The 72,089-nt window shown below is 32.2% G+C and overlaps 4 protein-coding genes across 6 annotated transcripts; 1 reads left to right on the plus strand and 3 right to left on the minus strand.

Annotated features, from left to right (window-relative positions):
• Positions 1-14,642: 14,642 nt before the first annotated feature.
• On the minus strand, positions 14,643-15,514 carry LOC21394123 (zinc finger protein ZAT8). Its single transcript, XM_010114607.2, has one exon. It carries the CDS (start codon positions 15,424-15,426, stop codon positions 14,827-14,829), a length of 600 nt encoding a protein of 199 aa, XP_010112909.1. The 5' UTR covers positions 15,427-15,514; the 3' UTR covers positions 14,643-14,826.
• Positions 15,515-24,489: 8,975 nt separating this feature from the next.
• Positions 24,490-31,721, plus strand: LOC21394125 (methyl-CpG-binding domain-containing protein 7). 2 transcript variants are annotated; one of them, XM_024176405.1, is made up of 10 exons: positions 24,490-24,910; positions 26,214-26,339; positions 27,151-27,264; positions 27,732-27,857; positions 28,691-28,804; positions 29,294-29,434; positions 30,209-30,313; positions 30,667-30,795; positions 30,881-31,018; positions 31,102-31,721. In XM_024176405.1, the coding sequence occupies exons 1-10, from the start codon at positions 24,719-24,721 to the stop codon at positions 31,315-31,317; spliced, it is 1,401 nt and encodes a 466-aa protein (XP_024032173.1). In that variant the 5' UTR covers positions 24,490-24,718; the 3' UTR covers positions 31,318-31,721. The 2 variants fall into 2 exon arrangements, with proteins under 2 accessions (XP_024032173.1, XP_024032174.1); XM_024176406.1 differs by lacking the exon at positions 31,102-31,721 and having other exon boundaries at positions 30,667-30,799; positions 30,881-30,976.
• Positions 31,722-33,492: 1,771 nt separating this feature from the next.
• On the minus strand, positions 33,493-37,910 carry LOC112094732 (protein ALP1-like). Its single transcript, XM_024176409.1, has 2 exons — positions 37,765-37,910; positions 33,493-34,677 (listed from the first exon to the last, which is right to left on the minus strand). The coding sequence occupies exons 1-2, from the start codon at positions 37,895-37,897 to the stop codon at positions 33,632-33,634; spliced, it is 1,179 nt and encodes a 392-aa protein (XP_024032177.1). The 5' UTR covers positions 37,898-37,910; the 3' UTR covers positions 33,493-33,631.
• A 9,187-nt stretch (positions 37,911-47,097) lies between these two features.
• LOC21394126 (protein UPSTREAM OF FLC) lies at positions 47,098-51,455 on the minus strand. Of its 2 annotated transcripts, XM_024176397.1 has the most exons (5): positions 51,301-51,455; positions 50,902-51,136; positions 50,721-50,790; positions 49,769-50,638; positions 47,098-48,064 (listed from the first exon to the last, which is right to left on the minus strand). In XM_024176397.1, the coding sequence occupies exons 2-5, from the start codon at positions 51,125-51,127 to the stop codon at positions 47,899-47,901; spliced, it is 1,332 nt and encodes a 443-aa protein (XP_024032165.1). In that variant the 5' UTR covers positions 51,128-51,136; positions 51,301-51,455; the 3' UTR covers positions 47,098-47,898. The 2 variants fall into 2 exon arrangements, with proteins under 2 accessions (XP_024032165.1, XP_010112912.1); XM_010114610.2 differs by having other exon boundaries at positions 50,902-51,455.
• Positions 51,456-72,089: the final 20,634 nt, after the last annotated feature.

Raw genomic sequence — 72,089 nt, forward strand, 5'->3', positions numbered from 1 at the left:
GTTCCATCGATGAATTTTTCCATTCCAAATTTTCAACTTCTACTTTAAACTCACGTATCGTAATTCCCCTTAATTTGAATTATATATTAAACCACAGTCGACCAACATACAATCACATGAAACTCAAGAAAATATAAGATTAGTTTTCAATGTTTAATGCTTTACAAACACCGGTTTGTTATCTTTATGAGGAGATCTTTTAAATTTCCAGTAACAAATTATTTTTAAGGATATAATATCATATATATTTATAGGGTATGTCTTCCGTCCGTCCATCCTCACTTTTTTGCCGAACTGAAACGTCTAAGCTTGCTCAGTCGTCGAATCACATCCAACGGTTCTCATTAAGGTATGGGCATAAGAGAAATTTCAAATCAGTGTCAGACTTTTATTCATTTACAAATTTTCATTTTATTTTGATTTAAAACTCCTGACAATATTCCTTCTTGTGGTCAGAATTTTTTTTTTTAAAAAGTCATAATTTTATTGTTAGATCTCAGATTGAGGTGATTTTTCTTTCCACGTGTTCATGCAATGAACTAAACAAAATAAGATCTATATTGACCATGTTATTTTTCACTCGGCATTGTCATAATCGGTAGGTATATAATATTGTCTGTATGACATGATGTATAATGATTTTTAAGTTTTTTTTTTAAAAAAAGTCAGATTGAGACGATTTTTCTTTCTACGTGTTCGTAGCTACGAATCGAACAAAACAAGATCCATATTGACTATGCTATTTTCACTGAGCATTGTCATATTCAGTAGGTATAGTATTGTTTGTATAACGTGATGTAGAACGATTTTTAGTTTTTTTTTTTTAAAGAAAGTCATAACCCTACCGTTAGATCTCGGACTGAGACGATTTTTCTTTCTACGTGTTCGTAACAATGAACTAAACAAAACAAGATCCATATTGACTATGTTGTTTTCACTGAACATTGTCATATTTGGAAGGTATAGTATTGTTTGTATAACGTGATGTGAAACGATTTTTAAGTTTTTTTTTTTTTGAAAGTCATAACTTTATCAATAGATCTCAAATTGACACGATTTTTCTTTCTATGTATTCGTAGCGACGAACAGAATAAAATAATATCCATATTCACTATATTATTTTTCAAATGATTGTTTTTAACACCCTATTCAAACACATATTTATATTTTATTCTGACAATCTCTACAGTAAAACCACTTAAAAAAAACCCCAAGAGTGAAGCACTGTCTTTTACCGTTGGATTAATTTTTCAACGATTAGATTTGCAGCAGAAGTAATTCTGTGCAGCGCGCCGTAAATTTTTTATATGGACCTGCACAGATCTGACCATTAAAAAATTGATCCAATAGTTAAAAATGGGTCTCACCGCTGGGATTTTTTTATGGGTCTCATGGTAAAGAATGCCCTTTATTCTTCATTTAAATGATTAGTATCCAAATTACGTTTGGGTTGCAGTAGGCATGTAAGTCGACCAGGGTGGGTCAGTTTTGAAAAAAATTTGGGCCGGCCTGCAGGTCTCGGGTTGGGAACGATTTGGGCCGCAAAAACTTATAGAATTAGGATACCTGTATACCATTCGGGTACCTCGAGTAATCTCGGGTCGGCCGGGTAACCTCGGGTCGGCCGGGTTACCTAGGGTAAACTATGAGTTTTTTTGTAAAAAAAAAAAACCATTTTTTAACTTATTTTTGTTACTTACCTCATCTAAGACTCAATTTTTACATTCATCCTGAACAAGAATTAAGAATAAACAAGAATTATCTAAAGACACAACTCTTTATGTTTTGTTTGAAAGATTTTTAAACTTATTATCATTAGGGTTGGGCATTGTTTTACCTACTTTTTGAATATGTTCGGCTAGGTATGGGTACCTCGGGTTCATGGAACCCTACCTCGCGCCCCTACCCACACAGTGCGGGTTGGGCATAATTAAAACTGAAAATTAAATAACAAATTAGAAACCTGTGATTTTTGAGTAGGGTCGGCTCGGCTCGGCCGGGTTCGTCGGGTTCGGGGTGATTTCTTACAGCCCTAGGTTGCAGTTTAAATCATCTTAGTTTAAAATTTTTTGTTCAAAGTAAGATCCTACATGGTTTAAGGGGAATTGTGTAATTTGGCAAATTTTCTTATGCATTAGGATGAAAGAGAGGATCAGAAGGGTAATCTGGAACTCTGGTAAATTATAAAGAGGAATCAGGTAAATTATGACAAGAGGTCGGTGACTGAAGTCGGAGCCAAAAATAACTTGTCATTTTTCTTTGTGAAAAATAGAAAATAATATGCAGATTATGGCTAGCGATAAGGGACTAAATGATGGAGCCGGAGACAACCTATAATTTTTCGGCGAAAATAGAAAATAATTTGGTCAGTTACGAAACATTCCGTGGACCAAACTACTTCAAACCATGCAGAGTACATGCACGATATTTGGTACTTCAAAGGAATTTACATATTTAATGGCGTCTCATTATGACAAATAAACAAAAAAATTATCTACAATAAAACAACAAGGTTGAGATTGAAAAAACGGATACACATGAATGTATAATACGACAAAAAAATATAAAATTGTTAGACACCAGGACGAGAAAAGAAAACATAGAAGAAAAGTGTGGGGAGTTTAGAAAACTATAAAAACAAAGGAAAACAACGCGATATTGTGCTAAACTGCCACGGGAAACCTATCTTGCATTAGTATTTAGGTATACGATACACATTTAAAACAAAGATAATATTTATTTTTACCCCCTAACTTTAGTTTCTCTATAACTTTGCCCGCTATTTTTTAAAATAAGTCCACTCACCCACATCAGTAATATTGTTATTTTATTATGTTTTCTATGGATTAGAGACATTTTGATGTATTTTAATAAATCATGGACATTTTAATTTATGATACATACTTTAAAAGACATTTATGTAAATATTTCATTAAAATATCCTTTGAAAATTAGTTTGCTCACCCTCAAAGTTCAGAGGGTGCACAAAATAATTTTTAAAGTTTAAAAAGTAAATTGACAAAGAGACTAAAGTTCGGGGGATTAAAATACATTTTATCCTTTGGAACAATTGTTTGGGATCAAGCCATATAATCAATACAATTGTTGTGGCTGGTTTGTAAATTTTCTATACTTTAACGCGTAAAAAAAATGTGGGCCCCGTTCGGTTTGTTAATTCGAGTTTTTAATTCGAGTTGAGATGTGATGTTGTGTGCGAGCTTTTTACTGTAGTAAAAAAGTTAGATGTGACTGTTTCTAAGAGCTTTTTACTGTAACAAAACTCAAATTCTAAACTCGAATTAGCGAAAAGAACGGGGCCTAATTACTTCATTCAACACATCTTTGTACAACGTCAAACATCATAACTATAGTGACATTCAACCCATTGTTGCAAGGCGTAATTATTAATGAAACCACTTAAAAGAAACATTTCTAGTGGTAACTATACACTAAACAATATTTGTTTCATTTTTTAGGGCATGTTCACTTCGCTGATTCGAGTTTGTAATTTGAGTTGAGATATGATTTTATGTGAGGACTTTTTACTGTAGTAAAAAGTTAGATGTGACTATTTTTGAGAACTTTTTACTGTAACAAAACTCAAATTTTAAACTCAAATTAGTGAAGTGAACGAGACTTAATTTTTTTAAATAGTATATGCATGCATCGCGTCCCGTTGCTCATCGCTCATATGAGCAGAAGCTTAACACACGACTGTCACTCACGTGAATATTTTTTTTTTTGGTTGAGTGAACGGTGTTTTTTTTTTTTTTTTTTTGGTTTTTAAAAAAGAGAATTCTTCCTCAATCATTTTGAAAAAGAAAAAGAGAGTATAACACCACCGACTTTCAGAAGACAAAATTCCAAAACACAAAACATTTCCTTTCTTACAATACAGTTTTGAAACACACCTTTCCAAAACCAATACCAAACATACCAAATGCGACAGTGTTCAGAGAATAATCACACTTCAATAAAAATTTTTAGTTCGGTTAGTCACTACGAACACATAGAACGGAAAATCGCATCAATTGAATATCCAACGTACAAATTTTAACTTTTTCAAAACATATAAACCTTGTTTTACATCACGTTACATGTGCAATTTTATATCTACTGAATATGACAGTGCTCTGTGAAAATTAATATGGTGATCAATACAGATATTGTATTATTCGGCTCATCGATACGAACACATAGAAAAAAAATTTCGATTCAATTAGAGTTATTGCGGTAAAGTTATGAAGGGCTTGTGTTCATTTACATTTTTTGAGTTAGGGTGACTTGAGTTAAGATGTTGATTTGAGTTAAGGTGTATTTGAGTATTGTTTGAGATGAGACTCTAATTTGAGTTTGTATTTGGATGTGTACATTTGAGTTATGGTTTATTGAGAATCTATTTGAGTTTGTGTTTGGGTGAGTCAAAACTTGAATTTGTATTTGGATAGCATTTTAATAAAAACTCAACAGTGATGGAAAATTTTAATAGGGTATATGAGTGAGGTTTTATTCGTCTCTTCCTTGTGAACGCATAGAAAAAAATCATCTCAATCGGAATTAAAACGAAAAAGTTATGGCATTTTAAAGAATAGAAAAAATAATGTTCATTAACTTGAGTTTGAGTTGAGGAACTTGACTTGAATAGAGAATTTGAATTTAGATTTTAGCCCTAAACTTAAGTTAAAAGTCAGTTCAAACTCAAATTTTAGCCATAAACTTAAGTTAAAGCTCAAGTTCAAACTCAAATTTTACAAAAAAAACATGTATAACTTGAATAAAATGTAACTTGAGTTCAAACTTTTTTTGAGTTTGGGTGCAAATGAATAAGCCTGAAATTTTAAAAATATATGGTCATCGTTCTACAATATATTATACAAACAGTAGAATATCTACCGAATTTGATAATGCTCTGTCAAAAATAATATAGTCAATATGTATCTTGTTTTGTTCGGTTCTGTCGCTACGAGCACATAGAAAGAAAAATCGCATCAATCGGAGACCTAACAGTAAAGTTATGAAGGCTTCGTTCATTTTATTGATTTAAGTTTTTAATTTTAGATTTTTACAGTTAAAAATTTTTAAAAAATGTCACATCTAATTTTTTTTTATTATAGTTAAAAGTTTTTAAAAATATCACATCTTAACTTAAATTAAAAATTTAAATTTACAAAGCGAACGGAGTCAAATTCTTTTCTTACTTGCTAGTTTCTGGCACGTTTCCCCATAACAAATTGATTCTGAAACAAAAAATTGTTACCGAAAAATTTTTAGTTCGGTTAGTCACTACGAACACATAGAACGGAAAATCGCATCAATTGAATATCCAACGTACAAATTTTAACTTTTTCAAAACATATAAACCTTGTTTTACATCACGTTACATGTGCAATTTTATATCTACTGAATATGACAGTGCTCTGTGAAAATTAATATGGTGATCAATACAGATATTGTATTATTCGGCTCATCGATACGAACACATAGAAAAAAAATTTCGATTCAATTAGAGTTATTGCGGTAAAGTTATGAAGGGCTTGTGTTCATTTACATTTTTTGAGTTAGGGTGACTTGAGTTAAGATGTTGATTTGAGTTAAGGTGTATTTGAGTATTGTTTGAGATGAGACTCTAATTTGAGTTTGTATTTGGATGTGTACATTTGAGTTATGGTTTATTGAGAATCTATTTGAGTTTGTGTTTGGGTGAGTCAAAACTTGAATTTGTATTTGGATAGCATTTTAATAAAAACTCAACAGTGATGGAAAATTTTAATAGGGTATATGAGTGAGGTTTTATTCGTCTCTTCCTTGTGAACGCATAGAAAAAAATCATCTCAATCGGAATTAAAACGAAAAAGTTATGGCATTTTAAAGAATAGAAAAAATAATGTTCATTAACTTGAGTTTGAGTTGAGGAACTTGACTTGAATAGAGAATTTGAATTTAGATTTTAGCCCTAAACTTAAGTTAAAAGTCAGTTCAAACTCAAATTTTAGCCATAAACTTAAGTTAAAGCTCAAGTTCAAACTCAAATTTTACAAAAAAAACATGTATAACTTGAATAAAATGTAACTTGAGTTCAAACTTTTTTTGAGTTTGGGTGCAAATGAATAAGCCTGAAATTTTAAAAATATATGGTCATCGTTCTACAATATATTATACAAACAGTAGAATATCTACCGAATTTGATAATGCTCTGTCAAAAATAATATAGTCAATATGTATCTTGTTTTGTTCGGTTCTGTCGCTACGAGCACATAGAAAGAAAAATCGCATCAATCGGAGACCTAACAGTAAAGTTATGAAGGCTTCGTTCATTTTATTGATTTAAGTTTTTAGTTTTAGATTTTTACAGTTAAAAATTTTTAAAAAATGTCACATCTAATTTTTTTTTATTATAGTTAAAAGTTTTTAAAAATATCACATCTTAACTTAAATTAAAAATTTAAATTTACAAAGCGAACGGAGTCAAATTCTTTTCTTACTTGCTAGTTTCTGGCACGTTTCCCCATAACAAATTGATTCTGAAACAAAAAATTGTTACCGAGCTCCCTTCGTCCTAATCGCCGCGCAACCATTGTTACTGCGTCATTGACACGTCATCAGATACATACATTAATAACATTATATCATTAAACAAGGTTGAATTGACAATAATGCATTTGAAAGAGATTTTATTTACAGAAATACCAAGTGAACAGTACAATATTCAGTATTCACCACTAATAACCGGTGCAACCTTCTCGCTCGCCCAGTTAGACCTCTGCACAATCTTACGTCATCAAATGCGTTTCTGTTGTTGGAATTTGTCGCCAATCACAACCAGACGAGTGGCTGACATTCTGAAACGATCCACACACGTTAGCGTGTCCCTGTATTTATATTAAATTTAATTTTAATAGTTACTCTAATGTGTACCTAAAGTTTTAGCCATCAGTGTTATATATTTTTGAAAGTTAATATAACATATTTTTTTTTATTGTTTTATGTATTTTTGAAAGTTTTACCCATCAGTGTTATTGTTTTATATATTGTTCAAAGTTTTAGAATTCGTTTGATACGAGAATTTAAATTAAGGTGATTTTAATTATAATTTTAAAACTATAACTATAATTTATGAGTTTAGATTCAAATCATGATTTTGAAATCATGGTTCAGAATCAGAGGTTTAAATCACCTTAAATCAAGAATGAGGTGGTTTTAGAATCATTATTTAAACTAATTTAAAACATCACATCAGATTCAGAATCATCTAAACCAAATATTAATTCAAAATCACTGTAAACAAACACTAATTCTGAATTATAATTTAGAATCATAGTTCTGATTTCATCTACCAAACACACCCTTAGTTTGAATATTTATATTTCTTTACGAAGATTTTTAATTTGTTGATTATACGTGTTATGGTTATGGATATTGTAAAGAGGTCCGCGATGATTATAAAGAATGTGATATTGCAATGAAAGTACTCCCAATATGTTAAATGTCAATATTATAACACAGGAAGGAGCTAGAAATGAGGACAAGGACGACTGCAAAGAAAAAGATCATGCTGAGATGAGATGACGAAGAATATTATCATGAAGATTTTCAATTTGTTGATTACATATGCGTTTTGATAATCTGGTATGATGCCCCTTTTATTTCTCCTTTTAGCTATTTTTTCTTTCAGAGCTCTCTTAAACCACTCTGACCAGGTATTAATTGTTATATAATTATTCTCCAGGACTTGTCTGTAACCCTAAAAAAATTCGTTGCATATTTGGCGATCTATAGCAGACTTCAGAACAAAGTTCTATTTGTTTGTTGTTTTCCTTTTCTAATAAATATGTTATATTATTACCTTTTGTTCTATTAGAAGAAAATCGTGCGTTGTTGCGGTATATAATGTTGTATAATAAATATATACACATGCAGTATTAGAATCCAAAATATATTTATATATATTTAAAACAACTAGGAAACACATATAAATACTACAAATATAGTACTTATGTGAAAGAAGGATACTGAACAGAACAGATGTAATAGAAGACCAAATATGGCACATGAAAGAGAGGCAGACAAAACAACTCGACGTTAAAAACTCAACAAGGGAAAGGTATTAACAGAATATCCAAGACGCAGTAGAAATAGTAAGAAAAGTCTAATACCATTAATATTTTGAAACTGTAAGAAAATAAATAAGGATAAGAAGGATATAATGTAATATATGAAGAACGATTATAAGATAAAGACCAATATATATACATAAAGTGACTAAAATTTTAATGGAAGACCGACAGAAAATCATCCAAATAAATATCAATTAAGGTGATGATTATATTATGGCATGTGTCATGAAGTATGGATTGCACCACATAATATAACCAATAAAGAACGAACAATAAGAAATCAGATTTCGATTAAACATAACTAAAGATAATGACATATACGTGTCAAAACATAATATTAACAAATTTTGCTCAATCTCCGATTCAAACTGCTGCAAAATAAAATCAGTTAGAATAATGAATATATTATGACAGGTATCATAAGGCATGACTTTCACCGCAAAACAAAACCAATAAACTACCGACAGTAAGATAATAGATATCTGTTATACAAAACGGGAGGAAATGATATATACCTGTAAATTTATAAGAATAATACATATACTATAAATCAGCCTTATTAATACATAAGAAAACTCAAGATAAAATATTCAACAAAAAAAATAAGAAATCATAAATAAATAATGAGGGAAAAAATTTTACAGAAAGTAAAAAAAAAAAAATTAGGGACGAAAATTCTTAAAAAAGTTTAAATGAAAACCCCAAAGAAAAGAAGCCCTCTTAAAACAAAATATTCCAGAAAAAGAAAACCAAAAAATTTAGGAACGAAAATTCTTAAAAAAAGATTAAAGGAAAACCCTAAGAAAACAAACCCTCTTAAAATAAAATATTCCAGAAAAAGAACCTAAATCATGGAAAGAAATTTTAAGAAATGCAAAACTAAATGTATACAAATAAGAAAAAAAAATTAACTCAAAATTGAACACATATTATTTTTTAAAAAATAAAGTCAAAGAAGAAAAAAACTAAACTATTCGGAGAAATATCTAAGAAAGAAACAATATCATTATAGAAGAAAATAGAAACTAAATCAGTAAATGATGAAAGAGGGAACACAAAAGTAAGAGCTTTCAAAAGAAAGATGATAAAATTTTAGGCGATGGATCTAACCTCATCTGTAAAGGGAAATTTTTTTGTTAAAATAAAAATTTTCCGCAACAAATAGACGTAAATACCAGCGAAGAACATGTATGGTAAACAAACATGGAAAGAGAAAAGAACAAACCAGCAACACCAAAAAAAATGTAAAAGAAAAAAATGGAAACAAATAGAAGACTCAGTGAAAAAACAAATAGAATTGAAAAAAAAAAACGTTCGCTTAAGAGCAAAAAAAAGAAGAAAATTTCTTTAAAAAAAAGGCAAAGAAATCCATATATGTGCGAAGAAAATAGAGCAGAAATATAAGAAAATAATGGAAAAGGGAACAGAGAGAGCAAGAGATTTCAAAGGCAAGAAGAGAAAACTCGGCGGTGGAAAAGAATAAGAAAAGCAACATGATTAACCCTATTTGTAAAGGAGAAAAGAAATATGAAGAAAAATATCAATATTCAAAACCGATAGAAGAAAAAGAAATTTGAAGAACAAAAAAAATCTGAAAAACCGAGAGAAGGAAAAAAAAAATACCAACATCTAGAACAACCAAATTCAGACAGTGAAGGAAGAAGAGGAAAAACCATTTTTCTAGCAAAACGGAAAAATACACGATGAACAAATCACTCTATCTCTCTCTCAGCAGAAATAAACCAACTTCCTACACGTCCATCTCTCTCTCGCCAGAAAAACAACTGAAAAAGCTATCCCACATTAATTATTTCTTTTATTTCCTTTTTCTTTTTTTTAAGTTCCATTTTTGAGTAAGTGGACGTTTGGTTTATGGATTCAGAACTATTTTCGTTTTACGTGTGTTTTTTTGTGAGAGAAAAATACTGTAGAGAACTATGAATCATGATTCAGAATCAGAGATGAATACATGAAACAAACATCCCTTAAGGCTTTTAATCAATAAAAGGATAAAAATGCCCCAAGCAACAACAAATTAAGAAAAGGGCATAAACATAAAAACACATAAATTATTCAATGTAAAAGGATACACATGGGAATATCTCAAATGAGGAGGAAAAAAATGGGGAGAACACTGTACAGTAGTGTAAAAGGATACACACGGGAATATCTCAAATAATGAGGAAAAAATAGGGAAAATACTGTTCATAACACTGTACAGTAAACATTAACAAATCTGACTCTCTTTTAGAATATGTATAATGTATTGTTGGTAGAGCACAAAAAAATACATGTGTCATAGGGCTTGTTTGATCTGAAAGAAAAGTTGAAGGATTTTTAGATCTATGGTTTTTCAGTTAAGAGAATTGAGGGAAAAAAAAGTGCAGCTAGAAAGATTTTAAATCCTTCAAATCGGTTAAATGATTTTAAATCTTTCAAATAACCCCATTTGTAATCTCTAATACTCAATTAAAGAATTAGAGAGAAAATTCTTACTAAATACATTAAGTGAAAGATCGTCGCTTTTTCTTTCTATTTTTTCCATCTAAGTTATATAGTAGGGTGTTTGTGAACCGAATTACACGTGCAAATTAGGAGTCAATCCGTAATTTAATCTATTACTGCGAATTGAGAAAATCTTAACTCTCGTTATCAATCCTCAATCCAATCCGAAAACAACAGATTCCACAGATCGACTTACATTTTGTACCTTGACTCTTATAGCCCCTTTATGTTCAATATTTTCAAAAAAAAAAAAAAATCAATAACAAAATTAAATGCAAACATAACATAATCTAAAATGAAAATGGCTCTACAAAATCTGCTCATTACAACACAAAATCTAACATGAAATTTAAGTATTTGACACAAGATGTAACATAAAATTCAAGTTCTTGAAAAATCCATTATGCATGCTATCAATAATTGACAAAAATCCATTATGCGCTATTTAAAAATATAGAGAATAAAAAATATATATATATATATATATTTTAGATTGGTGGATTATGAGAAATGCTCAATCACATCTAATCTGTAATTTTAAATTGGAAAGATCTTAATCCGTTATTAATACAAAATTCTTTCAATCCAATTCGGTCCGTCGGATTAAATTGAATTATACAGATAGGACGAATTGACGGATTCGATGAACACCTCTAGATTTATATATGTTTATTTTCTTTCCTTAGCATAACAAGCTGCTCTTATGTATTCCAAAAAGAATTTTGTTAACGGCGCTTCATGTAATTATCATAATATCTTAAAGGTAGGTAGGATATATAGACGAACATTATATGCTTAGTTGCTATGTATAATTAATTAATTAGGGGGTATATTTGTATGCTGACGTTCGATATGTATATGATATCAATTGATTTGTCAAGAACTTTGTAATTCTATTATGCCCACGAGGGCCATGGGTATTTATAATATTGGCTAGTAGCTTTAGGAATTCCAAGCACCCTCCCATATTTCGCAAGTAATTGATATAAGATTGCAATATAAATATCGAATTTGATATCATGCACCTCGGTAACACGTAGTATTGCAACACAGAATTATTAGACGTAGTCATTTAGAGAGAGAGAGAGAGAGAGAGAGAGGACTTTTTTTTGCTGAATTGAGAGAGAGAGAGAGGACTTATTAGATGTCATAGAATCCACCATATTCAAGATCTTAAATAAACAGCTGCTTTTTTCCGGTACGTTTGCGCGTTTGCGCAACAAAGAATTAAGGGCTTGCGCGTTAGTACTGGTCGTAATATTCATGCAAACAAAGTATTCATCTAAAAGGGGAGAGAAAAATCATGCATAAGTCTCTTCTCTTGAAGTGAAAAAAAAAAAAAGTCTCTTTTCTCTCTCTGTTTAAGTCTGTCTTTTATGAGAAATTGTATATAGGATTAAGTACTTCTCTTATGAGTACTCAAATAATCGATGGCTCAGTTTATTTAACTGATTCGAGTTTAAAATTTGAGTTTTGTTATAGTAAAAAGTTTTTAAAAATAATCACATCTCACTTTTTTACTGCAGTAAAAAACTCTCAGAAACAGTCATATCTCAACTCGAATTAGCGAAGTAAACGGGCCTGATATCTATATATGATATGTTTATTTTTTTGGATTTATTTAATATTTTGTATTATATATTGATAAAGATGTACACTCTTACTGAACCTAGTACTAAATTTTTTTTAAGTGCTCAAAGAATTCGCTGTACAAAAAATCCATAGAAATGGAATTTTCCCATCAGTTTTTATATTTAATTTTAGGCTTTTTAAAGAAAAAGTATTATATATAAAGTTGTATTAGAAGTCCGTAACTAATGGCGTATCTTTACATTTTAATTTTGATAGACATAGAATAAGCGCATATGCATTAATCAAGAGAAAAAAAAATAAAAAATAAAAAAATAAAGGAAAAAAAGAAAAAGATAAAAAAAAACCCTAATCAGAGTTAGTCATATACTAGGAATCCTAATTCTTATCGAAATCAAAGTTAGTAAAATTGTCAAGTTAAAAGGCCTATAAAAAAATTTGATTTAGATAAGAAGTTTCATTTGGTAGATTTCTTTTTGTTCAAAGTACTACACATGGAAAACATAAGAATTTAGCGTGTACGTTAGTGGACGACCCAGGAAATGGAAGAGATTACGTAGAAGATCAGTTATTGACTCTTCTTTAAGAAATAGAGCAAGTTATAGAGTGGTACTGGAACTTACTGCACGAAATACAACATGAAGAAGGAGAATAATCAATGTCATCGATTCAAGACCGCCCTATAGAAGTAGAACCACCAGCGATAGAGATTATTGATTATATATCCCAAACTTACTTCCTTCTTAGATTATGACAATTTTTTTTTTTTTTGTTTTCTCTCCATGGAACTTCAACCCTTATTTTGATTAACCCTTATTTTGATTATGCCGAGAGGGAAATAGAGAAAGTCGAAATAAGTCGGCAACAAAAATGCATTAAGATGACGGGATGGCGCAAAGCAAAAATTTCATAATCATATCTCGGCTGGTCTTTCTAGGTTCATCTTCATCATCACCATGACTGAACCCAGTATTTATAGAATTCGTTGTATAAGAAAATAAATAAATAAAGAAACGTAATTTTTTATTGTCTTTTATATTTTATTTTAGGCCTTTAAAAGAAAAGGTATAATACATATGCTATAATTGATGTGCCAATTGCAATTTTAGCATTTGAATGCAAAAAATACTCTCCAATGCAATGTTATTTATTGTGCCAAATTTTTCATGTGCTATGTTTTGTGGCAAATTTCTCACTGAGTATAACATATGAGAAATTTAGCATTTAATTGCTATTAGTTGAAATGTTTACTTTTTCATGTAATCATGGTAACTTTTACATTTTTTAATTATTTTAAACATAAAAGTTTATTTTTACAACTTTCAAAGCTTAATAATTATAAAAAAAAAAAAAATTTAACATTTCAAATAACATTATGCATTGGAGTAAAAATGAAAATAACTACTATATCACACTTTTTGATGATAAATATACAATTGGCATTATTATTTGCATTAAAGATTGTCTAATTGACATGAGTTAACATATGTTACATTAATTTGTCTCCTTAATTGTCCCTCCAAATAGCTATTTGTCAATAGACGTTGCCTAAGTTCTCTTGGAGGGTAATAATTTTAGGCACTATTAATCAAGAAACATGGGAAGTAAAAGCTAATTTCGTATTTAGAAAAAGGAAAAAAAAAAAAAAAGGAAAAAGAAAAAGAGCTAGTATTGAATCCATCCATGAATTTTTCCGTTTCAAATTTTTAACTTCTACTTTAAACTCACGTATCGTAATTCATCTTAAATTGAATTATATATCAAACCACAGTCGACCTACATACAATCACATAAAACACAATAAAATATAAGATTAATTTTCATTGTTTTAATGCTAATTTACACACACCGTTTTGTTATCTTTATACGTCAATTTTTTAATTTCCAGTAACATATAATATTATAATATATATAAATTTATTTATTTATAAAATAAAACACTTTAAACTTACACTTATAAATGATAAGAATTAAGAGTGAAGCAGAATCAACTTTCAATTAATATATTAATCTTGATTTTCTTGCCGAGAAATTAATGCGTACGCACAATAATTCAATTTGAGATTTATATATGAGTTTACTAATGAGGTACAGTACATATGTACGTATATGATCTATATCTGTATTTTCGCTAAAACGCGTAGAATCCCTGTTTTTCCGTAACCATTATTGCTAATTATTATGCATAAGATTTTCACGTAAGGTAATTTATTATATGCTCCTTTTTCCTTTTCCTTTCTGTTTCCCTCTCTCTTTCAGTGGAGCCTTCTCTCACTTTCTGGTATGAAGGTGGGACAAGAGCAATTCAATAGGATATCCATATTGTTTTAACAAAAACACGATATATTATTTCTAGAATTAATCTAAAACAAAAACATAAAACTAAACCGACAAGAGATTATAGGAATCAATCAAAATTAAAACCGGCTCGCAAAGAAGAAAAGGAATCCCCAATTCTCTATATCCCAATATAAACATGATCAATACAAAAGATATATATCAAAATATTATAAAAGAATCCGGAAGTACTACTAGACCCAACAAAAAAGGGGGAAAAAAAAAAAAACCTACTGATGATATATGAACATGTATGTAATCTGAATGAATAACTAAAGAATTAACAGCCGGCCAAAGTGGGACCCATCAACCGCAACTTCAAGTCGTTATAGTGACTCCCAGGAGGCCCCAAACGCAAATCCAAATCCAAATCCAAGCAAATCCTCTTGCTGCTGCTCGACTTCTTCAGCACCGGCACCAGCTGTGCCGCCGCCTTATAATCATCATCATCATGATCATGGGATAATTGTCTGTCACGTGCAACTGCAGGCTGATCATGGTGATCTGCCACTTGCTGTCTGTGCCTCCTCATGTGTCCGCCGAGGGCCTGCCCGATGGCGAACTCGAGGCCGCAGATGGAGCACTCGTGCGTCTTCGGCTTCGGCGGCGAGGCCGCCGGCGACAGCGCTTCGTCGGCCGAGAACAGCTTCGGCAGCTTCTTGTGGCTGGCCCTGTGCCCTCCCAGCGCCTGGAACGACGGGAACTCCCGGTTGCATGTCTTGCACGTAAAAACTCGACCCGGCGATATTGTTTCGTTCTTGATCACCACGAAGTGATTATCATCGACCTTATCATTAACGTTGGCTTTTGTGTCGCCGACTTTCGACAGTAACATTAAGCAGTTGGCCGTGTCCAAATCCAAATCTCTTCCTCTCTTCATGGCTGAACTCGTAAATCAAACAAGTTGTTGAAATGTTAGTTAGACGCAAATTTTGATGCCGTTAAAAGGGAATGAGTGTTGGGGGTATTTATAGAGGGAAGGACGGGATGCTTTGATTGAGTTAGATAAGTTTTGACTTTCTGCTGACGTGGGGATTTTGAAATGACGGATAAGCCCTTCGGGGTTTCTTGGGGAATGAGGAAGCGGATGGCGTGGTCCAAGTGGGGGGGTATTGACTATTTGAGTGTGTTGCCGCCTTCGTAAAAGCGTGCGTCACCGCGTTTGATCACCGCGTTGGAGCAGCAAAACTTGGTGAACAAGTCTTTTGCGGTGAGCGAATATGTTAAGTTGCGAGTTACGCTTTTTGACAATTCCAGAAACTTTCTATTATTCGCCATGCCAAGTCAGTCGCGCCATTCGAGTAAGGACACGCGCTTCCTTTTACTTTCCTTTTTAAAAAACAAAAATTGTTTTTGGGCTTGTTTCCTTTTCTCACATTTCCTTCTTTGTTCTTCCACACTTATTATTTTCAGCCTCGTTTCTTATTCTTACATTATATTCCTCTTTTTTTTTCTAAAAAAAATAAATGATTAGCAAAGGAATACTTCATTAATTAAACATTTTAAAGAATTATTTGGCTTTTTTTTTTCTCTAGTGAATTTCTTTTCCTTTCTAGTAGTTTTCGTTTGAAAATTACGAGAACGCTCTAAAAAAAATTTGTCCATATTATTTTCTTTTTTGAAAAACACAATATTTAAAAATAGAAGATAATAACAGTAATTTACATGTATATCTCAATCAAAGAAAAAAAAAAAGAGAAAGAAAAGTGATCATTCATAATTGATATGGACATTTAACAAATAATAATGGGAGCTTGCGCGCCACGCTCTACGAACTCGCGTGAGATCATGAGCATAAAAAGCTAGTGGTTTGAGTATGAAAGGTTTTACAAAGCTAGTGGGGATTAAGGAAGCGAGTCAGCAGAAGTGAAACACACTGTAAAAGCGTAGAACGTAGGAAATATGCTTCGTAAGCACCAACGTACGTAGTGCGTTTTACTGGATATATTACGATTTTCCACGAAACGGCACTACAACCTTCCAAGTACCTACCATTCCTTACTTCTCGAAGTAACGGAGTCCTTTTCAACCCTTTCAGATTTCTTTCCGTTTATTCATAATAATAATAATAGTAGTTAGCTTGTGTTGACCGTCTTTTAAAAAAAAAAAGGAATACTTTTTAAATTGTTCGTGTGGAACAAGATATATGCTTAACGCACCAACAACAACGCTAAGTTTCTATAGTACTCCATACTTCTTTTTTATGATTGAATATCGCTCTTATCTATAATTCTAGTGCTTGTAGTCAAAAACAACTTATAGTTTGCTCGTGAAGTTTCGGGACAATTACTGCATGTTTCATGGTTTGGATTTTCTAATCCATTTTTTTTTCCTCACCCATTCCTTTAATTACGTTACAGACTTCTTATTAAGCTTTGATCAACAAATTAAATTGAAAAAGAAAAGTATATATGACTGTAGGGCATTAGAGACATTATTCTTGAATGTTTCTTGTGTTTCCATTTGGGGTTCATGGCATTATTGTCATGTGGAAAAATAGGTTTTGGATAAAATCTATGAAATAAGGTTCACATCACGTGTGGCACACACCGTCTTATCTATATTCCAGTAAACCCGAGTTTTCATAGGCAAGTGCTTATGGCCCCTCTTAAAAGGAAGAAAAAAAAAAAAAAAAAAAAAAAAGTGCTTGTGGCCGCTCATTTCTTACCCAAAAACAGAAAAAGAAAGAAAAGAAAAAGAGAGATACCTATCGCAATTACTCATTTGCCCAGTAAATATATATAGATATTTTGTTTGGAAAAGAAATAATCTTATTTTTTTTTTTTCCCCAGGCTATATTCCACTTATGCAGTTCACAAAATAAGAATAAAGAGGACGCCGCAACAATTTCTCTGTCTTTATTTTTTTTTCCCGTCCTGCTACACAGGTAACACAGCCACCGCGCAATCCTTTCGTCACATGCAGAATATCGTGTAAATATTTTTATGGACGATGTTTTATGTGTTACGGCGGAAGCAAACCGCGTACTTTTCTTTAAAAAGTGCACTGGGTTTTTTCAGACTCAGCAGTTCTGTTATTAGGACAGATATACCCTCAAGATCATTGGCTTTATTAATTTGAGTGTTTTAGGCTCCATTTATTTCACTAATTTAAGTTTAAAATTTAAATTTTATTATAATAAAAAAATTTTATAAATAATTACATTTAATTTTTTTACTACAATAAAAAACTCTTACATAAAATCACATCTTAACTTAAATTAAAAACTCAAATCAGCGAATTAAATAAGCCCTTAAAAAGTCTGGTTTATAAATTCAGAATCACGATTTATTATTTTAATTTTTTAAATTTAAATTTTTTAAGAGAAAAAAAATATTTTAAAGAACTAAGAATTATAATACAGAACTAAGAACGAACTCTTAAAACAAACATCTCATAAAGTTGATCTTTCAGAATCCAACCCACTTGATTTTTTCTCTTTTTCCCTTACTTTTTTTTTTCTAGAGTATTTTTCCAATTTGTAGTTGCAGCAGTTTTACCTTTCTAACTGAAATTTCTCATTGCAAACCGCAGATATTTGTATTTCTCGTCAAATCTTCTCTCTGTGTATACTTTTTCTAGTTTTTAGTTCCCATTACGGGCAGACAAAGAGGGCTTATAAGCAAAAGGAAGAAAAAAAAAGGTACATTGCGTGTATATTGTGAGTCTGCGTCGTTGTATTGTGCAACACATTTTCCATTCAATTCTATAACAAATAAAAAAAAAATTTCCACTCATTATACAAAAAAAAAAAAAAAAAAGGTTCAAACAAATAGTCAAAATTCTAATTACAGCTACTGGCCTTTTTTTTTTTTTTTTTTTTCCTTCCAAACAAAAATAATATAACACCAACTAACTTTTTTTTAGGATAGGTAGAAAGTATTCTAAATACAAAGACGATCCGTGATAGACAAAGATCTAACTATTAATGTAAACCAAACCATTCCCGAATAAAAAAAAGAGTAAAATCATATAACCAAATTGTCCGGAACAAGAAAAGACATAAGATAGCAGCAACAATGGAAAAGAATTACGCACCAGCAAATACTTAGGGATCACCAATAGCATAATTAGTATAGAAAATAAAATATATAGTAAATAATAATACAATAAAAAAGAAAAAATATAACGAGACTTATCTTAAAAGAAGGATAGCAATCAACATGGTTGAAAAGATCCTGCAAAGTGGTGAATTTCAACTAAGAAAAAGTGAACAACATATACGAGGAAGGAAGAGAAAAAATCCTTCCATTCGTTTTATATTCTGTATTCAGAGTATGTTGCCGAGATGATGAAAATAAAAGAGAATAAATAACAGAAGATATAGTTTACTAAGAACCACATGTATGCACAATAATAATAAAATTCATCTTTACTTGTGAAACTCTCATAAAAAGAGACATAATAATAGATAGGAGTAGTAATTCGTGCCACATGTACTCGTATTCGTGTCATGTTTTGATTATTTTTTTCTAAATTTACAGTTAATCCAAACATAACACGACTCAAAAATGACTCATGAACCCGAAATTGACACAAATATTACATACATTTATTGAGTTTTTTACACATTAGAAATAACTTAAAATTCATACCACTTTAAAATACGATAACATCCATCAAAATTGAGCAAGTTATAGTATAAGATTTTAAGAATAACTATCATGATATCACATATTCATAATAAAATCTAAAATATGTAACAAAAAATATATTTTTTAATTTTTTTTTATGAATTTCGTTCCGTGTTTGGGTTAGATAGGTTTAACCCAAAATTGACCCGTATTTTTCGTGTCAATTTTGTGTCGACCCAAATATGACATGGGTCTCTTTTTATTTATTTATTTAACCTACAAAATTTATGCTGTTTTCAATTCGTGTTATCGTATCATGACCTATATTATCGACCCTAATATATAATAGATTACTTTTAAACTACCGAGAGCCAAAAACTTAATAAAATAACTTTTGAAACTCTTATACAGATAAATTACTTATAATTTTCATAAAAGAGACTTTTGATAACTTATTTAGAAAAATTCATAATATAAATACCAATAATTGAAACCTTTTTTTTGAATTGGCGTATGAAAAAAAAAAAAAACTGACACTACTTTATAACTCTCAAAAGGAAAGAATAGTTCCATAATATAGTATGAGCAATTAATACCATAAATTATGTATATATAGCTATAAGAATCGTTTTTTAATAAAAAGAAGAAAAACAGTATTTATAAAAGGAAAGAATAGTTCTATATTATGTATGAGCAATTAATACCATAAATTATATATAGCTATAAGAATCGTTTTTTAATAAAAAGAAGAAAAACAGTATAAAAAATAATTATATTTTAACACAAGACTTGCATTTAATAAAAGTATAATTATAAATAAAAATATAAAAAATATATTGTATACTAAAATAAGAACATCGCATCTTATAAAGTATTCTTTTTTACTTGAGTATATATATCACACCAATCAACATGTGTCCTTGGTATTGGACCATTTCAGTATTAATATCTTTACACCTTCTCTTATATTTTTATATTTTATAGGTCCGAAATAATATCTTCAATAATCTTATGATCTTAGAATTTTTATGTCTTTTTTAATTTTTTTTCAAGGCAGTTAAATAAATCTCGTGTTGTTTTTCTTACATCACATGATTTATACTTGGTTGGATTTCTTTCTACCATGAATAAAAGAAAACATTGTATCTTTTGATACATTCTCACTACTCCAAAAAGAGAGAGAGAGAGAGAGAGACCCGCTTGCTCTGCTAAGTTTGAGGTGTCCCTCTCTCTCTTTTCGTGTTGATTTTTAGATTCTTTTAAGCGCCTTCCTTTCTTCTTTTTAGAGATACTAATCTAAACACGGGATATTGCATGGTTCTGAGACTTTTCCATTTTTCTTTCCTCTTTTTTTTTTTTTCAGAAAGAAGGCTCTTGTATTATTTCTGCCTTACATGCATGGTATTTATTACAAATACGTGGCTGATATATAATGACAAGTTCATTTACCTATTTTTTAAATCCGTACCCCTTTGGATAATCCAACCAAAATTTTAGTTCAAGTTATGCACCTATTTGATGATTTTGGTCATTTCCTATCACGAGGACATTTGATTTATGGATTCAGAATCATTCTCAATTTACGTGTATTTTTTATGAGAGAAAACACTGTAGCGAGTCACGAGTCATGATCCGAATCATGACATAGATCCTCACTCCAAACGCATTAGTAAGGCTCCGTTTATTTTACAGATTTGAGTTTAGAATTTGAGTTTTATTACAGTAAAAAACTCTCAGAAACAGTCACATTTAATTTTTTTATTACAGTAAAAAATTCTCACATAAAGTCACATCTCAATTTGAATTAAAAACTCAAATCAGTAAATTAAATGGGTCTTAAATACCTTTAGGTTCATAGTACACTATACTCTTGCTTATTTTCTATATATTCGGATTCCATAATATTACTATTTCATTGGTACTTTGTAGAAAATCTAAATCAGAAATCTTTGTAGTATGGCCAACAGGCAAGTTCGTGGAAATTCTTCAACGAAAGTCTTTGTTTGACGGCCAAATTAACTTGAGCCAATCAGCACTCGAGCGCATCTTTTTTAATCCAACTTTATCAAGAGTCATGTGCTTTTTTTGTTGTTGTTCTTTTTCCCTTTTTTTAAATATTATTGGTGGCGCTAGGAATTTGAATCTGATATTTAGACGTTTAGTTTATAAATTTAGAAGTATGATTTAGAATTATTTTTAATTTATGTGTATTTTTTATATAAAAAAATTGTAAACTTGCTGAGGCTTTTTTCACAATTAAATCTCAAAAGAGAATTATGTGGTTTCGTTGATTCGAGTTTAGAATTCAAATTTTGCTACAGTAAAAAGTTCTCACAAACAGTCACATCTAACTTTTTTGTTACAGTAAAAAGTTCTCACATAAAATTACATCTCAATTCAAATTTTAAACTCGAATCAACAAAACGAAAGAGACATTACTTTTGAATGTTAACGAGCCTTCTCATCAATGCAAATTCGACAATAAGTTGTACTTTTGATGCTTTTGTGTAAAGTACGTGTATAAACGAATGAATTAGGACAAATGAAGCTATTTAAAAAAAAAATGTTTTGTTTGTGTGAGGTTACTACTGTACTAGTGCCCACACGAGAAGAAATTTGGAAATACAAACAAATTTCCTCCTTTGCACTCGATTGAATGATTTTTTTATATTAAATAAATTGTTACTGTACTAGCTACTTTTTTATTTTTATTTTTTCTTTAGCTAATCAGACTACTAGCTAGTTATCCTAACTTAATAATCAATATATTTGGTTGGAGGAAATTTCTTAATTAACAACTTTTTTTTTACTCAATCATTCATTCAATCCATAATAGGGGACGTTTACGAAATCATCTTCAATATAAATGTCATTAACATTTATATATTTGAGAAAAGTATAGGGTAAAAATGACGTCTTATTTAATTTTGTGGTTCAGTGCATAATAGTTCAAATGTTAACTACTTTTTATTCATAACTATTAAGCTTTAAACTTAAAAAACAAACTTTTAATTTTTAAACAACTTTAAAAAAGAGATTGATAAATCATTAGTAAATTAATGATTAACTTGGGCACATCAGTTATTGACTATTGTAAAACCCAAAACGAAAAAATGGACATTTAACTAAAAAAGTGCGGCAATTAATGAAAAAAGTGATCAAAATCAGTCATCCACCTAATTTTAATAAAGATGTAAATCCTTAATATTAAAAAAAACTTAACATATGAACGAATAGTCCAAAAAATAACATTATATTGATACCAAAATTTAGCATTGACACTGCATGAAACATGCTCTAATACTCATTGGCATAGGGTCACATTGACATTGCATTAAAAAATGATACTCGTTGGTTATGAAATAGGGCCCCATTGACACTGCATTAAACATGTTGTATTTCTCACCGATTATGACATAGGGTCTATGCAATATTGCTAGTTAAATTCAACATGTTTAATTTAAATCAGTAGTTACCAACACAATCGATAATACCCAAAAAAAAAAAAAAAAAAAAAAAAAAAAAAAAAAAAATACAAAAAAAAAAAAAAAAAAAAAAAGAAGAAAGAGAAATTAGAATAAATAGGCCGACATTTAAAACCATTAGTAGTAAATAGGTCAACATTGAAAATTAATAGGCCTTAACTATTTTGTTTTCCCATTTTATCCTTCATTGTAAGATTTTTATTTTTCCTGTTTATCTTATTTTTTCAAATCCAGCGGCCCAATTGCCATTGTCGGAGCTTCTAGCTACCGCCGTCGCCGTCAATGGTCATCACTCGAGCTCCATCTGATCGACAGTCGGCTTCCTCCATTGCGAATCTAGTTAAGCTCCGTCGTCTCTCACTCTCTCTGACAGAGAACGTTGTTGCTCACGAATTCGTCACCGTCACCGGGCCGATGAAAAACCATCGTCGGAGCTGTGAGATGTTGCTTCTATAGGCTGTTGCCGGAGCTGCGAAGGAAGACGACGGCAGCGTCTCCGATCATCGACAAATGACGAGAAATTCATCGCGACGGAAAGCTCCTCCCAAAGCTGATGGTTGTAGATCTTCGTGAAACCAATGTTCAAATGTTCATGGTGGCAAGCTTGCAAAGGAGATCCGTGGAGCGGATCCACGAGAGAGAGTGTGTGTGTGTGTGAGAGAGAGAGAAAGAGATTGAGGAGAGAGAGTCTGAGAGTAAGAAAGAGAGCGCGCGATAGAAGAGAGGAATTAATGGGGTTCTTTTGCAATTTTTTGTACAGGGATTATTTTGTAATTTTAATTGAGTGTAAATATGTATTTACTCTTTAACTGACCTATTTATAATCATGGCGTATTAATTTTTATTGCTATCTTAACTTGTCTATTACCCTCATTCTCAACAAAAAAAAAAAAAAAAAAAAAAAAAAAAAAAAAAGAACGATGTAATGTAAAATGGCTAGATAGACACTACTTGCGTACAGTTACCCACTTCCTGTATCTTTTTGTTCTTAACTTTTGTAATACACTAATTACAGTGTACTGTTAATGTATTTCATATACAATTTCTCTTAGTTTTGTAAGAGTAAAATTACCACTGTATATTTAATTACCCTTCAAAAATTGAGTTTTATTATACTAATAATTGACTACTCAAAACAATGAACCTTTTTACTGGCTAAAAAAAAAACAAAGAACTTTTTTTTTTTTGGCCAGCAAAAAAGTTCATTGTTTTGAGCAGTCACACACTGATAAATTAATGATTATAGAGTCCTAAGGGTAGTCTCAAAGATAAGGGATGTTTAATTGTAGGATTCAAATAATGATTTAAATCATGATTCATAATTTATTATAGTATTTTCTCTCATAAAAAATATACGTAAATAAAAAATAATTCTAATTACATAATTTTAATTTATGAACCAAACATCTCCGGATTCAAGCCGTATTCATTTTGATTAGCTGTCTCAGGACAATGAGTAAGTATTGAATGTTGGCATGTCTGAGGTAAGATCGGTTGAGGGGTAAAGATAGTTGCCTAGCTTACTTGGTAACTCTCGTTCTTTGGATCAACCTATGACCAAACAAAAATGGGTTCGTCACTCTTTTTTACATACACCGGGAGAAAAGGTTACGATAGCAAACTCCTCCCAGGCCAAAGAGCCTCCAGGAACAAGGGGGCGGCGGTCAACCATCCACTCTCGATATTCATATTGATTGGTTTTACTTTTACACACATTTCTAGACTCTATAGATCGAATTCATATAATGGGCCAGGCTTATGTCCTGCATAAAACATGGGCCTCAAAAAATTTCAACGGGGCTTTGGAAGTAGTAAGGAACCCAATAATAGTCCCTTTTTACTGTTGCGTTGTCTGTTGCAATTTGGGTGGAAGTGACGTGATATGTGGCGCGCTATAGCTCTGCTCTGCGTAATCTCCGGTGCTGAAGATTAGAATGAGAAATTTAACATTCCTCAATTCACAGAAACCTTTCCGAATTGAATCAGACCTGAAGAATTCTCGAACAATGCGAATAATTTAAACGAAAATCGAAGCGAATAATTATAAAGATACATTGGTTATATGGTGTGGTAGACTGGTAGGAGAGTGACGGTGAGGCCAAATCCGAGGACAATGAAGGGCAAATCACCACCGTTGAAGGCGGTTCCGCTGCAAATGGTAACGCCACGCAAAGACGACGAATCGTCGGATCATCACAAGGTGGGCTCCACCTCCACGCCAGCAGGTTTCAAAGTGCCTGATGATTGGTTAGTTGAGGAAATACCTCGCGCATGTTGCCCTTCCAACCCACGCAGAGTCGACAGGGTACTCTCTGTCTCTCTCTAGAAAAAAAAAAACAAATCTTTTAAAGTTTTTTTTTTTTTTTTTTTTTTTTTTTTTTTTTTTTTTTTTATCAGTGGTATTGGTTAGTTTGTTTCTTGATTAGCATGCATGGGTTGATGTATTAGGATTAAATTAAAAAAAATTGCATGATTGCATTTGTGTTCGTTTCTGTGTACTCAGGCAGGGTATCAGTGGTATTGGTTAGTTTGTTTCTTGATTAGCATGCATGGGTTGATGTATTAGGATTAAATTAAAAAAAATTGCATGATTGCATTTGTGTTCGTTTCTGTGTACTCAGGCAGGGTTAAGCATCATAGTTTAATTAATGGCGTGCTTTATTAGGTTGACATTTCTTTTTTTAGTTTAAAACTTCCTCAGATTTCTGCATAGAGTCATTTTTTGTTCATCGGAGGGAAAAACTTTGAATTGGTGACTGTGGATTGATGATTTATTTTAGTATTATCTTTTTAGAGAAAAGATGAGGACAAAGAAAAACCCGGAGTTTTGAGCTATTATTTGGAGCTAATTCAACTAATTTGGGCCATGATTGTTTTTTTTTTTAAAATGGAGAATTTATATAGGTCTGGAGTTTTACCCTTTACTCTTAATAAATATCCTTGTAATTATTTGACTAAAAAAATTATTAATTAAGAGTAAATGATAAAAATCTTGACTCATGCACTTTCAAAGAGTATTTATCAAGATTACCCTTTTTTCTGAACAATTTGGGCCTTGATTTATTCCAGAAATCATAGCATGAAAAGAAACTATTTATAGCTTACTTTTTTTTTATTTTTTTATTCTGCTTCATTGGTTTGGTTGAATGCGGAGTAAGATACTTTGCTCGTAGATGATAGAAATAGAAGATGATCATAAGGGCTACCATTGAAAGTTTAACAACTTGCTTATACCTTGAAGTGATTTTATGTATAGTACGAACCAATGGGTTGTTAGCATCTTGCATAGCTTCCGACCAATTATGCATTTTCGAAGACAATGATCTATCCCCATCTTGTCGGGAAATGCTTGAGCGATGATGGTGGTTTCAGTCTTGGAAAATCATCATGAAACTAAATGGCTACGAAATGTTCTATATGATGCAATGATATAATATATGCAGTCATTTTCATGTTTTAAAATAAAAGGCAGCTCTTGTCTTACTACGCGTTTAATATTTTATTCGAACATCAGTCATTGTGGTGCTTGTGTGATTGTTATAGTGTTGTGAGTTCTTTTATCGTATCTTACAGAGTTATATGATATGTTGTACTAACATATGTTGCAGTATTACATTGAACCCAAGACAGGGAAGAAATTTCGTTCGGTGCCAGAAGTTAAGAGGTACCTAATGGATGGAAATACAGATGCGTTCACGTCTGAGGTATCAAATGAAGCAGGGAACAAATCTGATGTAAGCATGGAACTGGAAGTACATTGTTCTATATTTAAATTATTAAATAGGAATGCAGTCACTGAAAGGAGTGATTCGATTTGGTTTATCTGTTACAGGTAGATCACATTGGCTTTGTCTATACCATGGTCTAATCCGGTTGTCTTATGAATTCTAATTTCAGTGAAATAAAAGAGATTGTTAAAAAGGAGGCATGTGCCTTCTTATCTTTGTGTCTCTTAAAAATTCTCTTGCACAAATTAGTCTATAAAATGCAATCTGTATGGATCTGCTGTTGCTTTTTTGTTTTTGTTTTTTAAAGCTTGTTTCATTAAAACACTTCTTATTATATTTGGAGTATTTTGCATTAACATCTGGTCTGCATGTAACCATAGGCCTAAGGGATATTTGTGGTGGAAAAGAAAAGAAGCTGCAAAACTTGTTCATACATCCCATTAATTTTGGACCCTTTTAGTGTCCTTCAATAAGCGCCAAATTTCCCATAATTCTTTCACCTGATGGTGCATACTAGGTGCTTGTGAGGGTAGGAAAGACTGGGGGATTACACGTTTCATCTCAATTGCTAAAATTAAAATGCGCGGCTTGATGGGTCCTAACCTAGATTGTTGAAAATTTGCATATATTATTATAGGCCTTTCTGTTTGTATAAGCCCCCATGATAGGATAACAGGGGGAAAGAGTTTAGAATGGACTCAAAAAGTTCTGAGATCAATGCATTGGTAATTTAGTTTGCAGAAGAAAAGGTTTTCAATGTTATAAGGATTAGGTATAATGAGAAGGATCCCCATTGACAATTGCAATACTACTGCAGATGCAAATTACTCCCCTTATCACCTGGAGCACCTCAGACTTTGTACTACCTGATGGTTGGAGGATCGAGGAAAAGCCACGAAGCAGTGGGATGTATCGTGGTATGGTTGACAAGGTATTTTTCTGTTTTCAAAATTTTAGCTCTGCTATCTTGTTCTTTGATACACAGTTGATCATGTTTTGTACTTGCCAATGGCATTGCATTTCTCGAGCGAGGTGATATTTACGCCTCTCTCATATTTTTCTTGGTGTACTACTGGTATGCTCTTTGCACATTCTGTGATAGACGGATGCATGCATTTATAGAGATCATACCATTGGTGAAAGCTGACAATTCAGTTCTTTGTGATGCAATCATGTGATCTATGCAGCATTTGTCACTTTTTAAAATAGATGGTGCAGTTTAGAACTTTAGATGTGCTACTTCCTGAAAATAATTAGCAACTCGTCTTGCTATAATTTTAATCTTGATTTGATCAGTAGTCGTTGTGGGACTTGTGTTATGGTTACATTGTTGGAAGTTCTTGCATGGTATCTTATATTGCTTTTTAAGCACCTTTATCATAGTAAAGTATCTTGCAGTATTATATTGAATCCAAGACCGGGAAGAAATTCCGTTCGATGGCAGCTGTTAAGAGATACCTAACAGACGGAGAAACAAATATGTCCGTACCCGAGGTATCAAAAGAAGCAAGCGACAAATCTGATGTAAGTCTGGAACTGGAAGTACATTGCTCTACTTTTAAATTATATAATAGGAATGCAGTCGCTAAAGGATTTAATTGGATATGGTTTATCTTTACTTCGAGGAAGATCACCATGGGTTTCATTTATCCTATGGTCTAATCTGGTTTTCTTTGACTTCTAATGTCAATTAAAAAAAAAGGTAATTGTTAAAATGGATTTTGTGCCTTCTTATCTTTGTGCCTCTGAAAAGTTCCCCCATACAAATTAGTCTATAAAATGCAATATGCATGGATCTGCTCTGCTACTGAGCTACTGAGGAACAACAGGAGGTTAGATCTCATCAACAGAAGGTTGATGTGGAGTTTTTGCATTAAAATCTGGACAGGATTGCATAACACCAAAGGCCTAAAAGATTGTCATGATGGAAAAGAAATTATTGAGAGAAGAAAAGAAGCTGCAAATCTTTCTCATATGCCCTATCAATTCTGCACCCTTTAGTATCCTTCAATAAGTGCCTAATTGCCTATAATGCATTCACTTGATGGTACATACTAGGTGCTTGTGAGAGAGGAAGGACTGGATGGTTATGCATTTGATCCTCACTGTTGAAGTCAATTGTTGAAATTGACACACACGCTCTTGATTGTTTAAAATTAGCATATTCTTGATTTTTTAAGCCTCTCTGGATGTATAAGCACTTATGATAGGATAACGGGGGGAAGGTTATTATGGACGTAAGAAGTTTTTGAGATTAATGCATTGGCAATCCAATACACATCAGAAAGAGATTTTCAAGTTATAATGATTAGGTATAGAGAGAAAGATCCTCATTGACAATTCCAATACTACTGCAGATGCAAATTATTCCCTTTACCACCGGGTGCACCTCAGACTTTGTACTACCTAATGGTTGGAGGATTGAGCAAAAGCGACGAGATGGAGGAAGTAATCCTGGTAAGATTGACAAGGTATTTTTCTATTCTCAATTTTTTTGCTCTGCTACTCTTGTTCTATGTTGCACAAGGTTTGTCAAGTTCTGTACTTGCCGATGTGGCAAGTGCATTTTTTTGAGTGTGATAGAGTTTTATGTTTCTCACATATTTATCTGGTGTATGTACTGGTATGCTCTTCCCACAGTCATAAGTAAACGGATGCATGTACATATGAAGAGATAATATTGTTCATCGACATTTCAATGCTTCCTTAGGTTCTTCCATTAATAAGCATATTGCTTCATGAGAAACTAAATTTTATCTGTTCACTTGTATTTATTGGTCTAAAGATACTTAAAGGAAAAGGAGAAAAAAAAAGGAACTCTAGTCTTCCTATACAATTAATCATTGATATGAACAGTAGTCATTGTGGAACATATAATATGGGCATAAGGTTGTTATTTTGTTCGATTTGGTCTTATAGAGTTAATGGATCAGTTATGTTCTTATTGAAATATGTTGCAGTATTACATTGAACCTGGGACGGGAAAGAAATTTTGTTCGGTGATGGCTGTTAAGAGACACCTAACCAATGGAAGCACAAATACATCCACGCCCACATCATTAAAACAAGGAAGAGACAAACGTGCTGCAAGTGTGGAACAGGTTTTATCTTATTCTACGATTAAATGATAAAAAATGAATGCAACCGCTAAAAGGCCTTAAATTCAATTTGGTTTGTGTTTTTCTGAGGCGAAGGCCTTAGAGATTGTCTTGATGAAAAAGAAAATCTTCAAAATAAAAAGGAAAAAGGCTTCAGAACCTGCTCATCCCATCAACATCAAGTTTGCATCCTCTAGTAGCCTCCAAAATTTCCCACAGATGCATTCCATGATTGTGCAATTGTAAGGTTGGGAAGGACTGGAGGATTTTACAATGAACCTGAACAGCATAACTCGAGACCCAAAAAAAAGACTCATCTAGTGTATAACCAAGTGCATCAAATTGCAATCGGTTAAATGATGATCTAGTGTATAACAAAGTGCATCAAATTGCAATCGGTTAAATGATGATAGATACACCAAGCAAAAAGTTGCATGAGTATTTCTTCTTACGCGGTACCCATGGTTTGAAAGATAACTCACTGCATACAGGTGCTACTCTGTGTATCATTCATTAACGCGTTTATGCATTTAATTTTAAGCTGTTGAAGTCAATTGATGGGATTAACATGTATGGGTTGAAGGGTTCTAATTTTGATGGTTTAAAATTTAGTATCTTCATCTGGTAAGCTATAGGATCTTGTGGGAAAGAATCTTTTAATGAATTTTATTGAGTTTCAGATCATTGGAAATTCAAATTGCAGAAGAATGTTTCCGAGTCATTATGATAATAGTTATAGGGGGGAAATTCTCATTGACAGTGCCAATACTACTGCAGATGCAAATTACTCCTTGTACCCCTGGCACGACATCAAACTTTATACTACCTGATGGTTGGATCATTGAGAGAAGGAAACGTCGCCGTGATTTTGCGGTTGACAAGGTATGTTTCTATGCAAGATTTTAGATGCTACTCTTGTTCCTTGTCGCTCACTACTCTGGCTTTATCATGTTCTGTACTTGCTGAAGGTTCAGCAATTGCCCTTTTTTTATTTGTTGGAGCTAGGTAAAATTTTGCACCTGTAACGAATTTTCTTAGTGCGTGTACTGGTATGCTCTTTGCACGTAAATAGATAGATGGATGCATACATGCGTTATGCGTATAGAGAAACTATACCTATTGTTGAATGCGAAGACATGAGAATTCTGTTTTTCCTTTTGATTTTTTTATTAATAAATAAAGATATTACTCCATCTAGGAACTGGAGAATTTTACGGTTTCACTTTTATTTGCAGTACTATGTTGAGCAAGAGACTGGACAGCAATTCCGCTCCTTGATAGCTGTTGAGAGATACCTAAGAGAAAAAGAAGAAAAGGAGTGCACAATGCCACTCAAGGCATTCAAACATCCCAATAGGCATCACGTAGGTTCGATTTTAGAAACAAATAAACAATACTCGTTTGATTCCCTTTCGATCCCTGACCGATACAGTTGTGTTTCAATTTCAGCGTTCGCGCGGATCTGGTTCTAAGAGTAAAAATGTCTATGGAAAGAATCATTCCCCAAAAGTTGCCACTGGAGGCCCAAAAGAATCTGAAGAAAATGCAACTCCGCCAAAGGAAGTCACACCAGGCAGTGATCCTACAGTAAGCTCATTAAGTTCTGCAGTTCATTATGTTGACATTTGTTCTGTCCTTTTTTACAATATTCATTCTCGCGTCTTTTCCAGTCCTCGGAGCATTCTGATACTCCGCAGAAAAGCAATTCTGGGGAGAAAGCTGAAGCCGCAATGGATGATTCTGCCTTCCCGCCATCAACTATGAATTGGGTTCTTGCTGGTCCTGGGGGAGATATGTGGACTCCCTTCATCGGCGAATCTATGGTCCTGGAATCTGTAAAGCAAAAGTGGTCTGAAACCTTTATATCATCCCTCAATGATAATTAGCTCTTATAAACCAGGTCTTTGAGGTATGACTGTTTTGTCAAATTTTTCCGTGGCTTTTATTGTTTCAGCCCCTAGCCAACTTACAGCTTTAGCAGATTCTAGAATATTGCGGTGCAAGTAGTTTTCATGGGTACATGTAAATATGATAGAAGTTAAACGCATTTGCACCGGGGAATATATCTAGAAGAGTTGGTACTTTTGCATATATGCATATTTGAAATCAGTCCAATCTCAGCACGCAGAAAAGTTGACCAGTATTTCATTATGATCCTTCTGAGGAGAGGGTAATTCATCTCATGTACAGATTTATTATTGGATCTTTCTACACGTTCGTTCTTTTTTCTATTATTTTTTATTATTATTATTGTAGCATCATTTTGTCAACTCCATTACTGAGGACTGAATGCGCACACACGCAAAAAAAAAAAAAAAAAAAAAAAAAAAAAAAAAAAAAAAAAGAAGAAGAAGGAACAGTTCGTTGCATAATATTGGTATGGGAAGATTGATCCTCTTATGGAAAGGTTTCTACTTGTCAATAGCTTCGTACAAAATAGTTACATTGCTATATCATATCATGACGTCTAATGTGTAATGACTTGAAATTACCCGTAATGCTCAATCTGTCGACAGTTTTTTTTTTTTTTTTTTTTCCTCGTGTTTAGAAGGCATAAAAATTTACCATCACTTGGGACTAGTACCTTAGATCCGTAAATTCTACACATGCACCCAAAAAAAAAAAAAAAAAAAAAAAAAACAGAGAAAAAAGAGTAACTTTTGAAAGGCTATTTACAGTAATATCTAAATATAGTTTTTGTTTCTAAATATGTCTATAATTTTTTTTATTTAGAATAATATCTAAAGTAGACCATATTTTTATCCTTACATAATCAAAACTATATTTTTTATTATCATTATTGATGAAAATTGATATATATAATAATCTACGAGTGGGAGTATAAATATTGCAACTTTATAATAATAAAATAAAATGATAAATATTATTGTAATAATGATTTGAAACTTTATGATCATGATCATTATGCTTTGATAAAAAAAAATAAAAATAATAACAAACACTGTATAGTAATCTACGGATAGGAGCATAATTTTACAGGATTGAGCCCTGGGCTGGCCCATCATGCCATTCGTTTACCCAACAGTCGCAGATTATCAGCCCATTGCCAGCATGGTCCATCATAGTCCATCTCATGATGCAGTAAGCAACATTAAAAATGAAAAAATAAAAAATAAAATAAAAGGCTGCACCGTAGATGTAATAGGGAAACTTTTGAGTAGAATATTTATCTTAGCATGCATTTTAAGTATTAGATCACAGCAGAATAATCTAATAGGAGATAAATTCAAAGTTAATGTGATTTTTACCACACAAAAAAACTATAATAAAAATCAACGTTAATCTATGACAGCAGTAAATGCGCGCTACCTGAGGCATTCTTTTTAAGCCAATGAAAGAATTCTAAATACTCACATTTACAAACTTCGGATTCCTTGCTTCTGTCGAGGGCTAAATGAGTAATATTATGAACATCAACTCAAATTTAAATTTTAAAATTTTAGTGTATTAATTGATGTGACATATGAATTACTATTTTTTATTATTAGATATAATCTCTTATTATTAATTGACGTAATAATGTTTTAAACACCTATTAATATAAAGATGTGATTCGCGCAAGAATTGAAATTTGAATAGTGTGGTGTAATTCAATGTATAAATTTAAGATTTTTTTCTGGTAGAGCCTCTCTATCAGCAGGGTTTATTTCTGACCATTAGGTCTGGTCAAAATCACATTAGATTAAAAAAGTATACAGAAAAGACAGTTTTTAATTCAGATCTAACGACAAAAACATAAAATTACCGGTAATTTTTTTTTCTTGATCCACCAGAGAAGCTCACAAATAAAATTTGTAAAGTTGCGTGCTTTTCACGTGGGCTTGAAAATTTGGACACTGGGACATCAACAAATAAGAGTAGAGGCACTGCCGATGAAGTTTAGCAAAAGTATCAAGAATTCTATGCTATTACTTTACTAGTAGAATGCATTTTAATCGTATTAGATTAAGATAAACATGATAATTTAACAGATGAAGATCGAAAAATAGCAATGATTTCTACTAAAACAAATACATGGAATAACTAATATGAGGTCCTGATCAAACTTTTGTCTAAAACAAAAGATCCTGTAATATAACTTTCATTTCAAGGGAGTCTGTCTCGGGGAAAATTAATTATGTAGATTAAAAGACAAACAATCTTTAAACAACTATTTGAACAATTAGAAATGGAACGCAGTTAAGGTGGCATCCTTCCAGACAAGTAAAGAGAGAGCTTTTCTCTCAAGTTCGTACCTTCGTTGTCTGTGGTTCCGCAGACTTCTTGGTGATAATTCGAGTCATGGTTGTGAGACAATGGCATCTCATCCTGCGCCTCATCTTCCATATCTATGATAATGTTGTGAAGCAAGCAGCATACAAGAATGATTCTTGGTAATCTGTGTTTGTCAGGTCTCCACATTACTCCTTGAATGATCCTCCACATGTCCTTCAGCCTAGCTAATGCGCGTTGAGCGACCATCCTCGTTGCAGAATGACGCTTATTGAAGTCGGCCTTTGATTCCAAAAGTTCTTTTCCTTCATAGGGGATCACAAGATAGGGAAGTAAAGGATAGGCAGAATCACCAACTATGTACTCCCTTATTTCTGATCCTTTGGAAATCTCTACCTTCTTTCCATTCAACCTCTCTCCTTTGTCACAAAGTTTGTAGAGATTTGAGCTCTCAAAAACCAACCAATCCTTCATTTTTCCTGGCCATCCAGTGACTATGTCCCGGAACCTCATGTCGGCATCCACGACAGCTTGCAAGACCATGCTGTGATTCTTCTCATGATCAAGCCACACATCGCCTGTGGGGTCTGAAGCAGGCAAGCACATCACAATGTGGGTGGTATCAATGACCCCACAACAATTAGGGAAGCCCCGGATTTTCTCAAATTTGGACTTGATTTCTGTCATTTCCGCTTCTGTGGAAGGCCAATGTAAGTGGTGAAGCCCCCTTTCTTCCATGGATTCCACAAATCGCCACGTCACTTGGGAGACGGTTGAGTGGTTCAGCCCAAACAAATCGCCAATTGTGACAAGTGAATCACCGGAGCTCAGCCTTCTTAATGCAACAGCAACTTGATCGCATAAAGACATAGGCTTGCCATTCGCAAACACAAAATGAGCTGACTTCACCATCATGTCTTCCTTTACAAGTGAACATATGTAGTCAAAGGTTTTCCGGGACATCTTAAAAACAGATTCAAACTTGTCTAAACGTTTTGATGGAGACTGAAGACCTGCCATGAAGGCAGAAGGAAAACAATATTTACAACTCCAAACTAGAGTTCTTTTATTTGACTTCAATGCTTCTTTGTCGGATGTTGCAACAAATAATAGAATCAACACTTTTCATGTCAATTAAATAGGTATATGTACTAATTTGCTAAAACCATCAGTTTTTGTCAATTAACATCAGAGATATACGAAGCATATGGAAAGCTGATGTAAAAACAGGACACAATAAGGCAACCATAATCATATTATACATTAATCTATGTGCACCAAGTGTTGCAGATAAATCCAAGTGACGGAAAATATTGTGAAACAGAACTTACTGCGTATGATTGTCTAACTACATAAGAACATAAACCCTTGACGCCAAATCCATACACATATGCAGTTAGAAGATTACAGGACTGGTGGCTAGTGCTTGCTCAGTGAGCAAGAGACAACCCACTTAAATGCTGAATAACATAGGAAAAGAAGAGTCTTTCCCTAAGATGATCTTCTCTTATTTCATTTTAGGTATCAGAAATAATCTAAATACTAAAAGATCCTAAATGTGCTCTCTTTTGCACAAGTTGATCCACACAGAGTTGCATTACTTTTACATATACCAGAAATGCACATTATGATTGGAATCAACTTTACTCAAGACACCTATTTTGGGCCAATGAACCAATGATAAGAGACTTCGGACTCTTTTGTTTTGCTTTGTCTCGCACCTTCTACCATTCTTGTTAAGAATATTTATTTAAAACTAATCGGTTAATGTAAGTTCTTATCAACAAGTCCATCAGATACAAGAAATATAAAGTACTTAACAGTTGTAAAATGAGGATCAAACCAAAATGGGCCTTCAATTTTTCTGGTCGTGTAACAAGGACTCCAATAATCTATGATTGCATCACTCTTACTACATTCAAGTTGGTTTCCATCAAACAGAGAACAGAAGCACCCTCTCACTATGCAGACACCAAAGTATTATCTCATTTTGGTCTTTTTAATTTTTTTATTTACTTGATCTGAAATAAACCACTTGCAAATAACTATAAATATTTTCTCGTTTCCACACATTTAATTTGTAATATATCAAAGCACTGGTGAAACAAACTAATAACATCGTTTCTGTTACCTAACTTTTCAGTATGTCCTAGATAAAACCTTGTCTAGTCCAACCTACCATAGTCTGTAAAACATTTCAAAGTTTATAAACATGAGATTTAACCAAGCTTTCATCAATACTTCTGTAGGTATCCATGTCCCTTTTCTTTAATCTATGCACTTGAAAACATGCAGGGAAACGGAAAATAGAAGAGACTGGACTTTAACCCCCTAAAAATGAACAAGAAGCCAAAAGAAAAGGGTTATGAGACATCATCCTTGTTGTAGAGTTAAGAGCACCAGTTAATCACAGTAAAAGTTAATGATCCATTTCTAAGTCTCTTTCAACAAATCCCAAGGGTGGCAAATTATAAAAAGGTTCTTGGTCACACGAAATCAATTATTTCAAACATTCATCCTAGACGCATGTTTGGTTGAAGTTTAACTTATACTTCAAAGCTAAGATCAACTTGACATACCTTTTTTGATAAACTATAGTACAAAGATGTTTGTATACTAATACACATTTCTCTCACAGAAACATCCTCACGCTCAAAGCCTCAAGTCAAAACTATTAGCTCCACCCATGTCATTTTTCATCCGAAAAAGTCGACTGTCATCATAGGCAGGCTACTGAAAACCAGGCCAATAAAGAAGTACCAGAATTGTTTTGGGAGGGAAAAGGCCTATGAATCCAACAAAAGCTTTCTAACACTACACAAACTAATCAATTTCCTGAGTTTGAACGTCCAAACTGCAGTCACTATAACTAAATCTCTTTCAGATGAGTTTCACATTTCAGTGGCAGAGGAGTTGTAATTTTCACTTATGGTAATGCTCAAAACCTAGAGTCAACTATGAGATCCGAGCACTAAAAGGCCGAATCATCAAGATCTTGTATTCCACAGAAGGAGCTTAATTGGAAGATATCAAGCATATAAGCATCCATATGATTCGTTTTATCCATGTTAAGATTTCAGAATTTCTTAAAACACCCAACAAAATCCCACATTTATTAAATAATGAGAGAGAAAAAAATGTTCTCATTTTGGTAAGAAATATCAAAAGGATTGTAGTTTCTCTTGCAAAGCATAAAAGACATTAGAAGCCATAGCATTGTCCACTATCAAGAAAGCCTTGTTAGGTAAGTGACTCAAATTGATTATGAGAAAGTTAATATTTTGCGTTTTTTGAGTAAGTTTTTGTTTTATATTTTTGGGCAAGGATTATTAAGAGTCTATAAATAAGTACTTTATGTAAGGCTTTATGTGTGTTAAAAAAAAAGTGTGTTCAAAGAAAAGTACAAAGAAAGAGTGCCTCATTTTTGAGAGAGAGAGAAGAGTGAGAGAGATAGGCAAGGGTGTAAGGATTTTGGGTAGAGAGTGAGAGAGATAGGTAAGGGTGTAAAGGGTTTTGGGTAGAGAGAGAAAATAAAAAAGTTGTATAAGTGTGTGATACTGAAACTGTTAGTAAATTTTTCCCCGTCTTCCGTGACGTAAGAAATTTCCCGAACCACCTAAATCTTTGTCTTCTCTAGTTTGCTATTATTTTTGTTTCAGTTTATTTTCTTTTCTGCTACCACTCAGGGGTTTGTTTTCCTAACACTTCTTATATATATTACCCAAATTCATTTGTAATGTACCAACTATTGACTTGAATGAGAAAATAAAAGCATACAAGCAAATAGATTTAGACAAAACTGAATTTAACCCATCAACTAAAATTTCATCAAATACCAGAAAAGAACTAACAAACCTATCAGAATATGACAGTTCAACACCAGACACATTAATCAAGCATATATCAGATAAACAACAAAATAATAATAATAATAATAATAATAATAATAAACACATCAGAGAAATAATAACAAGCAAAAGAAAAAAAATTATAACAATATTAACAATAATGAGTAAAAACAATAATGAATTTAACAATATTAACAAAAATTATAGTAACAATAATGAGTAAAAACAATATTAACATCAAAGAAAATATACCATTAATTCTCCTGACTAATTCATCCCACCAATCTAGAGGACCGTCCTTCTCGGAGGACCCAGAAGCATAAGCATTCTCTTCAGGCTTCTTCTCAGTCTTCTTCCTCTTTTTGGACCCTCTTACAGGAGCCATAAGCGTGAAACGACCCAATTGAATCAAAACCCAGAAAGCCAAAAGCTTCAAAAACCGCCGAGAGAGTCAAACAAAACTCAAGTCCGAATTCACAGGGAAAAAAAAATACCCATTTAATAAAATAAATAAGACAAAACAAAAGAAAACGCATAGACATAAAGATCATGAAAGAAGAATGATGAAAGAAGAAGTGGCTCACTCAGTCACGACATGCAAAAAGAGTAGTTCGCCAAGGGAAAACTGTTAGTTGCAGTGCTTTGCTTATAAATGGCTATGTGTTGAATATTTGAAACATGCAAAGAGAAAATTAATAAACATATAAATGAGTTCTTTTTTTTTTTTTGGGTTATTTTCTCGAGAGATAGAAGGGTAAGTGATGGAAAATCCAAGCAAATATATGTGCGCTTTGGTGCTGGTTTAAGACAATGTGGCAAGAGAAGTGAGAGACTTGGGCATTGGTAATTTGACGGAGAGTGTGTATATATATATATTTTTTTTTCTCTCTCTACATATACACAGTTTAGATTTGAGAGAGAGAGAAGGGTACGATGTAACTTATTTGTACACAATGGAGGAACAAATTGAGAGTCGAGTCAAGTACGCCTTCAAAAAATTATCATCACCGATTAATTTTTCTTTTTTTTTTGTTAAGATATTTTTCATATTTTACCAGGTTTCGTTTAATTTTAAACTGTAAAATCTGCTTCATTAGTTTTGTGTGTGTGTGTGTATATATATATATATATATATATTTTTTTTTTTTTTATTATTTTGATTTGATTATTATTTGATGCTTAGAAACATGAACTATTAATAGTCATCCATATTTTTTATTTTTTAGAAAGTTCCTTACATATGTGATTCCATAATTGGCAAAGGAATTTTACCTCAAAGAAATAAAATGTCATTTTTTTAGTGTTTTTATTTTCTAGTAGTCCCTTTTTTTTTTTTAGCAATCTGGTAGTCCCTTTTTTTTTTTTTTTTTTTGAGCAATCTAGTAGTCCCTTCTTTTAGGGTAAAATACCAAAGACACTTCACAAAACTGCCTGCCTCGTAAAAAAAAATTGGACTGCAGTAGTCGTGCTCTCCTTATGAAACGCAGGGAAAAAAAAAAAAAAAAAAAGATTAGTGTCAATGATAACAAGGGACGAAACATATTCTAAAAAAAACAAATTTTCAGAGGTGTGAAAATTGATAAAGAATATAACTACATCAAGGTCTCATTGACCTTTTGGATTCTTCTTCTTGATAAAAACGCAACATATTCGATTAAGATAGTATGTTCTTATAATCCATTTTTTAAAAAGCAGTAACTTTGCTTATTTTTCGTATGAATGATTCGATTTACTGATTAAGCGACGCTGTCGGAAAAATTTTCTGATAAGTGCGTCATGAAAAAACTTAGAGATAATATATTGAAATTAAAACTTAGTGATAATTTACTAATTAGAGAATAATTATAAGTTTTAATTGTTGAATATTGATACTATTATATGTATACATTTTTTTTTTTTTTATAAAGTGAAGTTATAATTGAAATTTTATAAATACTGAATTTTTAATATTGAGTTGGGACACATGCCGCACTCACGAGAATGAATCTTGAGCATATTTACGTTGACGTCGATAAAAATCTGAATAACATGTAGATGAATCTTGTCAAGCAATTTTTTAAGTCGATATAATTTCTTAAATGTTGTACGTCTACACATTCACATTTTAAGCTTTAGGTTAGTACTTTTGCATATGTAGGACTCTAAAGTATTGAAGGAGTTTAAATTGATTTATTACTTACTACCTAGGTTTAGGTTGTGATTGATTTTCACAAGTGGCCCCAAAACGGAAACTCCATATCCTGCAAACAGAGCTCAGTTCAAAATAGTCATAGCCTTCTATATTTGGATTTCAAAACGAGTTGCAAAATTTTAGACGGTTATAACATTCCATATTTGGACTATAAATGAACTGGAACTTGGAAGTCCCTAAAATTTACGAAAACATGTCTCAACCTGTGAATCTCATTATATACCATTACCATTTTTCACGAATTTAGAACTCCTGAGAAAATTAGAATTACGGCTTATTCAAATTGTGACTATGCTAAATTACTTGATCCAATAAATATTCTACGACTTAATTGTCTAGCATATTCAAAAATACGCATAAAACTTTTTCAGTAAATGCAAAGAAATATTTCTACTCAAAGGGCATGAATACTTATGTTCCTTTTATTAAATAATATTAGTCTTTACCTATAGGGTGTGTTTGGTTGGGTAGAAAGGAAAGGAATAAAATGGAATGGAATTCAAGTTTGATGTTTAGTTGGATTTATAAGAAATGAATAGTCATTCAAAAGGAATGGTCATTCATCCATTTTGGATGGATCATCATTCCTTCCTCATATGAGAGGAATAACCATTCCAAGTTATTTTCTTTATTTTTTCCATAATTACCCTTTAATATTATAATATAATTAAAATATATTATATAGTAGTTATATCTTATAATATGTAATATAATATAATATATAATAAAAATATTATGATATAATATAATATAATTATAATATAGTTATAAATTATAATATATTATAATGTAATTGTATATAACATAATAACACAATAAAATAATATGATATAATATAATATAATTGTAATATTGTAACAAATAATATCATAATTATATACTTATTCTAATATTATTATTTTATAATATAATATGATATTATAATGATTTTAATAATATGATATTATAATTATGCTATTATAATTATAATATCTTATAATTATTATTTTATAATAAGATTATAATAATATTATATATTATATAATTATTATTTTATAATAATATTATAATAATTTTATATATTATATTATATTTATTAATGATAATATAATAATTAATATAATCAAAATTTAAATATAATCTTATAATTATAATATTATTATCTATCATAGTGTATTACACACGTTATGGTTATATAATATATTAATTATAATATATTTATTTAATCTAATATAATTTAACTATTTTAATAATATTATTATATTCTATATCATAATTATATAATATATTATATAATAATAATTTTATTATATTATATTAATTATATTGATATATAAAATATTAATGTTATATATAATATAAGGATAATTTTGTCAATATGAAAATATTCATGTTCCATTTCATAGTATTCCTAAAATTACAACCAAACAAATTAATCAATTTTTTTTATTTCATTACCATTATCATTATCATTCTCATTACTATTTCCATTCTCCCACTACAACCAAACGCACTCTTAGTTGTTAGTCTTTATCTTTAGTAAGGATATAATAGTCTTTTTCTTATTTAAAAACTTTATGTTCTGATGTATTTTAATTTTAAGAATTTCTCTGGTGTATTTTTTGAACACCGGTGTTTCCTACTTATCAACCGTCTGATTTGTATTATTTTTTCAATCTAATTTGACTTTTGATTATATGTAATACAGATCTGATGACTCATAAACAGAGAACATTTCCTAAAAAAGATGAAACAACATATAAAATCCTTTTATTTTTAAGCAATTTAATAAGAAATCCTAGCCTCCTTTTTTTCTCTCTATTTTTTTCCCCTTTAGATTTCACACCTTTCTTAATTTCTCAATAGATTTCTCCCTCAACTTATCCTACTATGCATAAACTTAGGAAGGACAGAAATTTAAGAGAGTGGTCGGTTTCCAAATCCAAAGTCAATTCTGGATTTTGACTAACCAAGGAACAATCCTAGTTGTATTTGCTCGACCAGTTAATTATGGGTCTGTTTAGTTCACTGATTTGAGTTTTTAATTCGAGTTGAGATGTGACTTTATGTGAGAGTTTTTTACTATAAAAAAAAGTTAGATGTGACTGTATGCGAGAGCTTTTTACTTAGTAAAACTCGAATCAGTAAAATAAATGGGGTCTATAATAACCTCAAAAAGGTAAAACAAAAAAATGTTTTTTTATCCTTGGTTAATTTTTTTGAGTGGTTATATTTGCACCTCCAAAATTTATAAATACCCTTAATAATTAATACTAATTTAATAAAAATTTATAAGATATATCCTTTTATAGATATTATTTTTACAAGACCTAATTTAACCCTCTTATATCCTATGGTAATGTTAATCTTAATTTGACTTATAAAATAATATAATTCTTTTTATAATTCCTTTTAACTATTAATTGTATATTTCTTTTTCAAAATATTTTTATTCATCAACTTTTATCCTATACGTTTATTTGTCAACATCTTTAACATAAACCCGAGAAATTTAATATCATAAAATTCAAGTCAGAGAAAGTACAAAATATTACCTCAACAAAATGATTGTCCAGTTGTCGCATGTTTTTCTAAATTCTAAGTGCCTATATTTGTATAAACGCACATTTTTATGACAAATTTAAGCAAAATAAACTCGCATCGTGTACAGCAATATTTGTGACATTATTTCTATGACTCTTGAGTCTAATTTGATTATGTTATTAATTTGTGCAATCTGGTTTGTCTGCTTGCATTACAAGAGCATCAAAGTTACTTGCAGCCATATATATATATATATATATATATATTGAGAACGAAAACATTAATTATAGTTACCAATTTCTATCATCGGTTGGTATATGTATTTTTATTTCTTTGAAAAAAATATTATTTCTATTTATAATTTGAAAGGATATATTAATGGGTTTTTATGTAATTTTAATATAGGATAAAATTATAATAATAATAAATTATGATTTGGTGGGGGTATTAATAAATTTAGTAGGTGCAAATATAATTACTCTTTCCATTTTTAACGTATATTACGTACTTTGGATTGGATGCATACATAGTTGATTATCTTCATCTGGGCCGGAAGGAAATAAGGCCAGTAGGATATTCCAAATTTTTAAATACAAAATTTTGATTGCTTTAGGGAATAAAGTCTAATTTCAACTTTTATAGATATATCAAATTGTAAGCTAGAACTTTAAAAATTCATGAAATTCAATCTTCATTTAGTCCACTTAGAGGGGAAAAAAGGCTATATAATAATAATAATAATCCATTAGGAGAATTGATTTTTCTGTAGGAGGTGCGAAACGTTTAGCATGATTCTCTCTCTACATTAACTCAAAAAAAATAATTATTTTAACTTTGTTTTTCTTTTTTTTTTTTCCCTCTCGCTTCTTTCTTGCCTCCTTTTTTTTCCTATGCATTACATTCATTTTCTTTTTTTTGTTCCTTTCGCAAATGTGACCCTCATAAATATTCTTTTCTCTAATTGTCCTATTGAAATAATTTTCTCTCATATATGTCCTAATTAAAACTTTTTTTCTTGCAAAATGACCCTCTTAAATACTTTTTTCTATATACACCCAATAAATAATCTTTAATATCTTGTTTTCAAATGTGTCTTTATAAAAACATTTTATCCGCACTTTCTCCAAATAAATTTTTTCACATGTACCATTAAATAATTTGTTTTGCCTATCCCTATAAAAAAACTTTTTTCCTTTTAGAGTTGCTCTATTCAATATTTTTTCTATTAGATTTAATTTTTAAGAAAACAATGATTAAAACATAAACTATAAAATTTTTAAAAGATATTAGGACCTCCTTATAGAAAAATGAAAAAAAAAAAAAAAAAGTTCTTCAACTAATAATAATAAATGTAAAGAGTTAAAGCATCCAGAGCCCATCAAGAAAGAACAAATAAAAGAGGAAGAAAAGATCTGTTCCTTATTTGAATACGATTGTTGTATTTTTTGTTACTAGTTTTGTAATGATCTGTTCCTTATTTTAGAGAAACTATTCATTTGTTGATGAAGTGTTGCATATATAACACATTTGTTTGTGTGTGCGTTATTATTATTTTTTTCCCATAAGGCAGACAGTTTTTCAATCACGCAGTATAATAAAATGCTTCTCTCTCGTTATAAATGCAGTAATTGGTAATTTTTTCGTTTATGATTATATATTGCCACATAAAGAAAATAATTGGAAGTTATAAATTCTCTCTGCTTTGTGTTATTATTATTATTATTATTTTATAATTGCTTTGTGTTGTTATTACCATTGTGATGATGATTCTAGAATTTTATGTTTTCTTGGCTCTATTCCTACATCAGCTTTGAATATAATGAATTTTATAGTAAACAACATATTGAGGAAACTAAATTAAGTAAATAACATATTGTAAAATTATTTAAAGTAAAAAATAGTTTATTGCATAAATATTTTATTTATTATTAGTAAAAAAAAAATTTTATGTAAATTTTTTTTTATGACTATTAAATTTTTTTATCAAATTAATTATTTTTCCAATTTTAAATGATACATTTATACAATAAATTATTATTTATTTTAAATAATTTTAAAATTTATTATTTATTTAATTTATTTTAAAATCTATTATTTACTATAATTTCTCTTCAAAGATATTTCACTTTTTAGAACAAAAGGAAAAGAAAGAAAGAAAGAATATTCTCCTGTGAGTTTTGAGTTTATACGAGCGTTGCAATTGGGCTCCTGGCGCTTCCGAAGCCTAATAGCAGTTTTGAGTTTTACATATTTATAGGGAGAAAAAAAAAATAGATTAAAACTTGAGATAAATTAAAATTAATAGGTCAATAGTTTATATAAGTTAATAAATAGGTTAAATTACTGTTTTCGTCCATAATTTATCTGGTTATGAATCATAACTTGACAAGTTATTATCCATAACTTGGTTATGAACTATAACTTGACAAATTTATCTATAATTTATTAGGTTATGAACCATAACTTAACAAGTTATAACCTATTGATTTTTATAACTAAAAATTAACCTATATACTTTCTTAAAATTTTTATATTAGCCTATTTCATACTATTTCAAATATTTTTTCGTGTTGATGATTCAGTATTGTCTGGTCCAAGAACACTGAATAATCTTCAATAGCTTTCACGTCGTCTTTGTCCACAGGCAGACGTAACTCAAAGCAAAGCTGCAAAAGTAAATGGAAAATGTCTTTTAACAAATGATGAAGTTGCAATTTTAGGGAAAAAGAAAAATTTTCCAAAATTCCTTTATGACTTTTTTATCATTTTATTCTTTAAATTTTAAAAAATAACATTTGTTCTCTTAAATTTTATTTTATTAACAAGTTTTATCTTTCTGTTATAATAATGAACAGAATAGTCACGTATCACTTATTTAGTGAGAATTAAAAATATAATTACGTTTATATTCTCTTAATCAGATAATTTCTCATTTTTAAAATTATATATATTTTTCTCTTTTTTTTTCTTTTTTTTTTTTGGTTGCTTTCATTGTTATCATTACGTCAAAAAAAATGAAAGATCGTGAGATTTTCTCCATCCTTAAGCAGTGTGCCTCCCCTGCATATAAAGTAGATCCACACATGAATATTATATACAAACCAATCATACAAACCCAAAAAACTTATGTCTTGACCTTATGAAAAAATCATATGATTAAAGAACAACTGAAATACTCAAATATTCCACCTCATTTTCCCGTAATTTCTCACAAGCCAAACAAAAAAGAAGAGAGATGATAGAGAGAGAGAGAGAATGAACCATGCCACATTGGCCTAATCTCATAGAACCAGCCGAGGATGATGGGGGAGATAGAATTGGGGGCTTTGGCGGCGGCGGCGGTATTCATGGGAACACCGTTTGTAGAGTCAGCAATGAACTCTTCGGCCATGGATTTCCTTTTGTTTCTCTATCAAAACCTAAGCTTTGAAAATAAGAGGTTCTTATCTTAGTTTTGATACGTGAGATATTGGTCTCCGTGTTAAAATGAGTTTTTTTTAACGCATTTGAGTTTTTTTTTATTGTTTTTTTAATAATATAAAGTTGTTGCAGGTAAATTTACGATAATATCACTTTAGATGGGTTATGTACTTGACACGTGGTGATTTCTGTCAATCATTGTAACATACGAATAAAATTTGTTAACGGAATAAAATTTGGGGGAACATATGTTACTTTTTAAAATTCGAGGGACAAAATGTTAAAATGGTCATAGTTCGGAGGGAATTTTTGAAATTAATCTAAAAAAAGTGATGAAGTTGCAAACTAACTATGAGAAATGGCTTTACTATTTCTATAATTCTTTTTGTCACTTTATGCATTAATTGTTTGGCACATGTTAGTTATGGTATATTATCATTTAAATAAAAAATGAAATAATAGAGTTTACGTGTCAAATAATAAATGTAAAAAATAACAAAAAAAGTGAAAAAAATAGTGATACTAGCATTTCTCAACGAACTAACAAAAATTTAGTTGCTAAATAATTAAGACAAAAACCACTATATTATCCTTTATCTTTTTTTGTCCCCGTTACCGTTAGCAAAACGATTTGCATGTACCCTTTATGTTTAAGCACATCATTCTTTTCAGAAAGGCAAAACTCTAGCTTCAGATTTATAGCATTCTTTCTATAAAACTTGCCAAAGAGCAAATTTGTGGAAGAAACAATTAGGAAGAAGAAGCAAAACTCCTAGATTCTTACTCATGAAGTATAATTAACATCTGCATAACAGTCCACGCATCTCATCTCACAGGGCCCTCCTCTTTTCTTCTATTCTTTGTGCTTCAGGTTTTTCTCTTCTGTGTTCTTTATTTGTTTATCATAAGATATTGGGCCTATCACGGCCTTTTGAATGTTTGAAAAAAATAAATAATTTATCTTTAAAAATACGTGAATTTAAACTTTTACTCATTATTCTTAATAAATATCATTTTCTTAGTGTAATTATTTAATTAAGAAGGTTATGAATCAAGAATAAATAATAAAAATCATAATTTGTGTACTTTTAAAGAGTATTTGTCAAGATTACCCTTAATATTTTGAAGAAAAAGATCATAAACTGAAGAAAAAGATCATAAACTATATACTGGGCCAAACTTGGGTTTTCAAATAAATGTTAACGTTACTTTTTCTGTCACATTCTGTATTTACTGTTTGACATGTGGACTTCACTAATTTGATATATTATTATTTAAATAGAAAATAAAATAATAGAATTCACATGTCAAATAAAATACAGAAAGTGATAAATAGAATAATAAAAATAGTGATACTAACATTTCTCTTTAATTAATATCTTTTAACTAATATAATTATTTGACAAAAAAAATATCAATTAAAAATATAAAATAAAAAATCTAGACTCGTACACTCTAAAAATAATTATCTCCTTTCCCCGTAATTTCATCACTGAACACTCTAAACAGAATGTCGGTTATTATCCAAGAACTTCAAGTTGGTTAACATGGTGAAATCCAACTAGGTTTATTCACTTAACAATTACTTTTGTTTACAAACCCGCCACTAGATACCATAGATTTCATACTCATTCGTAATAGCCCAGCAAAACTAGCAAAATAAGCGATGGAATTGGCATTTGGCATTTTCTTGAAGGAACCAAAATACCTCTCTAATCTTTATAACATGCCGGCTCTGAGAAATCAGACTCCCATAGAAGTCACGTGCGTGCTTAGGAAACGATGTGGCTAGCCAAAGTGGATTCTAATACCTAGGAACATAGTCGTTTTCCATGACTCACAAGTCAAAGCATTTGGTCACAATCTTCCACTACATCACAAAAATTTAAGGCAAAATTTCAACCCCCCACTAACACCAAGGCACCAAATATAAATATCCCAACTCATAAACGCCAAACTAGAATGTACTATCAGTCAACGGGCTACCTAGTTTCGACAAAAAAGATAAAAAGAGTTTTATATGATTCCTAAGCCACATTCTTTTTTTCACAATCACGGCCTTAGTTTACGTGCCTTCTAATGCCGTGACATGCAATTCAACCACCGCATAATTTTGCCATGTTTCTCGTTGTCGTTCACGTTTCTCTCTTTACCACATTCTTTCTTCTGTGTTTTCAGCTCCAAACTACATACCAACTTTCAATGTACAAATTACAAACCGCAAATTTCACATTTTTCTCCATCTTTTTGACTCATGTGTGAATGTCAAATCTTTTGCTTCCTCCTTCGCTACTACTTCCATGGCCACAAGAAGTGATGATGTTGCACTCTTTCTTGGATGGCATTGCCTTTGGCTTCCTTGGTATGCACTTTGTTCGAACTCCTATTTCTTCTTTAGCCAATTCCAACTGAGAACTCCTGCAAAACGAGGCATAATTTAAAATTATTAAAATTACTCTAATTCCTATACTTGTAAATCTCAAAAGAATAGAAAAATATGAAAAGGCCAAAAAGCAAGTCATCATTGAACAAAAAGTCAACCCATTCAATTAAATACTCCATTTCTCCTGCTTTATGAGTCTCGTCCCGAGCATCAGGAAACAGAATTCAATTACTCCTTTTGCTTTTGTGGTTCCCCTTGGCCCTTTCCGCTGACCTTTTTTACCCGATGGGCGGCTTTAAAGAGATCTTGATGAACTAAATTCACCAGCTAAGATATCCTGGTTTTGGGTCCCACATTGATCAGATAACAAGTTACGTATGCCCCATTAATCAGACGGACGGGTCAGCTTTCAGTATGATAATCATGACCCGGATTTTTGTCTACAGCTACCTACCTGCTTCTGTGCTATGTAGCGAAGTACAGTGCAAATGTAATACTATGTTGAGTTTGCACAACAAAATAAAGAAAGCCAGCTGGCTTTTGTGTTAAAACTCCGTACGAATCTTGCATTCAAATCCAAAGCAGGCCAAAAGGGCTATCAGAGAATCAAATTTTCTGACCCAAAGCCACAGGCAGGAAAGGCAACTGGGCAAATGTAAGAAATCATTTTACTCCTCTTTGAGAAGTAGGTACTCTCGTGTCAAGTTTCACAAGAACAAATTTTACCCCATATATTAATTTTTTTTCAAAAAAAGGAAAAAACCCCTTATACCCCGTCGCTTTATGACTAAATTATGGTTTCTATATTTAGCTTACCATAAAAGTCTTTTTATTTTAGGTACAATAAGTCAATCATAATTTAAATTTTTTTTTTATTTTACGTGATTTTTTAAGAGAAAAATACAATAAAAAATAATAAATTATAATTCAGAATCAAGACAAATATAATAAACAAACGTCCTCTTAAGTGTTACCTTCCTTTTCACGCAAACTTCCTGCATTTAGGTGTAACATATGTGAAATACTACGTTGATTAAGGTAGTCAAAACATTACCAAACCCCAATTAGGTTATCTTCAATATAGCTTTGGGGGGTGTTACTAGTACTCTATTACCACTATCTCTGAACTACAAGCACTTGTACTGTAGTTTTGACAGATAATAACTAATAAATAAAGTAAGGTGATGTTTGGTAAATGGATTCGTTCCCTGATTCGAATCATGATTCGTAATTCATTACAGTATTTTTTTCACAAAAAATACAGGTAAATTAAAAATGATTCTAATCATATAATTTTAATTTATGAACTGAACGCACCCTAAGTTCCATGTTGTTCTATAACCGGAGTAGAATCTGGACTCATTACACAACAGCTCTTTGTTTGTTTATCAAAAACAGTGATACGTGTGAGGTTATTCTAATTCTAAAACGACGTAGCTTCAACAATTCTTGCAACTATTGCCATTTTTCAGATTTTTCACATGGATGCATTTTCCATTTAACTCATGAAATGCTCAAGTACTATATGCCAAAAAAATTTGCAAAATAGGTTTTACATCTTATGGGGTCATTCTCTATTATCCGATCAAGGCACAAAAGTATTTTTATATCGTCCATAAATTTAAATACAAAGTCACGTGTTTGTACAAAATTTAAGAAGATAATTTTCCAAACTTCCATAACAATAATCAAGAAAAAATTCAACAAAGATTCCACAAGCTGAAGAAAAAGAAACTCACCTATCAGCATTGTAGGAAGTAGACCTTTGCAAAGCAGGAATCGCCTCTTTCTTTGTCTCCACCAAACTCCCGCTAAAATACTCCTTGTCTTCCAATTTTGACCCCGAAAAGTTTGACCTTTCCGTCGTAGCCCCCACCTGATTCCCTGCTCCGCGTGGCAGCCGAGCCTTGTACTGCCCAATCAGCGACAGCCCATGATCCTTCACCAACGTGGGCCCACAGTCCTTAAACGACACGGAACCGCAAGATATCAACTGCATCAGAACCGACGACGCCCTCGTCCTTCCACTTGGGCAATTCCCCGCCGTCCGATCCGGCCCCTCCTCGTTCTCTCCGTTGGCGCACAGCACCAGCCGTCCGTCGGCCTTCATCAGCGACTCCAGCGTCTCCGGGCTCGAATCCGACGGCGGCGGCGAAATCTCGTCCCTGCTCAGCTCCGTACTCTGATTCTCGCAGATTTCCCCTTCACTCTTCCCTCCTCCTTCTCGAACCTTCTCGTTCTCTTCCTCCTCCCTCGCCGCTCGCCGTCGCCTTCTCTTGTCGTCGGTCTGAGTCGACGCATCGGCGGCGGCTTTACCGGCGGACTCGCCGAACGACTCGGCCTTGTAAACCTTGTACTCGTTGAGGTCGATTGAACTCCAGGACTGGTTCCTCCGCCTCACGACCGCCGGAAAGTCATCGTCTCCGGAGCTTTTCTGCAGCTCCGGCGGCGGCTTCAGGCACCGCGACGACGCCGTTTCGAGGACCTTGGGATCATAAACCGGGTCCAAATGAAGCTCCGAGCCCTTGAGAACGTATTCATGCCCATGCGCTGGGTAGATGAAGTCATTCTCCGACAAATCGTGCCACACGAATCCATTTCTGTAACTTCTGATTATTCCACAAAAAAACGTAAAAATGAAAATAATTACCATTTTCATTGGACGGCAAATATTGATCGGTGTAAACGTACCGCTTTGAAGACCAGGAGTACATGGTGGCCATGCCTTTGCCTCGGAGCGCGTTTAATCGGTTAATGACGTCTGAGAATCAGAAATTCAACACATCAACATTATTTTTCCGTTTGGCAACCAAGAAAATCCAAACGAAAAAAGGAAAAAAAAAAAAAAAAAAAACTTTAGAAGTAAAAATACCTCTGAGATAGAGTCCTTCGGGAGAAGAAAGAGGAACCTCCATGAAATGGGGGTGCTCGAGCTGACCATTCCTAGACAAATAGTAAACAACAGGGACTTTTCTCTCCTTGAGCTTGGGTGGTTCAGTCCAAACTCTGTTCCTTTCGGGGCTGGTTTCTGATCTCTCTTTCCATCGCTTGTAATGGTTTTGGAGGTCTGCCGTTTGTCCTCTTGAGATCACCGCCATATTCCTTCTCTGCCACCAACAAAGACGTAAGAAGACTATTATTGTAGCTTATACACACACATGCTTGTAACTAGTTACACAAAGAACGTTGTTTTTGTTGTGTTTGGTTTGAATACCGAGACTCGATCGAAAGAGAGAAAGATGGCCGAGGAAACTGCGGGAAAGTGACTTACCAGGGTGTAGAGAGAGGAAATGGACAAAAAGTAGGAAGAGGAGAGGGAAAAACAAAGAGGGAAGAGAAAGGAAAATTATGAGAAAGGCGGGGTTTTGGAAGATTTATAGGAGGGTTGAATTTTTGAGTTGATTGAGGAAGTCACTGTGTGTGAAAGGAAAGGGTCGACATTTGGAATGGTGGAGTGGGGAAGGGAGATTATATTCAAATTGTGGATGCTGCGGACAACAGCTATCCAACAAACGATGCCTGTTTGAGATTTCTGTACTCCCCATCACTGTCAACACTTCTATTTATTTTATTTTGTTTGTTTTTTAAAAATATATTTATTTTATTTCGTTTGTTACGTTTTTTTTTTTCCCTTAAAGGAAAATATCAAAAGATTTTGTTTGGTACTTAGATTCACGAGATTAAACAACAAACAAGTTCTTAAATTACCTTCTTTTAGAGGCCACGGTGTTATCCTTGTCCAAAAGTCTTATCGTGATTTACTCATGAGTTGTGTGTGTGTGTTTTTTTATGTGTTTATTAAGAACATTGCCTACAAATTTTTACAGGTCATTTGGTAGGTTAGTAAAGTTGTTTGTTTTTCTTGATAAGGTCTTGAGTATGAGTCAATTTTTATCTTAATAAACGAGGCATATGGACAATCTATTTCTCAAAAAATTCATATAACTTATCTCCTGTGATATTATTTAGGTATGCGGTATGCAACAGCTTTATCATCGTGATTGTTTTTCTAAAAAAAAAAAGTTTTAAAAAAATAGTTCTAAATCTGTGACCTATTTTTGTTGTTTATTATTAATTTTTTAAAATGTGTCCTTTATTATATATTGTTTGTTAATTTGTTCCAAGTAAGTTATTGAGTAATTTTAATAAATACTCCTTAAAATGATATTATTAAAAAAATTTATATCTCCACATTGGCATATTAAATTTGTCTCTTTTGAGTACGTAATTTGACTAATTATTAATAATAATTTGACAGATGTCACCGACGGTGGGTCTCTAGTGACAGGCGTAATTTAACAAATTATTATCTAAAATTTGAAAAATTATTATTAAAAGAGTAACCTATTACAGTTAAATGTTAGAACTCTAAAAAATGTGTTTTAGGGTATTTTTGCAAATTAGTATATCGTACAAGGCCTAAATCTATCACCAACTGTTGACCCCTTTTTCCCTTCCCTATATAAAACTTGTTCACATGTGTTCTTGTAACACCCTGAAGAATTAATTAAGATTAATTAAGGTAATTGAGATTATTAGTGTGCCTAATCTGGATTATTAATTGAGTATTAATTAATAAATTTTTTATGACACGTGTGAGTTTAAATAGTTCCAAGGTATTTAAATTATTCTCAGTAATTTATTTTAAACCAGAAGTATGTATGGGCGCATTTCTGGACTGCTTTTTAAAAATATTGACACTTGTCCATTTTCTTTCCATTTTCTTTTCTTTCTTTTTCTTTTCCTTCCTTCCTTCCCGTGCACTTTCTCTCTCTCTTTCACTCCCTCTCTCTCACTCTCCCGTGCATCTCTCTCTCATTTTTTGTCCCAAATCAAATGGATCTTGAACCAAGGAAAGATTTAAAGAAGTTTTCAACGTCAAGAGAAGGATTCGAGGTAAGATTGCTGAAATAACCTCTCTTGAATCTCAAGTTTTTTAATTTCAAAACTTATTTTTGGTTCAAACCGGATTTTGATGATTTTTGAGTAAAACTAGGGTAGAAATTGGAGATCTTGGGTTCTTTGGACTTGTTTTAGGACCTAGAACCCAGATCTAGTAGTTTTCCTTTGAAATATTTCAATTTGGGACTGAGATTTACAGATTTTAGACTGATTTTCGCGAGCTTCTCTCGCGCAGCTGATTCCACCGGTCGACCAGTGCGGTCAACCGGATCACATGGAAAATGGTCAACCTATGCGGTCGACCAGATTGCAGGCTAACCGGTCGACCGGACGCACACTACCGGTCGACTGGTAGTGTTAAACTGCTCTGTCACCAGTCGACCGGTTGACACGGGTTTGACCCTGTTTGGCCTGAAATTGCTGTTTTGACTCCTGTTTTCTGGGAGAACCCAAATTAGCTTCATTTGGGGACTTGAGATGAATGGATTAGCATCTTTAATCCTTGATTTGTGATTGAAAACCCTTGGAATGATAATTTGAAACATGAAAATGGATTAGGGCACACTAATAGGAAATCTTGGTTGGAAATTGAGATTTGGATTGCTTTGGGAATGAGAATTAATCCTAAAGTGTTGTCTTGCATCAGTGATCGCTGAGGATTCAGACTGAAGGGGCTTGAGGAAGTGGAAGCCGAAAAAGGTGACGCTAGTCCCAGGTTTGATAGTGCGAGGTAGGATTTTTATCCCTTTTCCTTGTGAGCCTATTTTCAAAAAGGATTTTGGCCTTGAAAATGTTTAAAGAAAGGGATTGGTTTGTGAAAGAAAACGTTTTGAAAACCATGGCTTGTTTAGTCATGGAACCTCATGGCTTGTCCAGTCATGGGGCCCGCGGCTTGAGTAGTTCGTGGGGTCGTATTAACGATTTCAAAATGTTAATGAATGATTTCTTAATAAAGAGATCTTGTGAACTGGTAATAGAGTCTATTGCTGTAAGCCTAGATAGGATGCGGAGAGTGCATCCTCGAGGGCAGAACCCGAAACTCGGTCCGGGTAGGTGAGGCACTTGGTTAGGTAAGTAATTGGTACTAATTACTTGCTGAAGCCTGTAATATGGAGATTTTACATTTATTTCCTTTGAGAAAAATGATATAAGGTTCCGGCTGTCTGTTGGAACTGAACGTCTATTTATTTACGTACCCATTTATTTATTTACTTGCACTTTATCTATTTATTTACTTTACGTATTTGTAAATAACATCCTATTGGGCCTTTCGCTCACGTTTTATTTTTCAAATGTATTAAACCCCTCCCAGGAGACTCTAGGAGCGGGACACTGTAGCTGGATAATTGCTACGGAGCAGTTGAGTTGTGCTGCTGTTGGAATCAAGAGCGGATCGTGGACATCCTCTTGGACAAATGTAAGGAATTTGATAAATTCTGTAAACTTATGTAATATTTGGATTTACTAGTTTACATGAGCATGTATGTACGATACTGTATGTCTTGTGGGGTGAATCCCTGTGTGTCAGAGGCTCCGGAATTTTGTATTAATTCATTTATATTTTAAGTCAGTCGAGTGGGGCTCGTCTGGGAATCTGCTTTATTAATCTCTAATCGAGCTCTACGTCACCCATCCCGCTTGGGAGCGTGACAGTTCTGCAATTAATTTTTTTTAGGGCTGTAATAATTGATCACCTATCACGTATTTAAGACAGTTACTTCAGATTTTCTCTCAGTTGTGGGGGCAAAAAAAAAACAAAAACAAAACCTTCGTTGTCTGTAGAAGAAGAATAGTATATCTAAACAAATCAGCTAATAGATCTCATCATCTGAGTCTGAAGTATATAATTAGTTGACCTCATATTCGGTTATACATAAAAACTACAGTAAAAATAGCTTCAATTTGGTTATACTTTCTAACACACTTCAGCATAATTGGTACGAGAAACCAACCACCGGTGAACTTAATTTGATGGACCCTTTTTTTTTATTATTATTATTTTTTTTTCAATTCAATAACCACTACAATTCATATACGTATTATGCTTATCCTTATCCTCTGAGAGCCTCAAGTCATATACATGAGGTAACAGCTAAAGTCATCTTGTGTTCTTACGAGTCAAAAATAAAGAAATTGCACGAATTAATACCAATTGATTTGTTAACGGGAAACATATAAATCACAGTCAAAAATAAAGAAATAGTCTATTATTTTGTTCTAGATGTTAGGTAGGAGCGGTTTAGATATTAATTAATGCATGTATTTAATTGAAATTTATACATGGTCACAAATCACAGGTCCTCTTGGTCATGCTTCTAATAAATTCTATGGCAACTTTAAAATCTGCCGAGAGTGAGCCCGTTTAGTTGGAAGATTCGTTCTCTGACTTGAATCATGATTCATAGTTCACTACAGTATTTTCCCTCACAAAAAACACACATAAATTGAAAATGGTTCTAATCTATGAACCAAACAGGCTTTTATTAGTGAGTAGATAGGGCCCGTTTAGTTTGTTAATTCGAGTTGAGATGTAATTTTATGTGAAAACTTTTTACTGTAGTAAAAAAATTAAATGTGACTGTTTCTGAAAGTTTTTTACTATAAAAAATTTGAATTTTAAACTCAAATGGACACGTTTAGTTCGTCTTTTCGTTGCGAATGCATAGAAAAAAAAATTATCTCAATCATAATTAAAATGAAAAAGTTATAACATTTTTAAAAATAAAAAAAATATTATTTATTAACTTGAGTTTAAGTTTATGAACTAGAAAAACTTAAACTTGAATTTAACTTTAAACTTAAATTCAAACTCAAATTTTATAAAAAAATATAATCTTAAATAAAATTATAACTCAAATTTAAACTTTTTTTGAGTTTCATTTAAAAAAAAAAAAAAAACAATCCTTTGTTAGTTTGTTAGTTGGGAACTAGGTCCTCGAATTCAATTTTTCTAACAAAATTCAAATCCACGAGATGAGTTGACTAAAAACTTCTTTTAAAGTCCTTACCTTTTTTTGAACTTTACAGTCTTCACCTAACCTTTGACTCTTCAGCGTTGATTGCGTGAGCAAAGTTCATTTCCGCAGGTTTAAGATAAAACTAAAATTAAACGCAAAGCAAAAAGTGGACCCCACATTGCACGTAGGCAATGTATATTATTAGACTAACTGTAACTCGTTGACCAGGTATATCATCAGTTAATTACCATCTCATCAATCAAATAAGTAATGACGTGGATAGATTTTATGTATATCGGCGATAGATCGAGCAAGTTTCAATCAGAATCACACGATTGGACAACGTAGACGGTCCAGATCAAAAGATGGCAATGAGAATCGGTACGACCAGATATGCAAGTGGATGCCGTCATTGCCGTGAAATCTTTGGGCGGGTTGTCTTCTAGCTCTCGTGATCTTCCCTTTGTTGATCGTCCTTTCGATACTGAGAACACCAATATTTTCAGGCCAAAAAAAAATAAAAAAAGCGTAAGACACAACTGCCCCTGTGAATGGTTGAAGACTAATCATCAAATATGTTATGTCTTATAAAAAATACGTAATTTCCTATAAAAATACATAATTAATGAAATAAAAGAGCTCAATTATTATTATTATTATTATTATTTTTAAAAGAGCTTAATTAGTTAGTATATTGTGTATGACATCTGGCGATATGTGAGGAAATTATGCAGGTAAATAGAGTACTATATTCATTTAGATCTCATTTATCGATTCGAGTTTAAAATTTAAGTTTTGTTATAATAAATAATTTTAAAAAATAATTATATTTAATTTTTTTGTTAAAATAAAAAATTTTCACGTAAAATCACATCCTAACTCGAATTAAAAATTCAAATCAGTGAACTAAACGACCCATTAATGAGCCCTTAATGGGATCCTTCTTTTATGAAAAGAACAATACTTGATCAAATTAGGTTGAATTGTACTTTTTTTTTAATGAAAGTATCACATTTAAAAAATTCTACCCATTGACTCGTTTTAATATAAAAAGTACAAATATTTGAGTTAATGTCAAATGGATAAAAAAAAAAGGTATATTCCAAAAGATATTTTTAAAAACTGTAAAAAAAAAAAGAAAAAAAAGACAAAAGTGCACGTCTCACGTACCATTGTGTAGATAGTGGTGGTGTCCGATCACACTACTAATGTCAAATTACACCACATTGAATTGTTATTGTTGTTTCTAAATAATGGATACTGAGGTTGTTAGCATCATTGGCATATAATTTAAGAAAATAAATAAAACGTCACTTGAGTTGAGTTACAAGAGTGAGGATATACATGGACATAACTTTTCATCTATATTGGCCCAAACTATGAAATATTTCTTTAAGGAAGATATAAAGAATAATTTTCATTTCACTACGGTCATTGACTGCCTCCAAAAGTTGAAGTGGATTTAAAAAATAGAATTCTTTTGAGCGTGACCAATAGGTGAAAAAAAACTGTCATAAGAAAAGGGCAAAACCAATATCAAATAAAAAAAAATAATAAGATTTCGTTCATTTAATCGATTCGAGTTTAGAATTTAAATTTTACTATAATAAAATATTTTTAAAAATAATCATATTTAATTTTTTTACTACTAAAATTATATCTCAATTTAAATTAATAAATTAAACGAATTCTAAAACATGACTGGTTCGATTGGTCAAACTAATCGGCAAGATGGTCCATAAGTTCAAACTCTTCTCCCATGCAGGTAGACGCACGTTCGCAGGTGGAAGGGCACATGCAGTGGGGCCCCCAACGAGGCAAGCACTTAGAAGAGTCTCAGGGCCCACATATGCGGCTCATTACACCCTCCCTCTATGAACACCAATCTTCTAATTCTGACCCATGACCCACCAAAGTTACAAGGAAATTCTTTTTTTCCCAAATTCTACACACAACACATGTTGCGCCTATGTCGGTCGTTCACAATGACACTACTGAGCCTCAATGTTTTATGCGAGAGCAGCGATAAAAATTTCACGAAACAAAATCTGAAAAAATGCCAGGGGCACCACTCTAAGCACCATCATAGGCTCTATTTGTGAGTCTCATACTAAGATTCAAGAGGTATTAAACACCATTAATGTCCTATTACATTACTCTAAAATCTATAATTACCAAAATAATGGGTTATTGGAGTCTAAAAACTAATGACATGTTTACTTATCATAATTGAAGAATGAGAGTGGAGAATGATAGTCAATCTCATATTTACTTGTTCTTTTTTATCCTGAAATGAGAGTAAGATTGGTGGGCCCCGCTCAAATTTAGAATTGAAGAATGAGATTGGCACTCCCATACCCCCTCTTGAGATTGAGACTCTCATTCCTAATATTAATATTAATTTACTATTATACCCTTATTTTACTTATAAATACACAATTAAAAATAAAATTCAAAAAATAATAAATGCAACATATATTTATTATTTTAGTACCCAATTATTACACAAAATATTTTAATTATGATTAATTTTAATATAATAAGTACACTATTTTTTAAATTGAAAATATCAAATTGATTTAAAAGGTATATTAGTACTTTTACACTTTTTCATTCTAATTCTGGGTGTAAGTAAACGTATGAATGAGATTTAGAATGACTCCGATTCCGAATCCTATCACTAAGTAAACAGTTTATTCTGACTCTGATTCCTCACTCTGAATTCTACCCACTCCGAATCATGTCCACTCTGATTCATGCTCATTTCGATTACGTTTAGGTAAACATACCATAACAGTGTTGTTGGGTTTTTTTATTTATTTATTTTTTTTCAAACTATGATGTTGGCATTAGAATGAACGCATGCTTTTACGTGAAATATATTATTTTTCCTTTTATGTAAATATTATGATCAATAATGAAATATATTATTTTTCCTTTTATGTAAATATTATGGTCAATATTTAAAAGTAGAAGCCATATTACTATAATTTTGTCAACGCTAAATTATACTTATTTATTTAGGAGTTTCTCTTATCGATAATATCAATTTTTAACCGTAAGATCTGATTAAAATTACGTCAGATTAAAAAATTATACATAATAAATAACTTTTAATACATATTAAATAATTAAAAAAATAAAAAGTATTAATAATTTATTTTTACGGAGAGTATCTAAAAAAGTTCTTATTTATTTTTTCCCATGATAAAGTCATATTTGAGTAAAAGAAGTAATAAAGACATGACATGGTCCGATAAATATAGGAGGGCACTCTTTTTTACCTACCTTTACCTACGTTAAAAATTAATTCCTCATAAAGAGTGCAGTCTACAATTCGAAAAGTGAATTTGCAGCTATTAGTAAATGAAAGATTGTTGGAAGTTAGAAATGTAGCCAAGTTAGTTGCTGTTTGTTGTCAGGTGGTTAAGCAGTTGGTTTGTCGTTTCAGCTTTTTTTTTTTTTTTTTGCTAATCAAGTTCGTCGTTTCAGCTTAATCACTATATATAATGTACGTAATCCGCTGTTAATTATTAAAATAATTATGTTGTCAAACCTCAAATCAGTTTGCAAAAGGGTGGAGGGGAGAAAGAGGAAAGGAAATGACAAGGGAATCCTTAAAGGAAATATGGCACGATTTCATTTCTTGATGTTTCTGTAGACTTTTTGGCTCGTTTTCTCTTGATAAAGAATTTGGCCAACCGAATAATATTGAAAAACCCAAAAAGAAGTAATATATCGGTTATTGCACAATAAAGTAAAAACGTCAAGTTATGTCCATGATGAGGCAGAGTAAAAACACTAATATATGATTCTACCGATGTTGAAATTTTAGAAGGATCGCCTGTTCAAAAATACTAATTTTTTACCCGAAGTCTGACCCGACCCACCCAAAAAATTCAAGTCGCTCGTCCAAGCCTGAAAATGCCCTTGAACGGGCTGCAGGCTTATATTTGGCTGCTTGAGCCCAGCTGGGCAGCCTGAGCCCGCTCGAATAGTCTAAATTTTTTTTAATTATTTTTTAACTTTTATAATTATTAAGTTATTTTGTGTTAAAATTATATAAAAATCAAAATCAACATTCAACAGACATTATTAACACAATTTAATAAATTAATCATGTATATTAATTTTTAAATTCGTAATTCATGATTGTCTCGTTAAAAATCTTACCAAGAAAAATCTAATTGAGATAAAAACTTGGCAAGAAAAAAAGAGTGTAATCATTTTGTGACGAATTACAAATTTTACAAACTTACAAAGTTATACAATTACAATGTCAAAAGTAAATACATATTTACAAATTACAAATTTACAATTTAATTTGAAGCTGAAGGATCGTCTTCAAAATTAAATGTTAATCGATTAAATTTATCGATCCATTCTTGGCTTGCCGGCGAAATTGTATCCTGTAGACGTTGATCGGCCCGATCCAAATCCTTAATGCATATCAAGGCTTCAACAATGTCATTTTGCAATGCATTCTGACGTTCCTCAAGTATTCTTCCTGTCGTACTGAAGGCTTGTTCAGATGAAATAGTGGAGACTGAGATCGAAAATATATCCATTGCCAATCGAGTTAGGATTGGCCAAGTTAATGCCCGTGCCCTCCACCATTGAACTAAGTTAAACGATTCTCTAGTACCGTCGACTACTAAGCCTTCACTGAGGTACGCCATAAGGTCATTGAAGCCGCCGCTGCCACTGCCACTTGTTGACGAAGATCCACTCTCAGCTTCTGTTTAAGTTGTCTTCTTATTCTTCTTCAACTCGAAAACATTCAATAATGAATGTGGGTTTTCGTCTTGTTGTTGCGGTTCCTGTACTCTAGAGTTTGTGCTTTTAAACCTAATTGATGATGGGTATTTCTAACAACAAATCAAGTACTTTTAAGCTTGAATATTTGTAAGTTTTCAAGCATTTTTGTTAGTTTAATGTCTTTTGTGTGTTTTTTATAGGAATTATAAATAAATACGAATTTGGATGATTTTGCATGAAGAAAAGAAGAATATTTGTCCAACTTGTGAATCAATGGCAAGAGGAGGCGAAAGAGGATTTTAAGGCACAAAAGAGGAGGCTTTGGAATGCAAGAAAGCGGGCTGCAACGCATCTTTTTTGGGCTACAACGCGCAAAGGAAAGAGATGCCACTTGAGAAAGGGGCTGAAAACTCAAGAAAACATCAAAAGGAGGCCGAAAATCAAAAACTTGATACGCAATTCCGCAAGCGTACAGTGTCAAGTTTTGAGTATAGGGTAAGTGAGTATCGTCTCCACAGGGATTGGGTTTAGAATTGCCGTTAAGTACTGTGATTATCGTAACTTAACTTTATCTAGGTAACCTAATAAAATGATAATTAATAAAAATAAATAAATATAAAAATAAAAATAAAGTATCTATACACAAATGGTCTAGGGACTTGATTTCACTTTATTATTCCTATGTTCATCTATTATGTAATCGCTAATCAATTCCATTGAATTCATTAATCAAGGCTCTAATGTCATCTCGCAACCTCTCCCGAGTGCCTCACAAGGAATTATATTTAAATACCCAAAACAATATTCCTATTCGAAATGAATATTTAAACACAAATTAAGCTTCGCCTTTAGAATTAGAAAATAGGAATATTGATCGCCTCCCGGCCTCACAACGACCTAAATCCTAATTTGATTATCTAAGCGTTGATCTCCTCCCGGTCTCACAACAACCTAGACTATGTTTCTCAAATCTAGATAAAGAACTCAATCTCTCCCGAGCATCAAATTCGCAATCTAAAAATCATCTAACTCATTGGCCAAATAAATTAGAAGCATTAAGCATAGAGAAACATAAATGAATTGAAAATGAAATTAAATTAACAATTAACAAAATATTCAAAACATAGTTCAAATAAAACTACATCAAGTCCCAAATTTAATGTCTAGCTCAACATGGAAAAATAGATGAAAGAAGATAAAACCCAAAATCTATTGAAGAGCTTCCCAAGGACCTCCAAGATGAAGGATTTTCGGCCTCATTTTGATGTTTTCTTGAGTTTTCGGCCCCTCTCTCAAGTGGCATCTCTTTCCTTTAATACTGCTCAGCTTCAGAGCTAGGGCTTCATACGCGCGCTGCAGCCTGCGTGACAACGCGCTGCAGCTTGCTTGAAAACGCGCTGCATCGCACATTTTTAGAAACATAATTTCACTGCAGGAGGCTGAGGTGCGCTGCAGTGGCCTTTGAGCGCACTGCAGCGCGCCCTTTTGGGGGCTAGGCGCGCTTGAGCGCGCCTGGGCTCTCCTGGATGCGCTGCAGCATAATTTTGGCGCTGCAGCCTGATATTTTCTTGCTATCTGGTATTCTCTGCTTTCCTTTGCGCGCTGTAGCCCAAAAAAGGTGCACTGCAGCCCGCTTTCTTGCATTCCAAAGCCTCTTCTTTTGTGCCTTAAAATCCTCTTTCACCTCCTCTTGCCATTGATTCACAAGTTGGTCAAATATTCTTCTTTTCTTCATCCAAAATCATCCAAGTTCGCATTTATTTATAATTCCTATAAAAAGCACACAAAAGATATTAAACTAACAAAAATGCTTGAAAACTTACAAATATTCAAGTTTAAAAGTACTTGATTTGTTGGTAGAAATACCCGTCATTACTAATCTCATATTTACTATAGATCGAATATATCTTTTCCTTTGTTATTGGATATTGGTTTGAACAATTGGCGGAATTCAGATTCGCCAGATTGACTAAGCTTTTGAAGACACTTTTTGGAGTGTCTTCTCAAGTGTGTGGTGCCATGAATAGTGTCACATTGTAATATAGATAAACAATATTTACACTGAGCTATATGTTTAGTGTTACCTTCATTATCGATCTTCTCAATTGTGTCGAAGTGATCCCAAACTGTCGAGGTGCGCTTGCATTTCTTCCTAGAGGTTGCAACACTTGCAGACGCAGTCGCACTGGCACTCGGCACTTCTCCACGCCCACTACCATTGCGACCACGACCTCCAGTACGTCCACCAGGGCTCGGATTAGTAGATTCCTGCGTAACAAATTCATTAGTGGGAAATTACCCTTCTTTCATGTTGTGTTAGGCAACAATGAGGATACCACTATAACCAAAAGGATCCATTATAAAAAAATAAGAGCGATTTGAGAGAGAGAGCTTTAGGATAATGTGATAGTTTTTGAAAAAATTGTGAGAGAGATTGAGAGAAATTGAGAGAGATTGGGAGAGTTTGAGTGAGAAAAATGTGTGGGGGATGAGGGGTATTTATAGGAAAAATTTTGGGTTAAAAAATTGATTTTTTTTAAAAAAAAATCGGGTGCAACTGCTACTTTAGGGTTTCGGCGGGTCGGGTTCGGGCGGCGACAATAAAAAAACTAGCCGTTGGACGGGTTTTCGGGCATTCGGACAAAATTGGGTTTTCGGGCTTATTTTCGGGTCGGGCACCAACGGTCAAAATTTTGACCGTTTCTTGGGCAATTCGGGCAGTCGGGCGGGTCAGGCATTCGGGCTTGCCCGGAAAAATTCAAAAAAAACTCCGGCAGACGGCGGTTGACAGCACCTACACGGCGGCGGGCTCCGGCATGGTGTCCATTTTCGGGCTACCCGAGCCCGAATTTATAACTTTAGATGGGCCGGCAATTGGGCTTGCCCACCGAGCCCGAAAAAGTTGGGCCTCGGGCCGGCCCCCCAGCCCAAAGTTCCAACACTTTCTACCAATATATTATAGTCTTAGCTAGTTAAATTACTCCTTTTTTTTTTTAAAGAGAAATTACACATATCCAACCTAGATATATCATGCCATTTCTGTGGCTCTCAATCTGGCCGAGATTAGGGGACGAAAAGGTTTCATTTTGAATTTCTAAGAGTTAACGCTGCCCATGAAATTTGCAGTTAGGGCTTTAGATTCTAAAAAAAATTGTTGAACTTACTATTAAAATGTATGATTATTTATTTTTATTCTTTACTTTGATTAATATCCTTTTGACTAATATAGTTATTTAACTAAAAAGGATATTAATAAGAAGTAAGGAGTAAAAATTCATATTTGTGCACTCTAAAAGGTATTTTGTCTCCTTTTCTCTTAGAATCTAATGCTAGTGGCAATTTTGATGTACCTGTTATAGTGTTATTACACTTCGTATGAGCCAAGCTTTTTTGGCTGATCTTTAATGTAACTTCTATGATTCCTTTAGCATCTAAAAAAGAAAAACCTAGATATATCATGCAACAACCAGAAGACTTGAAGCCTAGTGAATAGGGACTAGGGAGCTTGAAAGTTGAAAGTGGCTGATGAACTGTGTACTTTTTGGGCTGCATTCTAGTCCAGCATATAATTGGGGTGATCTTCTCACTCTTCTCCCATTTGGATGGGCCGCATGCTTCGGCTTTAGGTTGAGATGCATGCAATTCTTCTTACCCAGGTGACAGAACACACCACACAAACAATTTGTCATTTGCGGAAATCTTTTTTTAATCTCTCTTCTTCATAAATAAATCATTTTCGGAGATCAACACTCCATTTTACAAGCTTATTCCATGAAGAAATTGACATAAGTGAAAGCGTAATATCAGTCTATCACATAGAGCAATGCATTCTCACTCCAAATACTAGAACCTTAAAAAAAAAAAAAAAAAAAAAAAAAAAAAAAAAAAAAAAAAAAGGAAGAAGTAGATGCTGTTATATTCTGTGAAAATTCCTCCTCCTTAATTTGTCGAAGTGAAAGTCAAGAAAACACTATAGATGAATATATATATATATATATATATGTGCATTATTTTGGAAGTTATAAAGTAATAATTTTGTATTACCTATGTGCAAGGAGTATATATTCTTTCAATAAATTGAAAGCATACACAAGGAATTTCTTTCTTTTTTTTTTTTTTTTGAATTTTCTTCTAAATATCTTATATCATGAGAAATTCAATAGGGGCAACTTGCACAAAAGGATTTTTTTTCCCCTTGTTTTGCTGAAATAAAAAAGTAAGCTCATAGAGACGGAATACAAATGCTAATTATCCTCCTTCAGTTTAGCGTCCCCACTTCAACTAATCCTTTCTTTTCATTTACCAAGAAAAGTAAGTAAATAATTAAATACATAATACATGAATAAATAAACGAAAACATAAATAAAAGAAAAAGGAAGCCTTAATCTCTAAGGGAGAATGAGGATGACAAGAATATGACAATGATTGGGTCCCCATCCCAATATAGGCGTAATTCTATTAGATATCAAACGAATTAAAGTGGGTTGGTCCCATATTATAATATAGAGGTATCCAAAGAAGTGCATGTGAGATAGTTGGCATCAAAGCAGCAAAGCAGGCACGTTCCTGCTATGGTATTAGCACACACACATATATGTATACACATTACACACGCACATATAAATATATATATATATATATATGCGTGTTTATATATGGAAATATACTATAATGTGAGAGGTTCTAATTTAGTGGTTCTGATCAAGCGTGACGTGAGAGTATGCGCAAGAAAGATGTTTTCTACTTGCGGAAAATGAAAGGCCCGTTGAGAGGAATATCGCTCTAATTCCCTTGTCATGATCAACATTAATGGATATTCTAGACGTATCACCTTATATAGATCGTGATATATGAAAGTAGGCTGATCAGTTCGAATAACTTGACAACTTTTTGGTTGCTAGCTGTGTGGCCGTCGTAAACTTGGGAGTTTTAATCATTCATATATACATCTATAGGCACACACATAACATCATTAAGGGCATTTGGCAGGCGTAGAAGTGATCAACGAGCAGTGTACTGATGAGGACCTGCAGCATGCAGTTTGGTGGAGTACATCTCAGAAAACAAGATCAGGATTACTTTTGTTTGAAAACAGGATTTGATTATTGATAAAGATTTGATTATTAATAGAAAACTTATAAATTTGATCTGATCAGTTTGATCCTCTTTTATTATTACTTCGTGTGTGGTTATATTAATTCATTTATCTTTACAGATTCCACCGGCTTTTATATTAAATTCCTTTCTCTCTCTCTCTCTCTCTCTCTATATATATATATATATGTATATATATATTTATAAGCATGTAATCTTTTATTCTTTGAAGAATTTGATTTATGTGTTACCATGATATGATATACTTTTACGATTACACTGGAAAATAATCCGACAAAAAGGGGATTATTTAGAGCGGGCTCAATGAATAACGGGCATGGAACAACTGTTGGTTGGTTAGGATACCTGATATTGTTTGGTATGATGAAAAAGTGGAAGGATGGAGAGAGTTAAAAGGACTAGAATAAGGATTTTAAGACTTGTGGTTGTTTAGGTGAAGAGAAAACAAGAGGGAATAAACCTTCGAACCCTAATTTTAATCTCGCTAAACATGAAGACATTAGAGAAGAAAAATCTATACCAAACACAATGAGAGAAAAGTCCTCCACTTACTCCTTATTTTTCACATCTAAATTATATGACTTTCTTTTCTTCTTATTTTCTTTCCCATATGACGGTCTTGTCGTCTGATTGTCTGTCCCTACTATGTAAAAAAGCCTAAAAGCTTGGTACTGAATAGGAGGAAAAAAGTGGTCGGATGTAGATAGATGAGATGATTAGTAGAAGGATTTTGGTCTTAGAGAGAAAAGAAAGGGAACGGGCTCTATAAGGGATATCAGATCCTTCAAATTGATAATTTTGAGAGAGTAAATCTTGCTAAATATTCAGTTAGAGTTCAAAAAAGAAAAAAAAAAAAAAAAAAAGAGAAACAAATTAAAAAAGATTTTATTTATTTATTTTAGAATTGACCCTTAAAATTTAATGTGAAATAAATATTGTTCTTTTTGTCATTAAATTTTTTAGGTTGATCTATTCTAATAAAGGAGAAATTATCACTAAGGAAGTCAATAATAGAAATGTCAGTGACTATTATAAAAGAGTAGTTTTGCTCTTTTTACAGAGGGGGGGGCTTGAAGAAACTGTTGAAATTAAGGAAATATATACATGTACAGCTTATATACAAAGGCCCAAATCCCACAATCAGTGCACATGATTAATGCTTAATATATTGCAACACAAATAAAACCAATTTTGTATCCCAATTCCCAAGTATGAAGAGGTTAAAGAAGAAAATCTATAATCAAACAGTGAAACAAGAAAATATCCTCCCGTTCCTTTCTATTTCCTTTCCTATGGAACTATATGCCTTTCTTTTGTTCTTATCAAACATAACCTGAATTTCAGCTTTAAAAAAAGAAAAGAAAAACCAACTAAGAAAAATCACTGCTGCCAACATAGGAATAATTAAAGAGCTTTTACAGTAATCATTAATATGGTTTTACTGCATATATAGATTCAAGTTACATATAAACATATTCTTAGTACATAATTGTTAAAGTAAGAATCACAAAATGATCAGAAGTATTAGGAATCTTATATGTATCCAGTCCCTCCACGTACACACATAAATATTCTTTCCTTTTGATACTCAATCATGATGTAAACAAAGTTATACTTCAGCAGTACTTGACATAGAACCTACGCTAGCCAGCAACAATAATAGCAACAAAGTATATACTGTTAATAATAGAAAAAACAAGTAAATAAAGAAGGGAAGAAAAAAAAAAAAAAAAAAAGTGCCCCATATAATGGACATCTTGCACATATTGTTTCCACTTTATACAGAGTGATGTCCTTGTCTGTCTGCCCTCACTTGCATTTATCTTCTCCTCTCGTCTTAATGGAGCAAAGAAAATGGTTTTTTTTTTTTTTTTTTTTTTCTATTTATTTAACCATTTCTATACAGAAATTTGTCGTTTTCTCCTTTCTTTTTAGACGCCAACTTCAAATCTCGACCCTCCCTTTTTCCAATACATATATTTCCACACACTCTCGCGAACCATGACAAACTTATTATCATGCTGATGATTGGGTCTATCGTCTACAATGTATGACTTTGTTGTGCGTTATCAAGATAAGCAACTGTGGGGATAGACTACAGGCCGTGCGTCATTTCATTATATAGTGCATTTTATGATCAATTGTCCCCACCTGCAGCAACAAGCTGCTAATAATATTATTATGCTTATCTCTATATCCTTGCTAGTAATTAATTATATATTTCATTGAATTTGGCATGGTATTCTTCCCAAAGTCGTGACAAATAAGTACATATTATTTGTCACACCTTAATCTTATCATGGGACTGAAAGAGATGTATAACATTCTCTCTACATATATAGACAGCTATAAAATGCTTTACCATATCATTTTCATGACTGCAACTGTTCCATCATATCTCCCAAAGAAAGAGGAAATGACTATGACGCTGATTAGAGGTGTTCAATATGCTATTGCCACAAAAAAAAAAAAAAAACAAAAAGAAAACAAAAATCTTTTTGTTTCATTCAAAAATAGTATTGAGCGACTTCTAGATGAATTAACAAAAGTTGATCCCACCACCACCATAATATGACGCTTGATTCAATTGACTCAAAATCATTAAAAATGACCAATACAACCCAGATTGACGACAGATGTGAGTCCCTATAGAAATTACTGCTCACATTTTATAGCTAATTATTATACACATAAATATAATTATGCGTTATATATTGTATTGTATGAAAGACCAGATAGATAGAAGCACCATATATAACGAGGCAAAAAAAAAAAAAGAAAGAAAAAAAGCAAGGCCAAAGAAAGTGGAAGATGATCGAATTGGACCAACATGTTCTTAATCATGATTCTTCTAATCTTAATTACCATTTATCAAAACTACTACTGAATATCTTCCGCCTTTGACTCATGATCAGTAGTACAAAATAAAGGCTGTGTATGAAGTTGTTTTATTTTTATTTTTATGTTTTTCACATTTTTGGAGAAAGAAAAAATAAAAATGGAGAAAAACGGCGTTTGACACAATTAAAGACAAAAAACAGAAATGAAAATAATTTTTTAATTTAGTGTAAATTGAGAAAGAAATGAAAAACGATTTTCATTTTAAAACGAGTTCTAAACGCGCCCAAAAGAGAGATGAAAAAGATTTCTCCTTTAATTAGATATCCTCAGATAATGGAAGTCACTAGATTCCCCTAACTGCTGATTATCAAAGTTGCATATCGCCTTACTTTGTCTCAAGCTTAGATTTAAAAGTTATTTAAAGAAGTGAAAACTTGTTTCCAATATTTAGTAGTCACAGCCTAATTGTAGAAAGCCTTTTTAATATATCATATGAAAAGCCAAACTTCCCACTATCCCAAAGTATCGGGCCATATACATGTATATTTATATTATGTGTGTGTGTGTGTGTGTATATATATATATATATATATATATATATTAGTACTCGGCAGAAAATTCCCTACCCACTATTAACATTTAGTGCAAATGTGCTAACTGCAATACAAAAAGGTAGCAATTTCTTATTTCTTTTTAATTTGTTTTTCTCCCTTGTTTGATCCGGTTCGTTAAAAGTACATAATTATTTGTCGTCCATCTAATTTACTATATACATCTATCTAGCTAGAATATTCGGACACAATATATATATATAACTATGAATATTTAAAGTTATCATATGGCATTCTTTATTTTATCATGTGGGGGATAAAATAATCTTTGAGAGGATACTAGATTACGCTCATTTGCGAGTGTTGCCCAAGTGACGACCTCATGGAGGCACAGGCTCAAGGGATTGGAGAATACCGATGTCATACTCTTGAGTAGGTATCTTAATCAATAAGCACTTCATGAGAGCAAAAACATAAAAGAAAAATAAAAATCAAGAAGCACTTGTGTAAATAAATCAGAGCCTCAAAGAAAGTCACCGGTTCCAATAATATATTGTCTCCAACAGTTTCGATGTTACATTTTGAAGGGCCAGGGGACTTGACAGGATACAGACAAGCAATTTATATACACACACACATATACATACACACATATATAATAGAAGTACTAAGGAGCAATTATGCTTTTGATGAATAAAATAAAGGGCTTGAACTTTTATGGTGCTGCCTCAACCTTAGCTTTCTTTGCAGGCCATTTATGTAGGGTGCATTGTGTATATTTACATATGTATGTTCACTTGTAACGAAAATTAACATCTTAATAATCACTTGTATTAAAAATAAAAACTGCTAATAACCTTCAATAATTACAATATTTTGGAATTTTCCCTGAAGGAATCACAAACTTCCGCTGAAACGGGAAGAACAAAGTCAGCTCATCGATCTCTTAGCCACCGTAAAAGGCAGAAGATATTTTTATTAATTTTTTTTCCCATTTATAATTAACTTCTTTCTGAGTTATTAGAATAGATTTTAAGACAATTTATCGGTTAAGGGTGATGCACAAGTTTTTATCTTCGACTGCGCATTGGGAATTTGGGACTGAAATATACAGTCATATATGATTTTGATTGTTACTCTAGTATTTACTTATATAAGATATTGAACTAATAGTTATAATAAATTGAGTGATTAATTCAAAAAATTATGATAATTAATGAGATTAAATTCTTATCACATAAATTCATCAAATTTTTATATTTAATTATAACCACCTATAAAGACATAATTATTAAAAACTCGTCCCTATGTAACTGCTTTTATTGTATGCATACTCAAACTCAGTAGTCAGTTCTTGATTATATATATATGGTATTCTTATGCCTTTTTGTCTTTTTCTTTTTAAAAGAACATTATTAGGCCTTTCTAAAAGTTCAAAGGATATTTAAATATCCCAAAGGATATACAAAGAGCAAAATTAATATACTGATACGTACGTAATTTACCCTGAGTTCAAAAATATAAGAAAGAAACTTTTTGGTTTTAGTTCTAACTTCAAGAACTTTTTATGTTCTATATATGTTTGTTACTTAATTATAATTTATACATACATAATGAAAGTAATAACAACTACACCTTTTCACTATTTCTCAATATCCTTTTTTGTTTTTGTTTTTTGAAGGTACAATATCCTAGTTGTAATTAACTAATTATAAAAGAATAAGCTTTTTCTGTTGTGGGTTATTCAATTCTTCGTTATCATTTTGTTTGTTCATAATGAAACAATATTCAATATATAACATTTCTTATTCTAAAAGGTATATTACATTATTAATAATAAATATATATGTATGGAAATGTCTTAAATCCAACAGTTATACCAATATAACAAATGTAACATGTCAAATATGATGGGCTGCAGGAGGAGCTGTAAGCTGGGTTTTGAAACTGCAGTCAGTTGTAGTGTTATTTATAACAGAAGCAGAATACGTGGCGGCTACACAAGCTTACAAGGAAGCAATTTGGATTAAAAGATTATTGGAGGAGTTTGGGCACAAAGAAGAGAAAATTCTTTATTTTGTAACAGGCAGAGCGCCTTGCACATTGCAAGGAATCCAACCTTTCATTTCAGGACGAACCACTTAAGAGTTCAATTTCAATTTGTTTGTGAAGTAGTGGAAGAAGAAAGTGTGGATATGCAAAACATTCACACAAAAGAGAACCTAGCAAATGCGTTGATCAAGTCACGAAATACTGACAAGTTCAAATGGTGTAGATTCTCGTGTGACCTAACAGAAACGTAAGCAGCATAGCAACGATAAGGTAGAAAGGATGGTGTAGAGACATGATTGATCCTCAATCAAATCTTCAAGTGGGAGAATGTCAAATATGATAGGCTGCAGACAATGGGCAGCCGATAACAAAGAAAAGAAAGGAAAAAGAAGTTTAGCGATCCACAAGTTTGAAGAAGAAAGAAGAAAGGAAAAAAAAAGAGAAGAGAAGGAAGAAACGTGAAGGAAAGAAAGGGGGGAGACCTGGGCCTATAAATACTAAGCTCCCTCCTTAGTTTTTAATCATCTCATTCTCTCTTCTTCTGATAGTATTCTCATAAGTGCGAGATACTTTGTATATTTCATTGATGATTACTCCAGGCGATGTTGGGTGTATCCAATCAAAAGGAAAACATATGTTTTTGAGGTCTTCAAAGTTTTCAAAATGTGGGTGGAACTTGAATCTAAAAAAAAGATCAAGTGTCTAAGGACTAACAATGGAGGAGAATATACAAGCGATGAGTTTGATGCATTCTGTCAACAAGAAGGCATCAAGAGACAGTTCACAACGACATACACTCCTCAACATAACAGGGTGGGAGAGCGGATGAACATAACATTATTGGATATAACAATAGCAATGTTGATGGCTGCAGGTCTAGCCAA

The sequence above is a fragment of the Morus notabilis genome, unplaced genomic scaffold (assembly GCF_000414095.1).
Source record: "Morus notabilis unplaced genomic scaffold, ASM41409v2 Scaffold80, whole genome shotgun sequence".
NCBI classification, from domain to species: domain Eukaryota; kingdom Viridiplantae; phylum Streptophyta; class Magnoliopsida; order Rosales; family Moraceae; genus Morus; species Morus notabilis.

What these genes read in the sequence shown, in the direction of transcription:
- LOC21394123 (XM_010114607.2), bottom strand. Translation starts at nt 15,426, where the DNA reads ATGAAGAGAGGAAGAGATTTGGATTTGGACACGGCCAACTGCTTAATG.
- LOC21394125 (XM_024176405.1), top strand. Translation starts at nt 24,719, where the DNA reads ATGAAGGGCAAATCACCACCGTTGAAGGCGGTTCCGCTGCAAATGGTA. An exon ending in AAGCAAGCGACAAATCTGAT is followed by an intron (nt 27,858 to 28,690) that starts GTAAGTCTGGAA and finishes ATACTACTGCAG; the next exon opens with ATGCAAATTATTCCCTTTAC. An exon ending in GTGCTGCAAGTGTGGAACAG is followed by an intron (nt 29,435 to 30,208) that starts GTTTTATCTTAT and finishes ATACTACTGCAG; the next exon opens with ATGCAAATTACTCCTTGTAC.
- LOC112094732 (XM_024176409.1), bottom strand. Translation starts at nt 37,897, where the DNA reads ATGGCTCCTGTAAGAGGGTCCAAAAAGAGGAAGAAGACTGAGAAGAAG. An exon ending in ATTAGTCAGGAGAATTAATG is followed by an intron (nt 34,678 to 37,764) that starts GTATATTTTCTT and finishes CCTTCATGGCAG; the next exon opens with GTCTTCAGTCTCCATCAAAA.
- LOC21394126 (XM_024176397.1), bottom strand. Translation starts at nt 51,127, where the DNA reads ATGGCGGTGATCTCAAGAGGACAAACGGCAGACCTCCAAAACCATTAC. An exon ending in CGAAGGACTCTATCTCAGAG is followed by an intron (nt 50,791 to 50,901) that starts GTATTTTTACTT and finishes TCTGATTCTCAG; the next exon opens with ACGTCATTAACCGATTAAAC. An exon ending in ACTTCCTACAATGCTGATAG is followed by an intron (nt 48,065 to 49,768) that starts GTGAGTTTCTTT and finishes CTCGTTTTGCAG; the next exon opens with GAGTTCTCAGTTGGAATTGG.